This window comes from Ambystoma mexicanum, chromosome 8, assembly GCF_040938575.1.
Source record: "Ambystoma mexicanum isolate Mex_15411 chromosome 8, UKY_AmexF1_1, whole genome shotgun sequence".
Classification (NCBI taxonomy): Eukaryota; Metazoa; Chordata; class Amphibia; order Caudata; family Ambystomatidae; genus Ambystoma; species Ambystoma mexicanum.
The window spans coordinates 599346-671434 of record NC_090929.1 but is presented as its reverse complement, the minus strand read 5'-3'; positions in this window follow the sequence as shown (position 1 = coordinate 671434).

The window sequence follows — 72089 nt, the reverse complement described above, 5'->3', positions numbered from 1 at the left end:
GCATACATGCCCTAGATGCAAATCTGCAAACGCTGACTATATGCATATGATATGGTCGTGACCTCTACTAGCACAGTCTTGGGCCTCAGTGTGCATGGCTTTATCAGACATGGTGGAATGCATTATTTCCATTTCCCCGCTAACCTGTTTCTTTTATGAGCTACCACCACTAAGCCGGTGCCTCAAGAAATTAGCAAGTCATGGGCTCCTCCTGGCAACTCGTTGCATCCTTTTGGTATGGCTTCAGTCCAGACCCCCCACACATGAACAGTGGCTCCGCGCTCTTGCGTGCGCGTCGGATACCAAGGAGTGTTAGATTCTATCACAGCCAAGCACATCTAGACCGAAAGACATTTGGGGCCCCTTCCAGCAATATGTTTCCTCCACGGCGGTGGAGTCTGGGGAAGATATGGATATGCTGCCTTTCTCCCCTCCTGCTGCCAGCTAGCAGCAATGCGTGCAGACCCTATGTTTGACCAGATGCTTTCCTCCCTTATGAGTTTCGAGGGGATTGGTTCCTGCTGATTGATTTGACATGTATTGAACATGTTACAAATGTATTTATGCTATGAAATGTTACGTTGTTCTTTGTTGTGACGCCAAGCTAATTGTTAAATAAAGTTTTTAAAAAATAAAAAAATAAATGTATATTCTTTTACCAAGAAACCTTGAGTAAGTGTCTATTTGAATCACTGTATTAGTTGGTTCTTTTTGTAACTTGTTCTACTGCTCACTCAACCTTTGAGATAAGTCTGGCTGCTCAGCCACTGCTACCACAAAACTGTGTAGTACAGGCTTGTACCAAATGGTGAAATTGTACTGACACTTGTAGCCTTAATTGCCTGTAGTGTTACCCAAGGGTGCTGCATGTGATTCTGCCCAACAGGGTGTCACTGTGGTAGGAGGGAACCCTTTTACGGGACATGGGTGAATTTGTACCTTCAATAGGACAGCTCACTCGGTGACTTGATGTGTTCAGTACTATCAGTAACACTGACCCCCAAGAGTAACCAAGGGTCGATGTGATGATAGGAGGCAAATCTTTTTCTTTTCTTGTAGACGCTGGGGCGACTCGCTCTTGTATAAGGGAGGGAAAATACCCAAATGACAGGTATTGCCATGAATGCCCAAGGGTTCTCTGGAGCTATGAATTTAGTTCCTTTTACTGATAAACTGCCTGTTTCTATAGGAAAGTGTGACATGTCCGCCCCTTGTCATAATCGCAACAAACAACAGTTGACATTTTGGGTAGAGATTTGATGACAAAGCTTAATATGATGATTTCATTTAGTGATCAAGGATTAGTGTGCTCCACTCCAGGAATACACTATTTTAATGTAGGGGAGTTAATACTGGCATTTACAGGACAAGTTGCTCTATGAGGGGTTCCGGTGGCTCCAGAAGTCTTCATGCATGGGCTGAGCATTTTATTAATATGGCTACTTGGATTAGTAGAGAAAATTGTGAGGATACCTGATGAATTTTTATGCAGACCGCAAGTACCTATAGATAAGGAAGAAGGACAGACTATTCTTATAGAATTGGAAGCAGCTATAGTACGAGGGGAAATAGCAATGCTTGAAGGAGTAGACGATGAAGGCAGAGCACAGAGAACAGGGATAGCTCTTGAGGAGCGATACAGATTGACTGACATAAAAGATGAGGATATGTTCAGAGATGAATGTATAGATGATTAGGAAGCATTACTCATAAGAACTGAGATAGGGAACACAGCGAATGGCACTAATAGGGCAATGACCAACGTTCTTTCAGGAAGACCTAGAAAAGGTGCCAAGTGTCCTTTGGACTACGGGCCCATATGACGTAGACCTATTGAAGGGAATAGGAGAGGTTAAAATAAAACTCAAGCCAGGAGCAATTTTACCCCAAGCAAAACAGTACCCCATGTCTCTAGAAGCTGATGAAGGCATATTTAAGACTATTTCAGCATTGATGAATCAGGGTGCCATCAGAGTCCCCATGCAATACTGCAGTGTATCCGATTAAAAAATCTGAAGGAGGGTTGTGGAGATTTATCCAGGACTTGCTCCCTCTTAATCAGATTGTAGAACAGAATTTCCATTACTTCTGAATCCTGCGACAATTTTGTGTAGGATCCCAGTTGAAGCTAAGTATTTTCACTGTGATTGATTTGAAAAATGTGGTTTTCTCAATCCCGTTGCACAAAGACTCACAAGAACTTACTTCCTTTATGTTCCAATAAAAGAGACTAAAACATACTTGTTTACCTCAAGAGTACTGTGAGTCCCTGTCAATCTTTAACAGGGTCCTTCTGTAATGCTCACCTGGTATCCACGGGGACGTCACTCAGCCTGTTCTGACCTCTTACGACCTCGAACCCTTCCCTAGAGGTTATTCGACTGGAGACTGGGCCTGAAACACAGGATTGGTAGAGTTTAACTCCCTATTGTCTCTGTGTGCTTGAACCCCTTCTTCAACGGGGTCCAACCCTTCCCTTTGATCCACAGCTCACCTTGTTTTCTTGGATAGTGTGCTCTCCATCCTGCCTTCAGCGCAGGGGCGCGTTGATTGATGCAGACTCATTGCTGCCTAGTTACTTCACTGGCAAGAGTCCGACAGGTAAGTATAATGAGTCTTTTGAACAGTTCTCTAACTTTGTTCCTTTCCTTCCTTAGATGATGGCCGGTGTCTGGGGATGGCGGCGTGAGCTGTCACTGAAGACCGTAATGCTAACCTGTTCTTTCTTGTCTTTATAGGTGTTTCTGAAGACTGGATTCAGGATGGTAAGCCTTTTTCCTTAGGCCCAGGATCAGATGCAGAAGACACGATGAGCGTTCTGCTGCAGAGGATGCAGAATAACGCAAAGCAAGATTCATCCATCGGGTGTGGTTTAAATAGCCTCCTGTAGTGCTTAGGTGTCTCCTTCCACAGCCACGCCTAGGTAAGAAAAGAGTTCCTGCTTTCCAGAAGAGTTCCAGTGTTCTGAATCTAGGGAGTGGCTCCTGCCCCACCCAACAGGAAAAGTAGTTCCAAACAGAAGAGGATCAGAGGCTCAACTGGCAGGCAAGTAAGCAGCATGGTCTGCTGCAGGTAAATCCACCCAAGCATTATGAGCCCGGCGCTTCCAGCGCTGGGACTGGGCATATTTATGAGCCTGGTGCCACTGGCGCCAGGACTGGGTCCAAAAGGTCCCAATTGGGAATGGTTGGCACTCGGAACCTGGGTTATGGATCTGCTTCCAAGGGAGTTGGGAAAACCCTGACCTTTTGGAAGCAGAGATCATGACACAACCCCTGTCACTTATTAACTGTGACGCTAAGATTTATGCCAAGTTTCTGGCCCTTAGGCTAGCTCCGTATATGCACTACATCATACACCCGGATCAATCGAGGTTCATCCCGGGCCACTCTACCTCGCATAACCTGTGCCAGGTATTTAATATGATAAGCCACATTGACCCGGGCAACCAAGCTGTCGCAGCATCACTAGATATGCAAAAATCATTTGATTCCGTCTCGTGGCGGTTTCTGTGGCAGGTGCTTGAGAAGTGTATCTTGACCCCCCAATTTAGAACCTGGGTTAAGCTATTATACTCATCCCCAATGGCGAGGGTCTGCACTAACAATCTTTGGTCGACACAATTTCAGATAGAGAGGGGTACGTAACAGGGTTGCCCCTTCTCGCCACTGATATTTGCGCTGGTCCTAGACGCACTTGCTAACAACATACGTCAGCAACATTCGCACCAGGGTCTGCACCTTCCTGGCACCGCTGAGATAATTTTGCTATATGCCGACGACGCCCTACATTTCATTCGCCATAACCTACCCCCAATACTAGCCGATGTTCTTCGTTTTGGTGAAGAATCGGGTCTCCGAGTGAACTGTAGTAAATCCATCCTGTTTCCACTGACCGATGCCACCGCCCCTCCTTTAGATCTGCAAGGCTTTGCCTTGGCCTAAACTGACTTTACATATCTAGGGGGAGCAGTCACATGTGACCCGGCCTCTTTATAAGAGAGCAACTACAGTAATTATCTTGCCAAGTTGGATCGGAAGTGTGCTGGGTGGGCGAACCTCCCAATAACCCTAGCGGGTAGGATCGCTGTCTTCAAAATGATGGTCTTACCCCAATTACTTTACAGATTTTTAAATATTCCAATCTGGCCTGGCAGGGGTTTTTTTCATAGCACTTACCCGAATCATTAACTCCTTTCTTTGGCATTTCATGGCGTTCCGCTTGAAACCCCGATGACTAAGGGAGGCCTTGTGCCCTCAATTTTGAGGGGTACTGGATAGCTGCCCAGGCCCAATATGCATCGTGCTGGTTTGTTCCCTTAGACCCTCCCCCACATGTTAATTTAGAGCAGCTAGCCATGGATGAGGGGGATATCCAGGCTCTGGTGTTGCCCAACAGCACAGCTCGGTTTGAACCACTGGACCCAGTGGGAACAACTGTCCGGGCCTTAAAAGGGTCATGGAAGCAAATGGGTAATATGCATCCCTTTCATGGGGATTTCCCCCTCTAGAACTTCTTTCCTGACTCCCCCGGGTAGACTCCAGGATGGTGGAACGATGGGCGGCGACGGGTCTTTTAACTGTGGATGATGTGTTTGAGCAAGGCGCCTTTACTGAATGGCGTGAGCTCCCTAGACAACTGCGGGGTGGGCAGGCGGGTTGGTTGCAGTATGCAGGCTTGAGGAGGGTGTTGAAGGCTAGGCTACCTGATTTCCCCGTTATTGCACAGGACGATCCAATCCTGGCTGAAATCATTGGCTCCACGTCCATGAGGGGTAAAGTCTCCAGATTATACTCTGCATTCCAAGCACAAGTATCGCTCCCGTTCACTAAGCTTAGAGAGTCCTGGGCCCGAGACCTGGACGTGGAGCTGACTGACCAGCGCTGGGAATACATGTGTACCCACTCCTGTACAATCTCATTCAACTCCCGTTTTAAATTAATTCAATGTAAACTGTTACATTGATTCCATTACACACCAACAAGGCTTCACCGTATGTCACATGAACACCCGCATACATGCCCTAGATGCAAATCTGCAAACGCTGACTATATGCATATGATATGGTCGTGACCTCTACTAGCACAGTCTTGGGCCTCAGTGTGCATGGCTTTATCAGACATGGTGGAATGCATTATTTCCATTTCCCCGCTAACCTGTTTCTTTTATGAGCTACCACCACTAAGCCGGTGCCTCAAGAAATTAGCAAGTCATGGGCTCCTCCTGGCAACTCGTTGCATCCTTTTGGTATGGCTTCAGTCCAGACCCCCCACACATGAACAGTGGCTCCGCGCTCTTGCGTGCGCGTCGGATACCAAGGAGTGTTAGATTCTATCACAGCCAAGCACATCTAGACCGAAAGACATTTGGGGCCCCTTCCAGCAATATGTTTCCTCCACGGCGGTGGAGTCTGGGGAAGATATGGATATGCTGCCTTTCTCCCCTCCTGCTGCCAGCTAGCAGCAATGCGTGCAGACCCTATGTTTGACCAGATGCTTTCCTCCCTTATGAGTTTCGAGGGGATTGGTTCCTGCTGATTGATTTGACATGTATTGAACATGTTACAAATGTATTTATGCTATGAAATGTTACGTTGTTCTTTGTTGTGACGCCAAGCTAATTGTTAAATAAAGTTTTTAAAAAATAAAAAAATAAATGTATATTCTTTTACCAAGAAACCTTGAGTAAGTGTCTATTTGAATCACTGTATTAGTTGGTTCTTTTTGTAACTTGTTCTACTGCTCACTCAACCTTTGAGATAAGTCTGGCTGCTCAGCCACTGCTACCACAAAACTGTGTAGTACAGGCTTGTACCAAATGGTGAAATTGTACTGACACTTGTAGCCTTAATTGCCTGTAGTGTTACCCAAGGGTGCTGCATGTGATTCTGCCCAACAGGGTGTCACTGTGGTAGGAGGGAACCCTTTTACGGGACATGGGTGAATTTGTACCTTCAATAGGACAGCTCACTCGGTGACTTGATGTGTTCAGTACTATCAGTAACACTGACCCCCAAGAGTAACCAAGGGTCGATGTGATGATAGGAGGCAAATCTTTTTCTTTTCTTGTAGACGCTGGGGCGACTCGCTCTTGTATAAGGGAGGGAAAATACCCAAATGACAGGTATTGCCATGAATGCCCAAGGGTTCTCTGGAGCTATGAATTTAGTTCCTTTTACTGATAAACTGCCTGTTTCTATAGGAAAGTGTGACATGTCCGCCCCTTGTCATAATCGCAACAAACAACAGTTGACATTTTGGGTAGAGATTTGATGACAAAGCTTAATATGATGATTTCATTTAGTGATCAAGGATTAGTGTGCTCCACTCCAGGAATACACTATTTTAATGTAGGGGAGTTAATACTGGCATTTACAGGACAAGTTGCTCTATGAGGGGTTCCGGTGGATCCAGAAGTCTTCATGCATGGGCTGAGCATTTTATTAATATGGCTACTTGGATTAGTAGAGAAAATTGTGAGGATACCTGATGAATTTTTATGCAGACCGCAAGTACCTATAGATAAGGAAGAAGGACAGACTATTCTTATAGAATTGGAAGCAGCTATAGTACGCGGGGAAATAGCAATGCTTGAAGGAGTAGATGATGAAGGCAGAGCACAGAGAACAGGGATAGCTCTTGAGGAGCGATACAGATTGACTGACATAAAAGATGAGGATATGTTCAGAGATGAATGTATAGATGATGAGGAAGCATTACTCATAAGAACTGAGATAGGGAACACAGCGAATGGCACTAATAGGGCAATGACCAACGTTCTTTCAGGAAGACCTAGAAAAGGTGCCAAGTGTCCTTTGGACTACGGGCCCATATGACGTAGACCTATTGAAGGGAATAGGAGAGGTTAAAATAAAACTCAAGCCAGGAGCAATTTTACCCCAAGCAAAACAGTACCCCATGTCTCTAGAAGCTGATGAAGGCATATTTAAGACTATTTCAGCATTGATGAATCAGGGTGCCATCAGAGTCCCCATGCAATACTGCAGTGTATCCGATTAAAAAATCTGAAGGAGGGTTGTGGAGATTTATCCAGGACTTGCTCCCTCTTAATCAGATTGTAGAACAGAATTTCCATTACTTCTGAATCCTGCGACAATTTTGTGTAGGATCCCAGTTGAAGCTAAGTATTTTCACTGTGATTGATTTGAAAAATGTGGTTTTCTCAATCCCGTTGCACAAAGACTCACAAGAACTTACTTCCTTTATGTTCCAATAAAAGAGACTAAAACATACTTGTTTACCTCAAGAGTACTGTGAGTCCCTGTCAATCTTTAACAGGGTCCTTCTGTAATGCTCACCTGGTATCCACGGGGACGTCACTCAGCCTGTTCTGACCTCTTACGACCTCGAACCCTTCCCTAGAGGTTATTCGACTGGAGACTGGGCCTGAAACACAGGATTGGTAGAGTTTAACTCCCTATTGTCTCTGTGTGCTTGAACCCCTTCTTCAACGGGGTCCAACCCTTCCCTTTGATCCACAGCTCACCTTGTTTTCTTGGATAGTGTGCTCTCCATCCTGCCTTCAGCGCAGGGGCGCGTTGATTGATGCAGACTCATTGCTGCCTAGTTACTTCACTGGCAAGAGTCCGACAGGTAAGTATAATGAGTCTTTTGAACAGTTCTCTAACTTTGTTCCTTTCCTTCCTTAGATGATGGCCGGTGTCTGGGGATGGCGGCGTGCTGCTGAGATGAGTAGCACTGAAGGTGAGTGAGAGCACGATGCGTGATGCACCCCTTTCGTATTTGCATTGAACTGAGTTCTTTTTCTGTGTCTTTTAGGTGTCGCGACGTTTTCAGCATGGATGCCGGTTATGAAGAACATATGCGGTGGGTAAGCGCGGTATGCAGCGCCTCTAGATGTTTCCACGCTAACCTGGAGTGTCTTTTCCCTCTTGCAGATGGATGAGAAGTTCCGGAGATAGAGTTCCCCCAGAGTGGCTGGGATTCAGGTAAGCGTTTGAAGCTTGTACAGTATTTAAAAATAAGCGAAGATTTGCAGAATGCTTACTAATGCCTTTTTTCTGTTATTTTCCCTTTTCCTTACAAAGCGGTGTGCTGGGATGGGAATGACACCGCCAAAGATGCCCGCAGAACAGAAGGAGCAATGACTGATGGGCAGAAGCGCCGCAAGGTAAGGCTGTTCCTAGCGGTGTTCTTGTTCTTGCAGGAGCTGAGTGCAGAAGAAAGATACAGGCCTACTGGAGACCGATCCGAACGCGGTGAGTGTCACGCTGCAGGTGCAGAAAACGCAAAGCATGTTTCTCAGCCTGGGTGTGGTTTAAATAGTCTCTGGGTATCCCAGGTGCCTCTGGGCTGAACCACACCCAAAAGACTACACCGCACATGCAGTTCTGGGAACCAAAATATGTGTGGGCATCCATCTTGTCCCCATCAATGTATTACAAGTCCAATCCCCAGTGTTATCCTATGGGAGTGAGTGAGTCTGGTGCCACAAGCACCAAGTCTGACTCCAAGTGGGTCTTTGGAGGGATGGAGAGGCCCTTGAGGGCCATGTAGGTGATTGTGGCCTGGCTCCAGCCTGACATCTTGGAGGGCTGGGGACATGAGGGGCAGGAATCATGACACCTACAGATGGATTTAGGCAACATTGAACTCAAGAGTGTGGTAATTGAGTACATAGATTACATATTAATCTGCAGTGAAACAGAGGATGAATGTAGACAAGACTCTGTCCAGTTAATGAGTACATCGACAGACAAGAGATAAAAGGTAGATGAGGAGAAATTACAGTATTGCCAGGAAGAGGTGTTGTACATAGGTCAGTTCATTTCACATGAAGGAAAGAAAGTGACACCTAAACGAGTTGATGCCATCATGAAAACACCAAAGCCAAATACAGTGAAGCAAATGCAGCAATTTCTGGGCTTATGCAATTATTGCACGGCCTGAGTGTTCGACTACAGCATATATACCAAAACTGCATTTGCAAGCACTTAAGAAAACAGAGGTTGGTAAGGAAAATATAGAATGGACTGAAGAACTTGAAAGGATTTGAGGAATTAAAAAGAGCAATCTGTACAGCACCAGTTTTAGGAATTCCCAATTATAGTGAAGAATTTTATTTGTTTTCACACGCCAATGGGTCAGTAAATGACAGCAGTACTCATACAAAGGACAACCCTAGGTTATAACCCGTGGGCATATTACAGTGGGATTTTAGATCCAGTTATGAGAGGACATTTTCCATGTGAACAATCTTTGGCTGCTGCTGCATTTGGAATGGAGAAGTCCACAAGTATTACCATGGGCTGTTCCATGACTCTATATGCGGAACATGCCTTATTTGCCATTTTAGAGAAACCCCAAGGTACATTCACGTCACAAAGAGCGTCTGCATACAAAGTAATGATTTTTAATCCAGTGATTAAAATTGTGAGGCATAAAATAGTGAACCCAGTCACGTTTTTTAGCTGAACCTGTAGAAGAAGGTGATCATGTGCTTGACGGCTCAAATTATGTTGGATTCTATGATGATACCCCGTGTGAAAGAAAATGCTCTGGTGGGAGGGGAGATTCTCTTTCTTTATTGATGGTTCTTCAAAAATTGACTAAACTATTGGGGAGAGGCATTCATGATCCGCAGTTGTTAAACACATATTAAATGGTGAATTTGAGGTGGTGGCAAGCGTAAGACTACCATAACATTTTTCAGCACAAGCAGCAGAATTGGTAGCGCTTTTTTTGTGCTTGGAAAACACAAAGATCAGGAAGTGACGGTGTACAGTGACTCGCCTATGTGACGTCAACCGCACAAGCAGGGCTTTCACGCAGGAAAAGGAGGGGTATCTCCATGCAGACGGCACTCCAATGCAACATGCGTCTCTATTGGACAGACTTATTAAAGCACTACAACTCCCAGTGGCCAAATGCGCAGTGCATACTAAAAGAACAGACTTTATCTCTTGTGGAAATGAAGCAGCAGGCTGAGAAGCCAAAAGGGTTTCATATTCCTCAGAAATATTGAGTTTCTGTGAGGAAAAAGGGACTGTTGACTTGAAACATTGTTTATAGGGCTTATGTGTGTAAGGGGTTGGAAAAACAACACTTCCCATGGTCTTTTACTTGGCAGTTGGTTGGGAGAGCAGGTGCAGCCAACTTCTATTTAAGGACTTCCTCGGCCCGTGCTGCCTGCTGGTGACTGATGGCGTGACACGGGCTGGAGGAAGCAGAGTGCTCAGTCGGAGCATGTGGAGATTCTGGTATGCAGAGTGGGGCCGGCGGTGATCTCTTTAAGTCCGGGGCCCGGTGCTGAACTTGCAGCTCGTCTGGAAGAACAGAGCTGCTCATGGCAGGATGCCGTTCAACGCAGAATATTTCCTGCCTGGGGTGGAGCCAGCAAGACCCCCCCAGGCCTCAGATAAGTGCTTACCTTGAATTTAATTGATGCTAGCGACTCCATATTTTCAGGCGGAGTCATTTGGAATGTTTGTGAATGCTTGTTATGAACCTTGCACAACCGTGCAGGCGTTTGGAAAACACACATATTTGTTTGGTCACCATTTGAAACATTTGTGAGCATTTTGTTATGAAACTTGCACAACTGTGCGGCGCATTTGGGAAACGCACATATTTGTTTGGTAAGTGATTACAAATACATGTGTGAAGGCAACACTGGTGTTTCAGGACTTAGAAGACATTGGATAGGGGAGAACAAGGGCAAGGCATATCATGCAGTAATGCTATGTTGTTTGTGGTGGCATTTTGTCTCATTTCATGTTGAATCATTAATCACTTGGAGCGCACGCTCGAAGTGAGGACTCAAAGTGATACGGCTGTTCGGGTGTAGCGGGGAGCGGTGAGCAAGAGCACAGGTGGGCTGTGAGCAATCATACAATATCTTTCAGTTTACCCTCACTGATCCAAAGGGGATTAGAATTGATATGAAGAGGAATAAGAAGCCGGCTATTAGAAAGGAACACGGGGCTGACTTCTTCCATGCACTGAGCACCCGCAGGGCTAGCCTGGCACGGGCTGCGGCTCTTCCTTTGCCCATACCAGGGGCTGAGGAGGAGGAGGAGCTGCTGCAGTAGTGCGCACAGGACTGCTCCATAGAAATGAAAAATGCTGAGAAAGAGACTGATCTTTCTCAACCTCTCTTCGGGGAAGATGTGATTTTTGACTTTACTAAAGAGGGGGGTCAAATGCCTAATTATAATGAGGGGCTGATCCAGCCTGTAGACACTCCTTCAATTTTCATTTCTGATTACACACCAAAGGATATGGAATATGATTTTGAATTAGGTGGGGGTGACGAGATTGCTAATAAAGGGGACCTATACACCATGGTTGGAATCTTTAATAGAGCTATGCTGTCGAAATAAGAAAACAAACAGAAGTACTTATTACGATTGCAAAAAACATTGATGATCTTCCCTCTCGTTTGAAGGATGTTTTTTACCCTAAAATACAGGAGACATGCGAGGGTATGGTGAAGGGGCTAAGGGAGGGTCCCTGGATGGATAGGGGGAGAACAAGTAAAGATACTATACTGGGACAAGGAAAGCCACTGAAATCTGTAGCCAAGGCTGCTTTAAAAAAAATTAATAGCAAAGAAAAGGTACGGGGCAGCCAGAGATCCCAGCAAAAGTGGAAACAACGGAAAAAGTTGGAGAGAAGAAACAGGGTGCTGAGATTCAGGTCGTCCAGCCCGAAAAAATTCACAATAAGGGTGCGAAAAAACAAGCAAAAAAATTAAACAATAAAACAAAAAAAAGAACAGAAAAACAAAACATCCAGAAAATTACTGAGGGATGTTGACTTTAAACATTTGATGGAAACGGAATTAAATGATCAGATTAGGCAGGATGCTACACCTGTCAGATACGAGGACGACAGGGTGGATTTGACTAATACCCCGAGGTTAAACACTCGGTCGAACAATCCACTCAAAGTGATTATGAGGAAGGAGAGGGCGGGATGTATGAGGCTATGAAAAAAAAAAAGATCCCATATTGGAAAGATTGAATAACTTGGAATGTAGTTTGAATGATATTTTTGATATATTCAAAAATCCTGTAGTAACTAATGATAAGGTAGAAGCTGTGGGAAATAAGAAGAATGACCGTACAGGTAAAGGAATGGCTGATGGGGAGCTATCGGACTTCAGCAAGAAATTGCTGGAAGCCAAAAGTGTTCCCACATATGCTAAAGCACTTACTGTTAACAAAGGCTTATACCACAAAAATAAAGGAACATGTATTAACACCCCACATAGTTCTGTTACTATAACATCTAATGTGAGTACTGGAATAGATCAAAGGGATTTTCAGGAGCCAATTACTAACAGATCTGTAGAGAAACCTAACCCTATCCCCTCAGAAACTGGAAATAATACTGAAGAATTGTTAAAAGCAGTTCAGGGTATAAGGTTTGAAAACCAACATCTAAAAGATGATGAGATTTCTGACAAAACAATAAAGGATAAGGCTGAACTGAAAGGTCAAAGGGGTCTCCATGATCCTACGACCAACAGCTCCGTTGACAAACTAACTTCTGGGCCCTTAGAATCCGGAAATAAAATTGAAGATTTGCTAAAAATGGTTCAGGGAATTATGCTTGAAAATCAACATCTTAAAGATAAAGAGATTACTGAAAATACTAAAAAGGATAAGGTTGAATCAAAAGATGTTACTTTGGTTAAAAATAATTTAGACACCCGGTTAACAGAGGGTGGGAAAGAAGGGGAGTTGAGGGAGTGGGCACAGAGTAATTGGATACATGAGTTACGTAAACCAATTTACCAGGAGCTACCTGGCTGGATACTGTGTTCATTGTTTCATGAAAATAGGAACCAACCACTAAACAGGCCCTACATTCTATCTCTGTTTGCAATGATCCCGGAGCTGAGCTTAATTTCTACAGTGGATATACATTTGATTGATTATATTCACCTGCATAGATTGGACTTTGTGAGGCTAGTGATACCATCTAAATTGGTTAGATCGTTACTCATGAAAGTGGCTGAAACATTGCAGCAAAGAGGTTTTGACCTTTTTCCCTTTAAACCTCAGGCAACGCACCACAAGGTAAAAGGGATCGCAAGGTATGGCACAAATGGGTGTTGGTACGGGGAAAAAATGGAACCTGCTAGCATCACAAAAGATGATGAGGAGGTAAAACAGGATTGGCGATGGTTGGCCAATACTCTGCGTGATTCAATCAATTCCTTGAAGCAGATGGGAAATCACTTTAGCACAGGATAATAATTTGAAAATACTATGCTGGAATTCAAGCGGTTGTTACCATCTCCTGACGAATGAGAAGCTTATGAATGATTTGCTAGAGTTTGATTGTATTCTTCTCCAAGAAACCTGGGCAACAACAAAGTTGGGTTGGGAGGGATTTGCAATGGATGAAGTATGTGCAGAAAAAGGACCGAGAGGCCGCCCCAAGGGTGGTCTTATTACGGCTGTAAAAGAAAAGTTGTGTGTGGGGAAAACGGGGAGTTGGCACAACTTACAGTCCTTTTTACTTACAACTTTTAAGTTAAAAAGAGGGGAGGAGGTACTATTGTTGTTGATAGTGAATGTGTATTGGAATGCCAACGTGTTTACTGACTCAAATCTTGAAAGCTAGCTATACCGCTTGGGAATGGTTATCGATGAATGGCTCAACAACAATTTGGGGGGGCAAATCATAATTGCGGGTGATTTCAATGCTGATTCCTCGGTGGACAAGATGGTGGGGATGATTTATATACGAATAGGGCATGTTCAAACACTAGGGGTGGAAATGCGAAGATAAGAGGTGCCCTATGGCTACATTTTGGGGATGTGTGGGGTTTTGAACCAATCCACAATGATCATCCAACCTGGAGGGCAAGGGGCTGCACTTGCACAATTGATTACATTTTTCTCTCGACTAAACTGAGTAATAATATGGTAAGGTTTGAAGTCAAAGAAGTGGCAGAGAGTGACCAATGTATGTTAATCCTAGAGATTGAAGGGAATACACAAATGCAGAGAAGCAAGGCGTATAAAGAGGGCCTTACCATCAATCCTAAAGGGAATAGAATTAAGTGGGCATTTAAGAAAACTAAAAGGTTTAATAATACTATGATTCGTGAGTATGATGAAGCACCACTGAATATGCGTATAGAAATGTTTTCGGTGACCAATTTTGAGAAGACCATACACAGGCATAGCCAAAAATTGGGGTGCTCCTCGCCCGATCAACGAGGCTCTTATAAAAACATTATCATGGTGCTGATTATGAGATACATGAAAAGAAAGAGCTGAGGAGAGTTCATAAAGCGGGTGACGATATTACTACCATGTTGGATACACTAAAGAAAGGAAGCAAGCATATAAAAATTGGTTAATTCATCATCATAGTAGAACCAACCAACTGGATGGGGAAAAAATGCTGCTGGCACTTAGAGGTCCAACGTCGGCAAATTTTTGGCACCTTATTAATGGTTTAGGAAGTACGCAAGAAAGTATGATCAATCCAATACCAGATGAGTTGTGGGTGGGGCATTTTGTGACCATCTATACAGAGAGTGATCAGGAATATTTACCATTGGGGCGACAAAGTCTGTGAACTGTACGGTTGAAGTAGTAAATGACTTAATAATGAAATCAAATAACTCGGGTGCACCAAGGCCCCAATAATCTCTCTAATAAAATTTTGAAGTCTAACCCCCAGTGTTGGGCAAGAATTTTGTGTACCCTATTTAGGGATGTACTTTTGACTAAAACAATCCCACAATCCTGGAGAGTTTCAATAGTGCTTCCGATCTTCAAAAAAGGGTCAGTCGAGAATGTCGCCGTCTAGCTACAGACCGATAGCTATCGCAGACTCAGATTCTAAGATCTTTGCATCCATGGTGCTGGTGTACATTTATAGCTGGATTCAGAATAATCATATTCTAAATTTCAAACAAATTGGGTTTAAAAAACTATGTGGCACGGACTGCGGGGGTCTAATCTCAAATGTATTCAAAGTAAAGCCCTGGTAAAAGGGGCAGGTTCTACTTTCGTGGCAGCCATGGACCTCAGCATGGCCTTCGACTTGGTCGATAGGGCCATCCTGTGGAATAAGCTGAAAACCATCGGAATGCCAAATCACCTGACAAGGGCTGGTGATTAGATTAAACTCAGAGGGTACACTGTCATCAGAAATTAAAACTAAGAATGGTCTCCGGCAAGGATGCATGTTGGCTCCCACCATTTTCAATGTATATGTTTGTGGTGCGGAAGAAGCCTTTTTCAATAAGGGACTGGTAGCTCCAAAAATATGCAATACTCCAATACCGGGGATTGCGTATGCGGACGACTTCCTTTTGCTAGATAATACTAAAGTGGGACTCCAACGCCTCATTGATGAGTTTGAAAAATGTATTTCTCAGTTAAATCTAAAAATTAATGCATACAAACTGTAGTGATCCACATAGGGATTAAGAATAAGAGTCAGGATTCACACTCTTGGATATGTGGAGGTAAATCTATTAAAGCCCAAAAGGTATTTCATATTTGGGTTACTGTTTTTCAGGTGTAGATTCTGTACCACTATGTAAAATTCATTTGAAGGCAAAAACAGAAATAGCCCTGAGGCAGATGAGGCTGATCGAGAGAAAATTCGGGAAATTTCCTCTGAAACCGCTCAGGGAGTTTTATAATAAGAAGGTGATACCTAGGTTGTTGTACGGATTAGAATTCTTTGCGGTGGATCATATGGAATACCTAAAAGTTCTGGAGGGCATTATTTGGAGGGGCATCTTGTTTTTCCTACCTAAATGTGTGCCAATCGAGGTAATATGGTATGAACTTGGCCTTCAATCTTTGAATTCGATGGTAAAAGGAAAGAGACTCCTCTTATGGAGCAAATGCATGCGTGCAGATGACAAAAGTTTGTATGAACTTGCAAGGGGTGACTTGGTCTGTCCATTTATGAAGAAGCTAAATACTGAGGTGGAAGAAACGCTGGAAGATCTGGGTATTGCCAAGTGTACCTTGTTAAATAAACCTAACAAATTTTAAGCAAATTTTACGGGGGACCGACCGGTCAAGGACTCTTACTAAAGTGTCCATTACAAAACTATACAATCAGAGCTACTCATTCTGGAAATTCTTGCCAGATATGGAAAAATATCTGTCTAAATATCCATCAAGAAACATAAGATATACGTTCATGAGATTCCGAATGAATGTTCTGTAAACAAACAACATTAGAAATAAATCTGTTGATATGAAGTGGTGCAGATTTTGTAGAATTATAGGTGTGGATGAATCACTGTTCCACACAATGTTAATCTGTCCTTTTCTGGCGAGAGAAAGAACTAACTACTTTGCTGAATATATTCCAGTAACTGCTTATGTGGATCTCGAAATGATCTGATACAAAATGAGGCATGAATACTCACCTGTTTTGATTATAAGAGTTGTGACCTTTCTGAGAAATATTTGTGAATTATGTTGAAATGCGACTATTATGTATTTAAAAGGGAAAAAGTAAAAAGTGTTAATTTATTCTGCATTAGCGAGAGTAAGATCTAATTATTGTGTTGATTGTATTCCCGGAACAGTTTGCAAAGATCTGGAAATTATTTGTTACTAAATGAGGCATGCATTCTCACATCTTCAAGAGATGATATCTTTCTGAGAAACATTCAAGAGTTATGTGGAAATGTGATTATGGTTGTGACTCACTCAGGGTAATTCATAGAATTCAGTGGCGCACGCGACTGGCGCACAGTGTGCGCGTGCGGCAGTCTGTGCCAGCCGCGTGCGCCAAAACCCATTTCGGCGCACAGCGTATTCATGGATTTTAACATCCCTAAGCAGCCGTGGCGCAGAGTAGTGCAGCGACCCTGCAGCAGCGCCAGTTACGCCCCCAACCCCGCCCGGTGCGCCATGAACAGCGCACAAATCCAGTACATGGCGCACAGGCCAGTGGACCAGCAAACAGCCCCCCAACCACGAAAACCCATGTACAACTCCCCGCGCACCCCTTGGAATACACGTACCCCGCTCGTGCTAGGCCAATTGCGTGTAAAACTCCCTGTGCACCCCTCGAAATACACTTACCCCGCTCATTCATGGGAATTTTCACACACGATAGGCCCTGTGTGAGTGGGGTACGCGTATTGCTTGGGTTTGCGGGAAGTTTCACACGCGATAGGCCCTGTGTGAGTGGGGTACGTGCATAACTGGTTTTCAAGGGAATTTTCACACGCGATTTGCCCTGTGCGAGCGGGGTACGTGTATTTCTGGGGTTCGCAGGGAGTTTCACACGCGGTAGGCCCTGTGTGAACAGGGCACGTGTAATTCTGGGGTTCGCGGGGACTTTAACACAAGGTAGGCCCTGTGCGAGTGGGGTACATGTATTACTGGGGTTCGCTGGAAGTTTTACACATGATAGGCCCTGTGCGAGTGGGGTACGTGCATAACTGGGGTTTGCGGGAATTTTCACACGTGATTGGCCCTGTGCGAGTGAGGTATGTGTATAACTGGGGTTCGTGGGAAGTTTCACACGTGATTGGATCGGGGTATGTGTATTTCGGGGGTTCGTGGGAAGTTTCGCACGCGATAGGCCCTCTGCGAATGGGGTACGCATCTTACTGGGTTTTGCGGGAAGTTTCACACGCGATTTTGCTGTCAGAGCAGGGTATGTGTATTTCGGGGGTGCGCGGGGAGTCCTACACGTGAATTGGCAGTGTGGGTCCTCCCAGGTGTGCACTCTACCCCCTCCACGGCCCCTGCAGGCAGCCCACACCACAGGGCACTACCCTGCACCCCTGTTCATGTCACCTTGCACTAGTGATCACCAACTCATGTCCCCCAGCACCCGCAGCCTCCCACCATTGATGGGCACCTGCCAGCAGGCCCCCACTCATGTCCCCCAGCACCCCCACCCCCCAGCAGTGAGGGGCACCTGCCAGCAGGCCCCCACTCATGTCCCCCAGCACCCCCACCCCCCAGCAGTGAGGGGCACCTGCCAGCAGGCCCCCACTTGTGTCCCACTCATGTCCCCCAGCACCCCCACCCCCCACCATTGACGGGCACCTGCCAGCAGGCCCCCACTCATGTCCCACTCATGTCCCCTAAAGCCCCCACTCCACACCATTGACGGGCACCTGCCAGCAAGCCCCCACTCATGTCCCACTCATGTCCCCCAGCACCCCCACCCCCCAGCAGTGAGGGGCACCTGCCAGCAGGCCCCCACTCATGTCCCACTCATGTCCCCCAGCACCCCCACCCCCCAGCAGTGAGGGGCACCTGCCAGCAGGCCCCCACTCGTGTCCCCCCCTACATGAAGTAAAGATGCACAATCATGGCCCACTTCTACATCAAAATACCCCAGCATGCCACCCTATTCTTGAGACGCAATGATTTCCCAATCCACCCCACACTGACATGCCTATCTCAAGACACAAACCAAAAGTCAACTATGTACATCAACACATGTCCGTCACACACTGGTTGTCATTGATTGTGTAAACCCACATTTTCACATGCATCAACCCAATGAGCGAATCCCACACATGGAACTAAAATATGAAAATGTATTATGTACAAAAATAAAGCAATGAAATGACAAAATAGCAAACATGAAATGAAAACCATGTGCAAAAGATGAGTAAATGAAAAGTATAACCAATCCAAAGTAATCCTAGAGAAAAATAGTCAAAACTCTCCCTCCACCAACGCAAATCCAAAGGAACGTAAAAAGAAAAATCCATTGATCCATGGTTAAATCAAAAGAAAAAGTTCAAAATAATCCATTGTCTAACTATGTACAATCCATTGTCAAGGGTCCATGAGCCCAACGAAAGAAATGAAACCTACCTAAGAAACAACCTAGTAAAAAAACTATTTACAAATGTGTGTGGCATAGTCCATTCACCACAAATCAAAGGAAAAGGAAAAGGAAACCTAACTCTAAAAACTATTTACAATGGCAGCGGGCTAGTCCAACGGCTCACTTCCCGATTTCCCGGGCCATGGCATCATCAAACTCCTGCTCAATGTCCTGGAGGACGACGACATGTTCACCTCCAACTCCCTGCGAATTGCCTCGAGGCACTCGGCCGGCCTCAGGGCCCTCAGCATGGAGTACTCCCCCCTGACCATTGTGAGCCGTGCCTCTTCCGCCCGCTGCCGCTCCGCATCTATGGCATGGCCCAACCACTGCCACACGGAAGACACTTGAAATCCTGCCCTCTAGCCGATCCCTGCCCCTCTGATGTTGAAGGCCCCGAGCCATCATTGCTACCACCTTGTTGCTGCTGCTGCTGTGCCTGTGCCTGCGCCCTGGCTCTTGCTGCCTGGACATCCTCCTCCGGTTGGGGTGCAGTTGTCGTGGTGGCCACCCCTGCTGGACGTCCGACTCCCGACTGTGGCAGGGATGTGTCCTCCACCAGCCTGGCTGCTGGGTCAGAGGCAGCTCCACAGGGTACCCAGGTGATACATAGGTGGGAAGATGGCATTTAGGACAAGTGGCGCGTAGGGGGTTCAGGTGAGGAGGGGGTCGCAAGAAGGTCCAGCACATGGAGGAATCCAGCACCGGTGACCCGTCCCAGTAGGTCAACGTGGTCAAAGAGGCATGCGAGACGACATGCAGTCTCTCCATGAAAAGACTGCCTGTCACCTCGCATGCCCCGTTGATGCAACGCTATCCCAGCCAGGACAGGCTCAACACGGTCCCGGATAGCCACGTCCGCAGGGAGAGGAAGGCCAGTTGTTGTGCGCTCATCCCCTCCCTGAAAACGGGTCTAGATGTAGGCATCCCTGCTGGTGCCAGATGATGCAGTGACAGGATCAATGACAGGATTACACACAGGCATCTCTGGGGCTGCCTGTGCTGCCTCCTGTCCCTGCCCGTGCACTGCACGACTAGCACCAGTGGAATACCCACCTCCAGACCCCGTGTGTGTCCCTTCCACGGCCTCCTCCTCCACCAAACCCCCCACCAACCTGGATGACTCCATGCCATCTTCCTCCGTCGGACCCTGTGGGGTCCCAGCTGCCCCTTCTGCGCCGAGGAGTCCACCTCCGACCTCTGCCTCTTGGACCTCCCCCCGGCAGCTGCGGCCTGGGACGCGGCACTGGACTCCTCACTCCCCGACGAGATGACAACCTGGGAGGGGAGCCGGGCCTTGCGTCTCCGGCTGGTGGTGCGATCCCTGCCGCTGTGCTCCACAACACCCTCTCCGCCCTCTTCATCAGTTGACGCTGCAGACAGGGAGAGATAAAACACAGGCATCAGAGCACTGTACAATGGACTGATACACACATGACATTTGTACATGAGTGGCAGTGTCATACTTCAGACATGGCATCACACTCCCCAACACACATGTCATTTGTACTCACACACATGAGCAATTCCACAGCAATATTGCACCAGCCAGCACCATCCATACACATAGAACAGCATGAGCATCCGAAGGTGAACCTTACATCACATGAAACACGGGGAGTGCACAACACATGTCACATCTGGCATTCAGCCTTCTACATGTCAGTGTCACATGCATCCAAGTTGCATCACAGTTGCACACTTGTCAAATACACACACATGCACATGTACACAGTGCAGATACATGCAGCAGGAACCACCATCCATGTGTGACACGACAACCATGCCAACATACATACACAGAAATTCAAATATGTGTGCTCCCACACCTGCATTTGCCCAGCATGCTTACCAACACATACACCATCGATGTGTCTGACACCTGAGAGGACTCACATGTGGCAGCCTCATGACCATGTTCATACACATCCCTACATGGCCCTACAAAAACACATGTGCAACCTGCACACTACTGGCACACCACGACACGCACAGCATCCAATCAGTATGCATGTACACTTACCGCTCGACTCCAGACGGGTCTGCCTCTCAAGGACCTGGACGTGGAGCACTGGGCATATGCGTTCCAGGACCCTCATTTGGTGGTCGGACAGGTGGCCCCGGCACCCCTTGGCATCCACTGCCTACCAGAGGCGCCGGGCCTTGTTGAGGGTCCTGGACCTGACATGTTGTAAGTCGGGGACTGCCACCCCCTCCGCGTTGATGGCAGTCACGATTTCCATCCAGATCCTGGTCCATCCTTCATAGTCGGCGCGCAAACCTCCAAAGAGAGCATCATACTGCCCCAGGACTTGCTCCACCAGAACACCAAATTCCCTGGCACTGAAGCTGGTGCCCTCTGCCTCTCTGGCTGGGGGTTGCGAGTGGTGCCAGATGGTATTATGCCCGACATGGCAACCCCAGAGGCAGGAGTGGGTGGGCAACTGGGTCCTGGGGCTGGGCTGTGGAGCGATGGTATCCCAGTCGGGAGTCTTCGGTTCCTGCAGGGTTGGTCACAACAACTGCACCCCTGGCTGACGTGCAGGCAGCAAATAGCAGGGCATGTGGGCAGCAGGCAGTCAGGCAGCAGCAGATGGCAGGTGGGAGTGTGATCGGTGCTCTGGGGGGCAGTAATTTGGCCTTCTGGACAGGAGCGTGGTCTTCCGTGTGTTTTCGCGTGGCCAGCTTGATACAGAGTGATTTGGCACGTGAAAAAAGTGCACGTCAGCGTGTAATTCGAGGAAAGGCCCTTAGCACGTAAGCGCGTCTGTGACGTTACTGCACGTCCGCGTGTGAATGCATGTAATCCGAGGAAAGGGACTACGCGCGTAAGTGATGTGACGCGCGCAGGCGTTTCCCTCAGCACGGGTTAAAGGTGAGCAGGGCCAGCAGTTCGCTGTACATGCCTTTTGTGGAGACCGAAGTGTGTTGCTGCTTCGTGTTGTTTTGCGCGCCATCCCAACTTCACAGCTATCAAGGACGTATCTCTTCTTTTGGCGGGGGTATTGGCTAAGCGTGTTTTTCTGTATCGCGCCAGTCAGACGGTGAGTTGCGCACGCTATTTTTCCCACTGCGGGTGCCCCTGTGTATCGGACCCGTTTACAAGGTCATAGTAGCCTGCGTGTCCCACACGTACCCATTTTTCGTGTTACTGGGTGCCACTGTGTACTGTGGGAGGTTGATTCCACGCACGTATACTGCAGGGTTGCGTGCACGGTTTTACTGCAGTTTTGGGGTGCCTGATGGTTGCATTACCCGTCACTACATCACCGGGGTCACATACAGCCTTGCAGGTGCAGGGGGGCTGTTAACATCTTGCATCCCACCCCCTTCACCCCAATTGCCCAGGTCAACTGTGGTGTACACCTCCCATTGGGACTACTCCATCTGTGCCGGCACTACTACATCTGTGCCATGGTTGGGAGGCCACCAAAGGTGAGGGGCGCCTCAGCTGGGTGACCTCCTCATGGAGGGTGTGGTTGGGGACGTGGCTGGGGTGACAAGGAGTAGGGGGACTCCAGGGTGTCCAGGGTGGCCACTGAGGGGGAAGAGGCAGGGGTGCGCCACTTGAACACGATGTTGTGCCATGTGTCGGTGCAGTCATGCCACCACCCCCTGTGGTTCCGGTAGATGCAGCTTCTGCATATGGCACTGGTGCCCGTGTGACCCGGCAGTCCGTTTCATCGACTGCCACGGGCCCAAGGGTAGTGGTAGCTGCAGGTGCAGCTGTGGACACCACCACCCAGGCTCAGGGTCTGCCAGCGCAGGCTGCGTTGGCACTTGAAGAGCCCTTGGAAGATTTCCAACAGGCCAGGAGGGAAACCATAGGGGCACGCAGGGCTGCCCTGACCAAGACACGTGTCCCTGGGGCAGCAATGTCATCTGCTGCCCCGAACAGCCAGGTGTTGGCAAGTGCAGGGGCAGATGCACCCAACAACACCCCGGTTGTGAGTCTGAAAACCAGGACAGTTGCAGTCAATGACCCTGCCACAGTGGATGTTGCTGCGCAGGGTCCATTAGAGGGCACCCAGCTGCCACTGACACAAGTCAGGCCTTTGGTCGTCCTTCCACCTGCCACTCCCTTGGCTCAATCCACCGAACCCACTGGCCATACTGATCAGGGCGGCATTAGCCAGCCAGGGTCTGCGCCACAATCCAAGACGAGGAAGGTTGCACCTGCAGCACAGGCTGGGACCCCACACACAGCCACGACCTTCTGCACATCGAGGAAGAAGCCTTTCTGCAAACAGGAACTGGACTTCCTTGTGGACTACGTGCGAGACCACAGGCATGACATGCTAGTGGGTGCTAATTTGTCAGACTGCGGCTGCCCACCGTGATACCCACTGGAAGCAAGTTGCGGAACATGTGAGTGCATTCGGCCATGAGGTGCGCACGGCACAAGAGTGCAAAAAGCGTTGGAATTACCTCAAACGCAGCGCTAAGGCTAAGCGTGCCTCAACTTGACTCTGGTGACTGGCAGTGGGCCTGCACCAGAGGAAGAAGACCTCACTCCACATGAGTCAGTCGTTGCAGAGTTCATACCATCTGAATCGGTCGAAGGAGTGGGAGAGATGCCAGACTTTGATGCCCAGTCCAGTGAGTGTTGATGCATGTTTGTCGAGGACGTGTGTGTTTTACTTGTGTGATGTGCTGTGCATGACTGCCACTACATGTCACGTGTACATGGTTCTGATGTGCAAGTAATGCAATGCTTCCCTGATGCATGTCTACTCTGCTGGATGGTGGACATGTGGAGCAGACGGGTACTGTCCGCATTATCACTATTGCACCCTACTCACATGCCGGTTACCAGTATGCCCCTCCAGTCCATGTTCCAGCTCACTGGCACTTCTGCATGTAGCGTGGGGTGACCTTCCTCTCAGCCCAGGGACTATGCATAGCATGACTGACGTGCATGGGTCCTCTGCCTGCAAGCGGGTACTCAATGTAGGCATGCTCCCTTGCCCCTCAACCCCCCGCTCTGCACCCCAATTCCACCTTAGCACTGGTCTGCTACAATATTGCCATTGGGTACTTCCCTGTTCATGCCTCCTGTGTACATGCTAACATCCAGCGGCCAATCTGCCAGACATATGCTGTGTGTACATCCTTAGTACTTGATGCAGGGTGTCTCACTTGGACTGTGCAGAGGTCAGATGCCCCGCAGGGACATGAGTGCCCATTCATGCACCATGTGCATTCCACGCATGCCCCTATGTGTCCATGACTGGATGATCACTGATGTGCCTGGGACATCACGTCGACGGGGGCATGTAGTCGTGCAGCCGCGGGCGATGCCAACACAACGAGGACACCCGGTCCTTGGGTCCCGCAGGGGTCAAGCCCAGCAACGCGGTTGCCGCGTGCAACCACAGTATACTGAGTGGGAGCAAGAAATGACTGCCAATTCTGAACGGCAGGGGGCAGCAATGGAGAACATCGCTGAGAGCATGGAGCGTGTGGCCCGATCCATGCTCCCCCCTGCTAGGCAGGTGCTTCTCCAGCAGCAGGCGGCACGGTCCATGGCCCGCTCACTCAGGCTGGGAATGGCAGCCTCAGACAGGGCACGCCAGGCTGAAATGTCGTCTCTGCGTCAAGCAATTGCTGCTCACGCAGAGGCACACATGGAGGCCCTGAGGGAGGAGTATGCTTCCCTCAGATCCACTCTGGGTGTCCTTCTGATGTCCCAGAGGGAGCGGGCAGAGGAGAGGTGTGCACAGCTTGAGCGTACCATCTCGGCTGAGCTACATGCTTGCCGGGAGGTACAGTGGTTGTCCAGCCAGGCCTTGCAGGAGGAACTCCGTGTTACACGTGCTACCTTGCAGGAGGAAGCACGTGTATCACGGGAGGTTCTGCATCCAGACCTACGTGTCATTGCCACACAGAACCAGGCTCACCCGTCGGGCAGACTTGCTGCCGACGAGGGGCAAGCTGCGGCTAGGCGTGGTCATGCTCCTGTGCCACGTCCTCCTTTCAGGAAGAGCCAGACTCGCACGACAATCTATCTCCTACATAGGTCGGGCTGTGCAGGCGTTGAGCCCATGGAGGTTTTTTTTTCCTCACCAAATCGCATGTGGGTGTTGAGCAGCACCCTGCACCTCCCCCCTCCTGGGTGCCCCTCCTCCCCCCGGGTCGTATGTGGCCATTTTTGTTTTTTCTTTTAGTTTAGTTAGTTAAGTTTCTGTTTGATAGTTAGTTGAAATAGGTAATGTAGGTTTTTCATATTTAGTGTAATTAGTTAATATAGTTTAAAATTGCTTGTCTATTGTGCTTTCATGTGATGGTGTGGTGCTTTGTGGCTTTTGAAAGCACCCACTGTCTGTTCCAGCTGGGCCCTTCAAGCTTGTCTTGTGTATGTGTTTGCTGCTTGGGGTCCTTGACTCACATATGCCAGGGCTTTGGACTGTCATATATGTGGCATGTCTGCTGCAGTGGAACTTGTGTTAACACCCCTAGTGGGGATGATTTGGGTGTGATTGACCACTGTTCTTCTTTTGCTAGATGGGATGTTTCATGATTCATGTGTGCATTCATTGCTATGCATTGTGTAGTATATTTATTATCTTTACTGTACACGTGCTTGTTGCAATTCATGCCGTAGATAGTGTGTTCCACACTTTGGCTGTGAAAGACGGACTGATGGTGTGATTTCTGATGTACGTCACTGACATGGTCTAGTCATGAAATGCCTGAAGAGACACACACAGATGAATCTAAAGCATTAATCATGTGTTTCATGGCCTTTCTGCAGGGGGATGAGCCTCCAGACCACCTTTGCCAGCAGACATGGGCCATTGGACGTCTGGAATCTGGACACGTTTGGTGGTGCCAACATGCGCATGTGTGCACAAGCAGAGGCACAGGGATTGCGATCATACATCCGAAAACTGCTGATGTGTTTCAAGGGACTCCAGGCAAGGTGAGCAGCACAGGGGGGTCACAACACAGCAAACCTTCCACCAGGCCAGTTGCACATGCATGCTTAGTAGCAGCACTGACTGTGAGCTTGGACAAATATTGGTGTTGATGCACACAATACAGCACAGATGTGTTAGTGGACTGATGGCTAGTTGATGGGAAAGTTGTCTGGGGCACCTGCAGGGGCAGTGGCACATACCCTCCAGTCCACCATGGTCCATTGAGGCACTTGTATTAGCCATGTAGCATTCCGAGACATGGAATGAAGCAGCTCACAGGGACAGACAGCAAGGGACAGACTTGGGTGCAGTGCATTTCATTTCCAAGTAGAATTTGAAACATGCACTGCCTACTTTATTTTGGTCATGGTGGTACACGACTTGTTCTGAAGTCATACCTTGCTATATGCGTCTGTCTGCTTACCCAGAGAACATTGCATGTTGTGTGAATCGTGACACATTGGTGTTCCATTTGCCACGCAACCATCAGCGCCTGACTTACTGCATTTACTGTATATGAACCATCACAGGGGTAATGTTACGTATGGGTACGAAGCATCCACACAAGATTGTCTGTTTGTAGAGTAGTTTGTTACTTTGGGGCATATTTGGTGGTGTGTTTGTGTGTTTTGGGCACGCACAGATTATTAACTGTGGCTCTCTTTGCAGCATTGAACTACTCCTGTTACCGGACCTGAGAGTGCACAGGCAGGTGGCCAGCATTCACCCCAGAGATAAGTTTCTCTTTGACTTCCATTTGAGTAATTTGCTGCTATGTGCATGATGAACACGTTTGGTCTAATTGTGTATGTGTTAATGTGAGTACTACATTTTTGTGCATTCCCTACTTTCCTGTGTCAATCCTACTCCCCTCCCCTGCCCCTCATTCCGGTTATCCAGTAAGCCAATGCCTGTCCCGACTGCATATCCCTGACCCTCCTTCCCCACCAGGGTCTCAGAGGCCTGTGTTATTTTGACCTTGCAGGCACCCAGACCACGGTGGGGGTGGTTGGTTCGTGCCATTCCTGCGCCTGTACACGGGAGCTGTGACAGTACACATCTGTTCATGGTGCATCATTCTATGTTATGTACCACACATGGTACACATCCTGTTGTGACATTGTTTTACTGTGCTACCTTGCTTGTTAACATCATTGTGGTAGTACTTGGCCTTTATGGCGTACTGCTACTTCAAGTCATCTACTGGAGGCTTTTCTGGTTTGTGTTACTGCCTGCAGGCTATTTGGTTCTGTGTTGGACTGCTTTGAGTTCTCTTGGATTTGGTGCTTTTGCAAATCAAGGTGGACTCTGAGGGTGCTGGCAACTTTTTACACACAAGGTGGGAGATGGTGACAAAGGGGAAGGGTGATCCTGTGGCCAGGTGAAATTAAATGACGAGGCTGAATAACCCAGGTGCAGTTGTTCAGTGAGTCGTGGTGATTTGTGAGGGGGGGGTTTGTTGTTGATAGTTGCCTTGCCCTGCAGTGTGATGGGCACCCTGACATTGTAATTGTGGTATCCAATGTACATGATGTATTCTGCTGATCAATGCCTGTTCATGTGTTGTGTTTTACCTTTCAGGTGTGAGGGGATAGTTGTGGTTTGACATGCTGGGGTATACACATGGTGAATGTTCACATGTGATGTGTAGAGGACACTGATGGTCACTTGATTGCACATGCATATGGTGAGTGCATGTCCCTACTGACCCACACACTCACACTATAATCCACTACATGTACAACCACCCTTCCATGTCCACGTGTACACTCTGTTTGCCTTCTGGTGCCCACTGTGTCCCTGCAGCACATGTTCTATGACCAATTGTGGATCCTGTACATGCCTAATTTGCTTTTTGATGTTGTTTGTCGCTTGGATTTGATGCTCAGGGTGTGCATCACACACAATGGTTGTTCACTGTGCTGTGTGCTGAGCAGTGTGTTGCAGGAGGTGGACACAGCACACAGAAGCTGCAGTGTTGATTTTGCAATGCACATTGTGCATGTAGACAGGCATGCATTGTTATGTTACAACTACAACTTTTGGAATGCATTTGGTTATGACTTATTTTGGGTGGGAGTTGTTAGTCAGTCATTTCATCTGATTCCATGTCAGGCATCTTTGTCTGATGCCAATTTACATTTTTCACATGGCAATGTGTACCTTATTGTTCAGGTGTTGTGTATGGCTATTGCTTGCCATGTCATGTTGTGGTTTTGGAGGGTTTGAGTGACATACCAGTGATAGTCATGGCCTGTTTTGCAGGTCTGTGTGATTCACACCTTGCATGTGTGCCTTTTGGTCACACAGGATTGCTTGTGTTTAAGTAGCTAGGGATGCACACAATGTGGCAATTCCATGGCAACAATCTCAGGGTGGTAAGGTTGTGACAGTTGACTGTCTCTTTGTCATCATCGATTGTCACCTGATATGTGCCAGGCCTGTGTGCACTCTGCAGGGTTGGGAGTTTAGGTGAAAAATGTGGCCACAAGCTGGGTCCGGGCTTCCTCGCCACGTGCCCTATCCCCTCCCATGGGCAGCGCCTGTGCCTGTGGTTGGGGATGTGGGGCACCACCATGTCCACTGGTACGCCCTGCCGTGTTGCAACATTGTGCAGGACAGTTGCTGCCACAATGATCCTGCACACTACTGGGGGTGCATAGAGTAGCTGCCCGCCAGAGCGGTCAAGGGAGCAGAAGCGTGACTTGAGCACTCCGAATGTGTGCTCCACTATGGCCCTGGTTGCAATATGGGCCGCGTTGTATCTTACCTGGGTTGGTGTGGTGGGGTTCCGGATTGGCGTCATCATGTGGTTGCTCAGAGGGTAGGCACTGTCCCCTGGGGAGGTGTAAATGGTTGTGATTATTGTGGTTTGTTTATTTGTGTGTGTGTGTGTGAGATGCATGCATGTGCAAGGGCATTTGTACTCACCTAGGAGCCAGGTGTCGCCATGCTGCCCAGCTTCCAGGGCCCGGCTCAGGGCGGACATTCTGTATATGAAACTGTCATGGGTGGAGCCAGGGTAGTTTGCATAGACAGAGGTGATGATTCCCTTTGCATCGCATACCATCTGTACGTTGATAGAATCCCAGTGCTTGCAGTTTCGGTAGATGTGCTCAGTGGCCCTAGGTGGACGTAGGGCCACATGGGTGCAATCTATGGCACCGAGCACTTTGTGGAAGTGTGCCACCCTGTAAAAGTCCTGGACAATGGCCTGCCTTTCTGCGGGTGTTCTTGGCATGTACATGTGCCTGCGGACTGAGGGGCGCGCTGTCATGATTGCCAAGACCTGGTGTAGGCAGCGTGACTGCGTGGCCTGTGAGACCCCCCCCCCACTATGGCAGTAGTCCTCTGTAAAGACCCAGTGGCCAAAAAATGCAGGACATTGAGCACCTTCTCCAAGGGGCTCAATGCTTGGGAGCAGAGGGTGGGGGATGTAAGGTCATCTTCCCACTCCCTGACCCGGTCTAGGATGATACGGGGTGGAAACCTATACCTGCCATAGACCTGGTCGTCAGGCATCCCAAAAAGGCTTGTCCATGGTGAACAAATGCATGCCCTGGCTATTCTCCTCCTCCTGCGGTGTTGCACGATCAATGCTGCGACAAATGGGGCATTCATTGTAGTTGTATATACGTGTTTGTTGTTTGTGCGCACTTTTATACTGTGCATGGGGACACTTCCGCCTGCCTTTGTGTGGCGGACGCGTTGACGCTTGTGCGCATCTTTTGCCGTGCGCGGGTTTCCCATATTCAAATCCATGAATATGGGTTGTTCACGGGCGTGTGGGCATTCCGTGTAGTTCCCTGCAGTACTTCCCCAGTTACGCCTTCTTTTTCACGCGTTATTCCCCATTCCGCGTGTTACGCCCACTGTTCCGCCCACTTTTGTTGTGTGCGCCGCGCTATGTGCGCTTTTGCTGTGCAGGTAGCGCATGCCGTTTGATGACGTGTGTGCCCACGTGCGCCATGCACGGATTTGGCGCACAACCAGTGGGAAACAAGCGCAGCGCCTTCCTTGTATCGCACAAGTGCGCGTGCGCTTGCTTTCTCACGCTTGCGCCACCTTGCGCCTGCTTGCGCTGGGATTTTCGGCACACGTTTGTTCCATGAATCGGCCCCTCAATGATTCTGAAGAGAAAGTCTCGGTACCCGCACTTTCGAGGTGTTTTCTTTCGCCCGGTTGTTAAGATTTAGAATACGGCGATATGTTCCTTTTGCCTTCCTTTTCTTTTCTTTTTCCTTTTCTTTCTCTTTTAATGTATATGTGATGTTTTTAGAATTGTTTTGATACTGTTCTTGTAAGAGATACTTTTTACTATGGTTTTATGCGATAAATTTGGTATTGTTTGTAAAGGTTTATAATAAACCATAAATAAATAAATATAAAAAGAAAATAAATAATCATGTTTAAAGTCGTGTCCCATGTGTTCAATGAGCTCAGGTATCATGAGTGGAGCGTGCAAGGTCACATTTCGAGGGGCATTGCTAATCAACAAGTACTACCTCCATGACTAAGAGTATACAAGTGTTCACTGTTATGTTCCATTCAAGCTTTATGTGCTTATGTTTGTGGCATCTTGAGGGAATAGCAAATACAGTGTGGTGTGTTAGTATTCAAATTAAGAAGGATACTGACAGTAGGTAGATTGAGGCAAGCCTGGTATGGGTTTGTGCTTGTTTGTATGTGTTCCACTTCCCCTTTTCCGGTTACCCTAAACACCCCCTTCCAATCCATAACCCCTCCCTAACCCTCTTCCCCCCCTTAGGCTGCCTCTGGGTACCTGTGTCTCTACAATCAGGAGCCTGTGTCAACCAAGGTGGAAGGGGTCACTACATTTGGCTTCCGTGGCTAGGAAGGAGTTGTGTATACGTCAGGGGTGTGACAAAAATACCAGCCCCCATATTGGGATAAATCAGCCACCTGAGCCAAATGGAGTCTCCTCCCCCTTTAACAGAGGTCTTAAAGGCCTTGCAAGATATTCAGGCAGAAGTCCCATTAGGAGACGGCCACGTTCAAAATGCAAGTTAGTGGTCTGGTTGCTCAGGGAACACCTTTGCATGGGGAGGCGGCAGCACCGTCTTCCGCGGGCACATCTGGCAGGCCCAGTACTGTGGTGGTGCAACAACAGTTGGGGGTACCCTTGGCTGCAACAGAGAGGTTTGCAGGGGATCCGAGGAAGTTTTCTACACTTTTAACCCAGTGCAAGTTACACTTTCTATGCAAACCTATGGCTTTTGAATCAGCTCAAGCTAGGACCGCTTTTGTCATTTCTTCTTTAACAGGGGATGCGGCTGCATGGGAAATTCCAAAGGTACAGAAAGATGAGCCAATCTTGTATGACTGGGCAGGGTTTTCAGTAGAGCTTGCACGATTATTAGACTGAAGAAATGTGTCTATGGCTCAGGATAAGGAACTACCGGCCTTAAGACAAGGTACAAAAGACTTAGAAGCATATGTGACACAATTTAATCGCTTGGTCGTAGAAACAGCATGGCCGGCACCAAAACAAGCTGTGTTATTTTACCCAGGGTTGAAAGATGAACTTAAGGATGCCATCGCGCATGTAGAACCTCAGCCGGAGACATGTAGTGCATTGATTGATTTAGCCCTATGGTTGGATCATAGGCTGGGAGAGCGCAAGGGTGAAAAAAGGAGAGCTGAGGGAGTGCCTTTTGTGCACCTAGATAGGAGTAGGGAAGGAGGAGGCAGTGTAGGGGGATATCGAGGGGAGACCATGCAGATTGGGAGTGTGGCGGGTCCTTTAACGGCAGAAGAAAAGGAGAAGAGGAAGTCCAACAATTTATGTTTATATTGTGGGCAATCTGGACATTTTATTCGGAACTGTCCCAACACTCGAGCACGAAGTGGGGGGGAAAAGAAGGTGGAGGCTGGAAAAGACGGGGCTCAGTAAGCAGGGGAACGACTATACTGAGCCAGCAGGTGACAGAGTTCCCTTCAGTGGTGGCCAACACGATGCATATTAAGGCCCCTCATATATATCTATTGGTGACTTTGATTTTTGCAAACAGTAAGCAGATGGTGTCCGCGATGGTGGATTCTGGGGCCATGGGAAATTTTATAGAGTTTAACTTGGCTATGAAGTTAAGAATTCCCACCAGGATCAAGAAGGAGAAGGAATTGGTGCAGGCAGTAGACGGCTCTTGCTTAACATCCGGTCCTATTACCACCCAGACTCAGGAGGTAGTGATGAAGAGTGGTGAGGGTCATGAAGAAGTAATTACATTTGATTTGATTACAGCCCCACAATTTGGAGTGATTCTGGGAATGCCATGGCTAGTGGCGCACAATCCTTGCATAGATTGGCTTGAAAGAACCTTATTTTTCTATCAATTTGCTGTCTAGAAAAGCTGGCACATGGCGACTCCACACTTATGAATTTGGGGTGGTTGTCATGCAAAATGGATTATCCCGCTTGTGAGACTGCTACACAGCAAAAGGGCAATGTTTATGAAAAGGGGATAATTGTATTTGTGCCAACAAACATCTTCAAAGTGATAATGCCAGTTGGTGATTAAGAAATTACTTGCCAATTTAGATATTTGTTCAAAAAGAGTGGTGTTTATTTTCAGAATATCAGAAGTCTTGAGGTGTTTATTTTCCGAATCTCAGTTTTCAAACTCTCAACACATGTTTCACCATTCACACTTCAAAATGGCTCATCAAGAAAGATTGACCAATTGTGCTCATGTGATAATCCCATAAGTTCGGTTTTCCTGTGTTGATTTTTCTTATTTACTATGGCCAATCAAACAATTTGTTCTTGTAATTTCACAAATGAGATGAATCTTCATGAACTGTCAATTTTCTTTGGTTTCTATTTAAAGTATATAAATATGGGTCTTTTGTTCGTCTATCTGCTCCCAGATGCTTCCTGTTTTGGTATACATAGAAGATATTTAAATTTTCTCAAAAACTGAGGAACAGCCTATCAAGCATATCAAGGCAGTACTGACCCATTTACAGGAGTATCACTTATTTGCCAAATTGGAAAAATGTGAATTTCACACTCCCAGAGAAGAGTTTTTAGGTTTCACTCGACTCCCTCTGGGGTGGTTATGGATGAATGAAAGGTGCAAGCAGTAACTAAATGGCTGACACCTCAGTGTGTAAAGGACATTCAATAATTTTTGGGTTTTGCTAATTCCTACCAAAGGTTTATTCATAATTTCTCAGCAATTATCACACCCATTACTAGACTACTGCGTAAGGTGACCAAGCTTCAGTGGGATCAGGAGGCAGAAAGCGCCTTTGTGAGATTATAGACAGCCTTCACGTAGGCCCCAATTCTTTGTCATCCAAAATTGGAGAGACAGTTCCAGGTTGAAACAGATGCCTCTAATTTGACAGTGGGGGCCATTCTGTCACAGACTATTGAGGATGGGGTGTTACATCCGGTGCCATACTTTTCGTGCAAATTGACACCATGCAAACAACATTTTGCCATCATGGACAGGGAGCTTCTGGCCATTAGGGAGGCTTTTTGAGAATTGTGTCGTTATCTCATGGGGCAAGACATTCCGTAGTGATCATTATGGATCACAAGAACTTACGATACCTGAGAACAGCCCAAACCTTGAGTTCGCGGGAACTGAGATGGGCCCAATTCTTTGAGGAGTTTGATTTCACAGGAACACTAAGAGGATATGTTAGAAGTGTACCTTAAATGTGCTTGGTTACTATGCTGTGTGCTGATTTGTTGAAGTAGGGGCAATGTTGTGAAAAGGTTGTGGGTAGGTTGGTAGTGACAAAATACTTTCTGAATGGGTGTGATTTGGGGGGGGTTGGAGGCTCTGGTACGTTTGTGGATTCTCCTGATAGCGACCTGTTTTCGTGAATGGGTTCAAAGCAGAGGTTCAGTATGCGATTGGTGGATGCATGTGCAGGTTGGGTAGGAGTGCTGGTGGCAGTGGTGTGTATGTGGATTGGCGTAGTTGGTGATATGGTCACATGCATGGTGGCATTACGTTGCAGTGCCTGTGTGCAAGGCCTAGCCTATTGGGTGCATGGCCGAAGGCCGTAGGCCGGAGGATATGCATTGAAGTGCACAGCACTTGCGGAAACCCACACCACTAATGCAATTTTGAGTGTGCATCTGGTAGAGGGCGGTGACCTGTAAAGAATGGTTGTGGAGTACATTTCAGGCGCCATAGAGCAGCAGAAGTGAGATGGCAGGTGTGTATGTTTGGTTCCGTAGGTGAGGTCGCTGGTAGAGCATGGTCAAGTTTTGGATGTGTGATTGGAGATGGTGCAATGAAAAGTCATGCAGTGTGGGCACTGGGTGCAGTGTGTGCATACTGGCAGTATGACAGAGGGTATGGTTGAAGTGTAGCTTGTATGGGTTTTGTACTATGCTGTGTGCACATTTGTTGAAGTAGGGCCAATGTTGTGAAAATATTGTGGTTAGGTTGAAGTGACACAATACTTTATGAATGGCAGTTGGTATGGGTGATGGAGGCTGTGGTATGTTTGTGGATGCTGCTAATAGCGACCTGTCTTCGTGAATGGGTGTTTTATGGTGTGAGGGAGTTGGGTTGAAGTGCCGCACACCATAAAACACCCATTCACGAAAACAGGTCGCTATTAGCAGCATCCACAAACATACCACATCTTCCATCACCCCTACCAACTGCCATTCACAAATGTTACGTTTGTGCACAATGTGAGCTGCCCACATGGTTGCATGCATGGTGGTGTGCTGGGTGTGGGCAAGGGTGGACTGTTGTGTGCATGGCGAAAGATGTGCTGGGTGCTCCGCAGGATCATTGTCGATGCTGAAATAGGGCATCCTGTAGGAAAGGTTTCTAGTGGAGGGGCTTTAGAAGCAAAGGGAACACAAAGGGAACGTGCTCGCAGAGTGTTTAACAGGAAATATGGAGTTGTGCACAGAAATGATAGTGTGTAATGTCGAGGTTCAGTATGTGATTGGTGCAGGCGTTTGGGAAATTTTATAGTCACCAATAGGCACTACTAAGGGAGTGTTGGATAATTTGAGTGCAAAGGGAAGAAGTATTGTGTCAGCTTAACTGGGGCATCATGGCCCTAGCTGTAGCTGGGAAAGCGCACTTGCCACATCATGGACTACTGAGCATGGAGCCTTCGCAAATGGAACTGTGGGGATTCTCCAATGAGGATTCGAGGGTGTGATTCACCGGAAGGGGCAGTGACATATTTATGCAAAGTTCGATGCATTGAGGTTGGCAGAGATAGTCAGACGGGGAGTGCTTATAATCAGTGATACTTTTGTGTGCGATCTGCACAGGTATGTTGTGGAAAGAGGCTTTGATACTGGCTTTCAGTTGGAAGGAGTGCAGGCCTTTTGGGGCACAGTTTATGAGTGGGGTTTCGTGTGCATGGATCTCCTTTGCAAATGTGTGGCCTCTGTTGGTACTGTAGATGTTGTTGTCGTGCATTTTGGATGACTACATTTGGGGCACATGTCATGCTCACGTATGCTCGCTTGCTTAAAGAAGTTGATGACAGCTGTGATGCAGATATTTCTTACTGCAAAGGGGATTTTCTCATCGATGACACCAAGAGGACAATGGGAGCATGCCGGTGTAATTTGTCCACAGCCAGAGGTCGGGAGATGTTGGATAAAAGAAGCATGTGCAACTTTATGTGCAGTGCTGGGAAGTTCTGCACTGACTATGAAAGCATTAATAACCAGCAAGATTTCCAGTGGTTTCAAGGAAATGTAATTTTTTTACCTCCAGTGGCAATGCTGTTGTGTTTGCCACTCTGCATGCAGCATTGCAGCAAATTCTGTAGAAATGTAAGATACGCGTTCATCTTCAGTCGAGAAAAATGTCAGGAGAAGAAGCAAACAGACAGTGAGCAAAAGAGAAAAACAAGAAAAAAAATGTATGAATGAACGTACATAACAAAAACACGACAAAAAGAAAAAAATATATATAAGTGTTTTTAGAGACAATCCTAAAGACACAATCCCCACCCCTGTTTTACATTCCCCCCCCCCAACAACCCCTCAACCCCCTGCCCCTCCAGTTTCTAGCACGGTAATGAAGCAGATTCCGCGGGACTTTGAGGATTAGACATGGTACATCCAGCTCTTTTTAGGATGGCAGCTATGGCATTGGCCCTGTGGAGGCTAAGCCATTGGGCAATGTGGTTGCTGGATCATGGTGTATACACAAACACTGTGACAGAAGGTTTGTACAGATAAATGTAGGAGGCTATGGTGAAAGTGTGCAAGCTAAGGGGCATATGCATCCTGTTTGTATGCATGCACTGCACGCACTTGCTTAACGTTGATAATATACATTCCCTGCTGTTTTTGTGGGATCACTTTTCCAACATTTTTAGTACATGCATTACAGTGGGAAGACCATATTGTGAAGTGTACAAGGTACGTGGCAGGCATCATGTTATCATGAATGCAGTGTGTACATCATATGATATGATGTGCTATGAAATTTTGTGCCATTTGTATTGCGCCTACATACAAGTGTGTGAAGGTGCATCGCGGAAAGGGCGGCTACACAGAGACATTGATTCCTCTGGGCCAACTGACATTGAGAGTGCGCAAGTGAATGGGAAGGGGAGGGCAAAGTGCAGTACATGGGAACAATAAAAAATAGAAATACATGCAACTACGGCCTTGCTGGCAAGTGCAAGGATAAGTGTAGACATCAAGTGGTGGATGGACTGTTAGGGTTACAGAAAACAGTCCCCAAGTGCGGGGGTTGGCAGAGAGCCAGGACAGGGGTGGAACTGTAGGGAGTGAGGTGGCCTGGGGCACAGATTATAGGGTGTGTAAGAAACCAGTGCACAATACTTTTTAGCCAGGAAGTGAGCAGGGGAGAGGAGGGGAAAAAGAAGAAGCACATGGAAAGGTTTTCAGGTGCTTTCAGACCCTACAATGCTTCTCCTCAAGGTCCAAGGAGACAGAGAGCATGTTCCACAGGGAGGCCCCAGCAGAAGAAACACATCTAACACCATCTGGTTGCATGTGAAGCAACTGACCCTGAGGGAGTAGGAGGCGGATGAGGGAAGAGCTGGAGCAAGCAGATATATAGGAAGTGAGAGTGCAAGATATTGAGGTCCCAGGGACCAGAAGGCCTTCTGCATAATGCGCAGGGCTTTTATGTTATTGTTCGCAGCCACTGTGAGCTATTGCAGACATTTTAGTCCAGCAGAGATACGATCCCTGCCGTTCAGGCCAAGGACAAGTCACGCACTCCTCTTATGGATGAGTTGCTGAGGGTGCAGAGTGGAAGCTGGCAGATTTAAAAAGAGCCTGTGGCAACAGTGCAGCGTACAAAGCACCACAGCCGTGCAGACACTGACCTTTTGGAACGTGACTGTAAGTTGCTAAGATACATTTAGTGGTGGCTTTAATGCCTTCTTTTTAGGAGTTACGTAGTAGGTGGGTTAGTGGGGAACAACATTTGTAGCATTGTCGGAAGGAAAGAACAGAGTTCCTGTTTCGCTAATATAGTGTATGATATGGGTAAATGAAAACTTTTCAAGCACATACCAACAAATTGCCACTGGTAGGAGATGAGAGTAACATCAGTATGCTTTTTAAACACGTAGTGGACTCTTAGAAGCAGATATTGTGCACAGAGGCACTTATAATAAAGTTGTAAACATATTGCAAAACATTTTATTCATACCTTTCTTTTGTGGTGATGGGTGCTTATGTGGATACATGTGCATGTATAAGTCCTGCAATGTTTCACTGAACTTTCCACTGGGCATGCTTTCCAATAACAGCACACGTTCAGGCTGATTTTGTAATGGTACATATGAAGTCTTGCGGAGAACTGACAATATAAGATGCTGAAGTCTTGCAGGGCATTGGTGGATGCGTGTGTAAGTACTTAGCAATACCTAATAAGGGCGTGGTGGGTAGAGGATAATGGAAAAGGAAGAAGGACTGTTCATGATTTACTGGGGCGCAGCCGTCACAATACTTTGCGAGGCGCACATGCTTCATTCTGCACTTTTGAACATTCTGGCCAATGGAAATCCGATTGTTGCAATTGTCCAATGAGGTGGTTAGAGTGTGCATCACAGGAAATGGCAGCCATATTTTGTTTCATTACTCATTGTAGTGAGGCTGGCAGAGATGGCGAGACGCAGTTTTCATAGAGGGTGATCGCTTTGTGCTAGATCTGCTCCAGTATGCCATGGAAAGAGGCCTTAATGGCAATTTGAGTTTGAACGAAGTGGAGACTTTGTGGTGCGGTGTCGCTGTCCGTACTTTTGATCATTTGCTTGCAGAATGTCGACGAGTGGCCACTTTAGGTACTGTATACGTTGTGGTAGTGCACTATTCATTTTTACCACTGCGAAGGTGCTTTTCTCCTGTATACCACCAAGTCCAGTATATAACTATTCCAATGAATGTTGTCGGCAGCCAGAGGTGGGAAGGCGTCTTATTAACAGAAGCATGTGTAACTTTTTGCGTGCTGCTGGGATGTACTCCTGTGACAATGACAACATTGGTTATCGATATGTGCACCTTCTCAATGGAAATGGCATTTCATTGTCGTTCAGTGGCAATGACACTTGGTTTTCCAATCTACAGGCTGCACTGAAGACGCTATTGTAAGAATGTACAAATAAAAACAATTATGAAAGCCCAAAAAAAAGAGTTCTTACTGTGGAAGCTGTTTACATTTTTTTTAAAACAGCTTTTTTAAGAGCCAGCGCTACAAAGGACATCCCCTACCCTGGTTGACATTTATTCCCCTACTCCTGTGGGCGCACACCTGGAGAATTCTGCAGACATTGCAACAGTTGCAGGGCTGTACGTGTAGCATACACCCCTTTTGCACATAGCCACCTTATATTTGGGACTGTGGAGGACACTGGATTGCACAATGAGCTTTCTGGGTATGGAGTGCATGCACAGACTGTGCTATACGGTATATTTGTCGCCCTAAATGCAGAGGGTGAGCTTATGGCTGTGTGTTGTACGAGCCACAGCGTATGCTTTGTGGGTGAATTGAACATACATTACTTGACACTGAATGGAAAGCAGAGTCTGGTGGGAGTTATATTTGGAGTGTATCACGTGGGATTGTACGCGTATGGCGCACCTACAATGAAGTGATTGCTTTTGGTTTGTCTGTGTGAGACTTTGGTGACACTCAATCATGACAATATCATTGTTGTTGATTGTGGAGGGACAAATGAACAACATGTAACACGGTTTTCAGTGCTGTTTGTGCTGAGGGAGGCAGTAGGCCAGGTAATGCTTCTGTTTCCGATCTCCTGCATAATTGTGTATCCCATTATGCAGACACCCATGTAGGCACGTTATTTTTTATTTGGTCCAGAAATGGAGAAAATGCGGTACATTGTGAAGAAGTGTATTTGTGTCTTTTTACAACTTGTGCCATTGTTGTACTGTACAAATGGGAATCTTTCATTTCACAGCAGGAACAGTCTTCCCCACAAATAGCATTCCTGTGGATATTACTGCATTTCCGAATCCTGCAGGCTCTGCACACATTGCCTTGCTGCCCTTTTTGGAAGTATAGGAATAATGTTTGTGCTTATTGTTGCACACTTGCGCTCTTAAAAACACACTGCAACATGCACAACCATCTGTTTCAGCAGCCCCCCATTTCCTACCTGTTTCCACTGCAGTGTTTTCCACAGTACCACAGTTCCTTCCATTTAGCACACAATTGTGTGGAGGGTATACGATGACAATTGCACTGCCTTCTTTCATTGCCACTAACATTGTGACACTCTGAAAAGAGCTTTGTATCATAATCAGCCGCTAAAGAATATTGCTAAAGGGACGTTTTGGTGAAGGTGCGGTACTACAAACATAGCATTGTTTCTAAATACACTATGCTAAAGCAACGTTATGTTTACAGTGCACTAGCAAAAACCTATGAAATTCAATGGAAAAAGGTTCTTACAGGGACATTGTGGTTACAGGTCAAACCAAAACACCCCACAAATTCGCCAGTTATGGTAAGCTAAGCAACCATAACTCACGCCAGCACTGTGCACTGCTAAGCCTAACACCCATGATATCAAAGAGCACGGCGCTGGCGCGAGTTATAGTTCCTTAGCTTACCATAACTGGTGAATTTGTGTGGCCTTTCTGTTTGATTTGTAACCATAACGTCCCTGTAAGAACGGTTTCCCATTGAATTTCATAGGTTTTTGCTAGTGCAACTTAACCATAACGTCCCTGTAACTTTTTTTGTCAGTGAATATATATATATATATATAATTAATACATGTTAAGTAGGATGTTATGTAGGGAATATGGGTTTTAATGGGAATGTCATATAGGTTTAAATGTTAAGCAACCCATTTCCCCCCTTTCTGCTCCTCCAACATAACTGATGGCACTACACCAGACTGTGGACATAAACAAGCATAGAGTCAATACAATATTCAGACCCAGCATCTCTAAATGCTGAAGCACACCTAGAGTGAACCACCCATGTAGTCCACAAAATCACCAACAAGGCAACTACACGCCAAGATGCCGGATTAACTTATAGCTACAGCCACACCATGACTCTGGATCCCTTATGGACATCATCTATCCAGCATGCACAAGCAATCCCACCATAACGTGCACCAACACAACACACTAAAACACACCGAGACACTGAATCTTGCCCATACTGTTACAATGCACAAGGCCTCTGCCACAATCTACCAAAAGCAAAGCAACACTCACAGATGCCAGTTCCTCCTGGTTCTGAACCTATCCTCTCACCCTATCCCCACTAACCTCCCAACACCGCTCTCTTGCAGAGCCACGCGAGTGCCGGGAGACTGTCCCTGGGTGATAGTGGTGCACAGTATAAATCAACATAACATAAAACAACAAGTAGGGTGCAGGATGCTTAGTGCAAGTCATGATTTTAAATGGGAAAAAAGGAGGTAGAGGTGAGGTACCTGGCATCAGGCAGTGGGATAGTGTGGTGGCCTCCGTGAGACCACCAAGCAACATTGGACTGACCCACACAGGCAATCCTCTGGCCTCACACTCCATGATGGTGTCTGAGTGTATGGAAGGGGTCTGTTGACTCAGACTCCCTCTAAGGGTTCCTGAGATGAGAGCCCTTTAAGGAAGGGTGGGCTGATGTGGCAGGCCCCCATATAGTTGTGTTCCTGCCGGAGCAACCCTAGGGAATTGAAAAGGGGGAAATAGCTAAGGTAAACATGTTTATTACAAATAAGGAGTTAATATAAAAATCTACTCTGATTTCTGTGTCCATTAGTGATCTAAGAAGTCAGAGTGTAGCCCATCCCCTCTTAACAGTGATTTTATTTGGCAGGTACAGCAGCCCTCCCTACCCAGCGGGCCAGGGGGTGGGGTGGTGGCATCCATGGGGACTGTACCTGTAGGCCAGGAATGGATGCTCCCTGGCTTGGGTTAGGACTAGGAAACAGGGGCTACATTAGTCTAATCTATCTCCCTAGAGTCTAGAAAACTCTTTTGTCCTCAGCAATGCCCACTGCATGCTTGTTTCTCCCCGCACTCTCACACCACATGGCTGTGTCTCGGGAGGATAGCTCAGTGGCAACGTGCTTGTCTTGGAAGCAAGACGACACGGAGCAACACGGGTTCGATCCCCGGGTCCGTGCTTAGAAACCTCGGGGTATTAAGCGCGTTATAAATAACCGATCATATCATATGTGCTTGTCTCCTTCTGTTCTCTCCTTGTCTTCTGTTCCTCTGCAGCTTCTCCCTTCAACACCCCTTCCTCTTCTCCTCTGTGTATCTTTCTAGCACCTGCTCCTTTCATCTTATCTTTACCCCTCCCTCTTCCACTCTTATCTTCACCACCTCCTTCTTGGAGCTCTTCTTGGAACCTCCTCCTCCTCATTTTTCACTCTCGTCACCTTCTTCTTTTTCATCTTCTCCTCCTCAGCTCTTATATTCGCACCCAGGGAAGGCCTCTCAGCCAATCAGGTGGCTGGAACATTGAGCGAAAATACACAATCCCGCCTGCTGTCCCAGCCACCCGTGGCTCTTCTCTGTGTGGCATTCTGTAATTGTCTTTATTTCAATGGGGGGAGGAAACCAGGAGACTCTCCCTGTTGCACCCTCCCCAAAATAACCTGATTCCCCTCCCCACCCCTTCCATTTATCTGCAGGACCAGAGCGTTGCACTCCGGTCCCAGTGCTTCTCCCATCTTGCCGCCATAGACATGGAAAAGGGGCTTAGTCCCTATTCCATATGGGGCAGTAATTTTTGTTTTTTTCAATTTTTCAACGAGATCGTCTGCGCAAGCAGTGTGAACCTCCCGATGAAAAATTGTGAAAGTCATTCACACCCCAGACAAACCCCGGGGTGCGAATGGCTTTCATTCCATGCCAGTCGGCGAACATGGCCTTTGACAGCCCGAGCTGAGACCCTCTCTTTGCTTGGATCTGGATCTGCCTTAGCTCGGGCTGGTGGGCCATTAAAGGCAATTTCTGCCATTCTGGCACGGCATGAACCCCATATTCTCCACCTTCTACTTTGCTCCTCCTTTCACCTCACCTTCCTCTGTGCCTCTCTTCACCACCTCCTCCTCTTACTCTCTATGCAGCCTTCTCTCCTCCTCCTGTAACCTCCTTTGCCCCTTCTGCCATCTCCACGCTTCCCTCTTGTCTCCAGCTGCTTCTGAACTCATACTGTCTCTTTTGCCAAACACCCACACCTCTGTGTCCTCTGTTCCTTTGACCATGACCCACCCCGCTGAGGGTCTGCTCGTGTGCATTATTCTGTCTGGAAGGGCATCATTAGAGGCCCTAATGGATTCTCTGCATCAGGTACTTTGGGTTTGATAACAAGGGCCTTCCGTATTCCTTGAACCGACCCTGCACAAGACCAGACCTCCGCCAGCAGGGAAGCTTTGCAGGCCTCACACATGCACGTGATTGCCAGACCTCCACCAGTGGCCTCACACATGCACGTGATTGCCAGACCTCCGCCAGTGGGGAAGCTTTGCAGGCCTCACACATGCACGTGATTGCCAGACCTCCGCCAGTGGGGAAGCTTTGCAGGCCTCACACATGCACGTGATTGCCAGACCTCCGCCAGTGGGGAAGCTTTGCAGGCCTCACACATGCGTGTGATTTCCAGACCTCTGCCATTTGGGAAGCTTTGCAGGCCTCACACATGCACGTGATTGCCAGACCTCCACCATTTGGGAAGCTTTGCAGGCCTCACACATGCGATTGCCAGACCTCCACCATTTGGGAAGCTTTGCAGGCCTCACACATGCAAATGATTCCCAGACCTCCACCAGTGGGGAAGCTTTGCAGGCCTCACACATGCACGTGATTGCCAGACCTCCACCAGTGGGGAAGCTTTGCAGGCCTCACACATGCACGTGATTGCCAGACCTCCGCCAGTGGGGAAGCTTTGCAGGCCTCACACATGCGTGTGATTTCCAGACCTCTGCCATTTGGGAAGCTTTGCAGGCCGCACACATGCTAATGATTGCCGGACCTCCGCCAGTGGGGATGCTTTGCAGGCCTCACACATGCACAAGACCAGACCTCCGCCAGTGGAGAAGCTTTGCAGGCCTCACACATGCACGTGATTGCCAGACCTCCACCAGTGGGGAAGCTTTGCAGGCCTCACACATGCACAAGACCAGACCTCCGCCAGTGGGGAAGCTTTGCAGGCCTCACACATGCACGTGATTGCCAGACCTCCGCCAGCGGGGAAGCTTTGCAGGCCTCACACATGCAAATGATTGCCAGACCTCCACCAGCGGGGAAGCTTTGCAGGCCTCACACATGCACGTGATTGCCAGACCTCCACGAGTTGGGAAGCTTTGCAGGCCTCACACATGCACGTGATTGCCAGACCTCCACCAGTAGGGAAGCTTTGCAGGCCTCACACATGCACAAGACCAGACCTCCGCCAGTGGGGAAGCTTTGCAGGCCTCACACATGCAAATGATTGCCAGACCTCCACCAGCGGGGAAGCTTTGCATGCCTCACATATGCACGTGATTGCCAGACCTCCACCAGCGGGGAAGCTTTGCAGGCCTCACACATGCACGTGATTGCCAGACCTCCACCAGCGGGGAAGCTTTGCAGGCCTCACACATGCACGTGATTGCCAGACCTCCACCATTTGGGAAGCTTTGCAGGCCTCACACATGCGATTGCCAGACCTCCATCATTTGGGAAGCTTTGCAGGCCTCACACATGCAAATGATTGCCAGACCTCCACCAGTGGGGAAGCTTTGCAGGCCTCACACATGCACGTGACTGCCAGACCTCCACCAGTGGGGAAGCTTTGCAGGCCTCACACATGCACGTGATTGCCAGACCTCCGCCAGTGGGGAAGCTTTGCAGGCCTCACACATGCACAAGACCAGACCTCTGCCAGTGGGGAAGCTTTGCAGGCCTCACACTTGCAAATGATTGCCAGACCTCCACGAGTTGGGAAGCTTTGCAGGCCTCACACATGCACGTGATTGCCAGACCTCCACCAGTGGGGAAGCTTTGCAGGCCTCACACATGCAAGTGATTGCCAGACCTCCGCCAGCGGGGAAGCTTTGCAGGCCTCACACATGTAAATGATTGCCAGACCTCCACCAGCGGGGAAGCTTTGCAGGCCTCACACATGCACGTGATTGCCAGACCTCCACCAGCGGGGAAGTTTTGCAGGCCTCACACATGCACGTGATTGCCAGACCTCCACCAGTGGGGAAGCTTTGCACGCCTCACACATGCACGTGATTGCCAGACCTCCACCATTTGGGAAGCTTTGCAGGCCTCACACATGCGATTGCCAGACCTCCACCAGTGGGGAAGCTTTGCAGGCCTCACACATGCACGTGATTGCCAGACCTCCGCCAGTGGGGAAGCTTTGCAGGCCTCACACATGCGTGTGATTTCCTGACCTCTGCCATTTGGGAAGCTTTGCAGGCCTCACACATGCAAATGATTGCCAGACCTCCGCCAGTGGGGAAGCTTTGCAGGCCTCACACATGCACAAGACCAGACCTCTGCCAGTGGGGAAGCTTTGCAGGCCTCACACATGCAAATGATTGCCAGACCTCCACGAGTTGGGAAGCTTTGCAGGCCTCACACATGCACGTGATTGCCAGACCTCCACTAGTGGGGAAGCTTTGCAGGCCTCACACATGCACAAGACCAGACCTCCGCCAGTGGGGAAGCTTTGCAGGCCTCACACATGCACAAGACCAGACCTCTGCCAGTGGGGAAGCTATGCAGGCCTCACACATGCAAATGATTGCCAGACCTCCACGAGTTGGGAAGCTTTGCAGGCCTCACACATGCACGTGATTGCCAGACCTCCACTAGTGGGGAAGCTTTGCAGGCCTCACACATGCACAAGACCAGACCTCCGCCAGTGGGGAAGCTTTGCAGGCCTCACACATGCACGTGATTGCCAGACCTCCACCAGCGGGGAAGCTTTGCAGGCCTCGCACATGCACGTGATTGCCAGACCTCCACCAGCGGGGAAGTCTTCCAGGCCTCACACATGCACGTGATTGCCAGACCTCCACCAGTGGGGAAGCTTTGCACGCCTCACACATGCACGTGATTGCCAGACCTCCACCATTTGGGAAGCTTTGCAGGCCTCACACATGCACGTGATTGTCAGACCTCCGCCAGTGGGGAAGCTTTGCAGGCCTCACACATGCACGTGATTGCCAGACCTCCACCAGTGGGGAAGCTTTGCAGGCCTCACACATGCACGTGATTGTCAGACCTCCGCCAGTGGGGAAGCTTTGCAGGCCTCACACATGCACGTGATTGTCAGACCTCCGCCAGTGGGGAAGCTTTGCAGGCCTCACACATGCGATTGCCAGACCTCCGCCATTTGGGAAGCTTTGCAGGCCTCACACATGCATGTGATTGCCAGACCTCCACCAGTGGGGAAGCTTTGCAAGCCTCACACATGCATGTGATTGCCAGACCTCCGCCAGTGGGGAAGCTTTGCAGGCCTCACACATGCACGTGATTGCCAGACCTCCGCCAGTGGGGAAGCTTTGCAGGCCTCACACATGCACGTGATTACCAGACCTCCGCCAGTGGGGAAGCTTTGCAGGCCTCACACATGCAAGTGATTGCCAGACTTCCGCCAGCGGGGAAGCTTTGCAGGCCTCACACATGTAAATGATTGCCAGACCTCCACCAGCGGGGAAGCTTTGCAGGCCTCACACATGCACGTGATTGCCAGACCTCCACCAGCGGGGAAGTTTTGCAGGCCTCACACATGCACGTGATTGCCAGACCTCCACCAGTGGGGAAGCTTTGCACGCCTCACACATGCACGTGATTGCCAGACCTCCACCATTTGGGAAGCTTTGCAGGCCTCACACATGCAATTGCCAGACCTCCACCAGTGGGGAAGCTTTGCAGGCCTCACACATGCACGTGATTGCCAGACCTCCGCCAGTGGGGAAGCTTTGCAGGCCTCACACATGCGTGTGATTTCCTGACCTCTGCCATTTGGGAAGCTTTGCAGGCCTCACACATGCAAATGATTGCCAGACCTCCGCCAGTGGGGAAGCTTTGCAGGCCTCACACATGCACAAGACCAGACCTTTGCCAGCGGGGAAGCTTTGCAGGCCTCACACATGCACGTGATTGCCAGACCTCCACCAGTGGGGAAGCTTTGCAGGCCTCACACATGCACGTGATTGCCAGACCTCCACGAGTTGGGAAGCTTTGCAGGCCTCACACATGCACGTGATTGCCAGACCTCCACCAGTGGGGAAGCTTTGCAGGCCTCACACATGCACAAGACCAGACCTCCGCCAGTGGGGAAGCTTTGCAGGCCTCACACATGCACGTGATTGCCAGACCTCCGCCAGCGGGGAAGCTTTGCAGGCCTCACACATGCAAATGATTGCCAGACCTCCACCAGCGGGGAAGCTTTGCAGGCCTCACACATGCACGTGATTGCCAGACCTCCACCAGCGGGGAAGTCTTGCAGGCCTCACACATGCACGTGATTGCCAGACCTCCACCAGTGGGGAAGCTTTGCACGCCTCACACATGCACGTGATTGCCAGACCTCCACCATTTGGGAAGCTTTGCAGGCCTCACACATGCGATTGCCAGACCTCCACCAGTGGGGAAGCTTTGCAGGCCTCACACATGCACGTGATTGCCAGACCTCCACCAGTGGGGAAGCTTTGCAGGCCTCACACATGCACGTGATTGTCAGACCTCCGCCAGTGGGGAAGCTTTGCAGGCCTCACACATGCACGTGATTGTCAGACCTCCGCCAGTGGGGAAGCTTTGCAGGCCTCACACATGCGATTGCCAGACCTCCACCATTTGGGAAGCTTTGCAACCTCACACATGCATTTGATTACCAGACCTCCACCAGTGGGGAAGCTTTGCAAGCCTCACACATGCATGTGATTGCCAGACCTCCACTAGTGGGGAAGCTTTGCAGGCCTCACACATGCACGTGATTGCCAGACCTTCACCAGTGGGGAAGCTTTGCAGGCCTCACACATGCATGTGATTGCCAGACCTCCGCCAGTGGGGAAGCTTTGCAGGCCTCACACATGCACGTGATTGTCAGACCTCTGCCAGTGGGGAAGCTTTGCAGGCCTCACACATGCGATTGCCAGACCTCCACCATTTGCGAAGATTGCCAGACCTCCACCAGTGGGGAAGCTTTGCAGGCCTCACACATGCACGTGATTGCCAGTCCTCCGCCAGTGGGGAAGCTTTGCAGGCCTCACACATGCACGTGATTGCCAGACCTCCGCCAGTGGGGAAGCTTTGCAGGCCTCACACATGGACGTGATTGTCAGACCTCCGCCAGTGGGGAAGCTTTGCAGGCCTCACACATGCACGTGATTGTCAGACCTAAGCCAGTGGGGAAGCTTTGCAGGCCTCACACATGCACGTGATTGTCAGACCTCCGCCAGTGGGGAAGCTTTGCAGGCCTCACACATGCACGTGATTGCCAGACCTCCGCCAGCGGGGAAGCTTTGCAGGCCTCACACATGCACGTGATTGCCAGACCTCCGCCAGCGGGGAAGCTTTGCAGGCCTCACACATGCACGTGATTGCCAGACCTCCGCCAGCGGGGAAGCTTTGCAGGCCTCACACATGCACGTGATTGCCAGACCTCCGCCAGCGGGGAAGCTTTGCAGGCCTCACACATGCACGTGATTGCCAGACCTCCGCCAGCGGGGAAGCTTTGCAGGCCTCACACATGCACGTGATTGCCAGACCTCCGCCAGCGGGGAAGCTTTGCAGGCCTCACACATGCACGTGATTGCCAGACCTCCGCCAGCGGGGAAGCTTTGCAGGGCCCAGACCTCCACCAGTGGGGAAGCTTTGCAGGGCTCACACATGCATGTGATTGTCAGACCTCTGCCAGTGGGGAAGCTTTGCAGGCCTCACACATGCGATTGCCAGACCTCCACCATTTGCGAAGCTTTGCAGGCCTCACACATGCATGTGATTGCCAGACCTCCGCCAGTGGGGAAGCTTTGCAGGCCACATGCACGTGATTGCCAGACCTCCGCCAGTGGGGAAGCTTTGCAGGCCTCACACATGCACGTGATTGCCAGACCTCCGCCAGTGGGGAAGCTTTGCAGGCCTCACACATGCACGTGATTGCCAGACCTCCGCCAGTGGGGAAGCTTTCCGGACCTCCGCCAGCGGGGAAGCTTTGCAGGCCTCACACATGCACGTGATTGCCAGACCTCCGCCAGCGGGGAAGCTTTGCAGGCCTCACACATGCACGTGATTGCCAGACCTCCGCCAGCGGGGAAGCTTTGCAGGCCTCACACATGCACGTGATTGTCAGACCTCCGCCAGCGGGGAAGCTTTGCAGGCCTCACACATGCACGTGATTGTCAGACCTCCGCCAGCGGGGAAGCTTTGCAGGCCTCACACATGCACGTGATTGCCAGACCTCCGCCAGCGGGGAAGCTTTGCAGGCCTCACACATGCACGTGATTGCCAGACCTCCGCCAGCGGGGAAGCTTTGCAGGCCTCACACATGCACGTGATTGCCAGACCTCCGCCAGCGGGGAAGCTTTGCAGGGCCCAGACCTCCACCAGTGGGGAAGCTTTGCAGGGCTCACACATGCATGTGATTTCCAGACCTCCACCAGTGGGGAAGCTTTGCAGGCCTCACACATGCATGTGATTGCCAGACCTCCGCCAGCGGGGAAGCTTTGCAGGCCTCACACATGCATGTGATTGCCAGACCTCCACCAGCGGGGAAGCTTTGCAGGCCTCACACATGCACGTGATTGCCAGACCTCCGCCAGCGGGGAAGCTTTGCAGGGCCCAGACCTCCACCAGTGGGGAAGCTTTGCAGGGCTCACACATGCATGTGATTTCCAGACCTCCACCAGTGGGGAAGCTTTGCAGGCCTCACACATGCATGTGATTGCCAGACCTCCGCCAGCGGGGAAGCTTTGCAGGCCTCACACATGCATGTGATTGCCAGACCTCCGCCAGCAGGGAAGCTTTGCAGGCCTCACACATGCACGTGATTGCCAGACCTCCACCAGTGGGGAAGCTTTGCAGGCCTCACACATGCATGTGATTGCCAGACCTCCACGCTGGATGTGTGGGGTGCTCGTGGTTCAGCTTCACTATGCCGGTAAGCGATGTACCTGTTTCTTTTGTACTTCAGTCCTGAACAGGGGCGTAAGAGACATAACATCTGGGGTGGCGGGGGGGGGGGGGGGGGGGGGACACCTTGGGGACTTTGCTTTTTTTAATGTATTGTGTAATGCACCTCTTTCCTGATCTGTGAATGTACTTCTATTCCAGCACTATGATACCATGGGTATATCTCAATGTACCTCTTGCCTCACCTCGGGGAGGCCTTGCATCAGAGTATTGAGGCCCCTTCAGAGCTCTCACAGTTCGCGTTTTGCCTGGCCTGCAGTATGCACTTGTCGGCCAGTACTGGGACATCCAAAGAGCTCATGCAACCCACCCCTGTCTTGACCTATGTCACCTATTGAAACAGCCACCATGCTCCCTCAATGTGCTCCCAGTATAGAGATGACTGCAGAGCTTATGCAACACCGCCGTATCCTGCCTGTAATTGCATTCTGTTATCACAGTCCTGAGAAATCCACAGGGCTTACACGAAGGATCTCTTGCCTAACCTGCAGTTGCAGACACATCCATAGAGCTCTGCCAATGCCCGTCTACCATGATTTCAAATACACCCAGTCATTTTAATAGAACGTCGCTGCTACACGTGTGTGTGTGTGTGTGCGTGTGTGTGCGTGTGTGTGTGTGTGGTTCCAACCCCAGTTAGAGAGCTGCAGGGGTCTTCTTTCCAGTATTCACATATTGGGGGACATGAGTGTGTTTTACCTGCTCCCAGCACTCCACATTTCAACAGCAACAACTGAGGGTTGAAAGGCACAATTAAAATGGCTTGGTTAGAATGGCCTGTTCAGTGGATGCCAGAAGTAAAATGCCTTTAAATGGGCCAATCATTAGCCTGAAAATTAAGAATGGCTATTCCTGAGCCCTTTTGGCTTTTAAGGAACCCTTGGCTATCATGAAAAGTCCCAAGTGCTGATTTTAATGTGGTCGTGTTATCCCCCTCGCCCTCTGGCACTTTTCCCCTCCCTTTTCCCTGCACTTGCACGATATGAATGACACAAGGCCTAGTAAGACCGTGGTTTTGTCCTCCATCTGTCTTCCCTAGCTTGTCTTGTCGCGCCTAGAAACACTTGTGTACAGGAGCGTAATAAATGTCATATGTTTTCATATAATTCTTAAAAGTATGAAAGCCTGAGCAATGCAAACCCTCACACGTGAGAGACTCCTCCCCAGCCCTTCCAGAGTCCTAGAGGTTCTGACTTGTAATATTAAATCCAACTTTTACTCACGTCCTCATCCTTAGAAGGATGAAACTCAGGGTCAGGCACGCCCTAAATATGAATGATCCTGCCGCACACATATCCGCTTTTAAGAGGTAGCGTCCTTTTATGAAATCTCCCATATTTCAATGGTACATAATGAATTGTTGTTAATTTCATGTCGGGAGATAGAGAAAGAATGCGACATGGCAGGCCTACGTTCTTTAGCCAAAGACAATGGTTCATGAATGAAGCAGCCGTGGACACACCGCACTGCGCCTACCTGAACAATTCCAGGTGGGATATGCTGAACGTGCACAAGTGCACTTAAGTGTCTTGTTGTTTGATGCAGCACTGCATTCAATACCAATGTAAACGGCGAATGCCTGCCTCCGCTGAGGCTCCAAGGGAGCCCTTAACCTGTTTATGCTCCATTCATCTCCTCTCACTCGCGGCCTTCCCACGGGCTGTCCCCCGTCATCCTCACACGACATCACACACTAGTACTCACTTACCTCAGCCCTCGCTACTCAGCCTGCCTGCTCAGTCTCAGCAGTGTTGCTGCCTGGCTGCTCCACTTAGCTTGGACAATGAGTCACACACTGACTGGTCAAACGCATGCTATGCAGCAGTGCACTGCGCAGAGGCACGTGCCGTTTGTTCCCTGGCCCGGGCACCGGCACCTACCAAATGTGCAGGCACGCCGCACGCTGCGAGCAGAAATACGCTTAGCATGCAGAACTTGTACTTTTACACACTGGCGGCTGCAGAAGTATGTTTACAGGCTGCATGCAACACAGACATATTCTGGGGGGGATAAATGCCATTAAATCGCCCCCCACTTAAAATTGTGGGGGGATTGTCCCCCATGCCCTATGGCCATGATGGCGCCGGACACATGTTCATCTACACTTAACTAAACATTTCTCCAAATCTTGAAACTGATAATATTTGCAGGATCTTAACCTGTTGCAGCAGCAGTTTCTCTCTCAAAAATCACACCTGCCTGTATTTTGCCCCCATCGTTTGCCTCGATTTGTTAAAATAAAAAAGCAAATGAACGTTTATGGACAAGTTTCCGAAAGAATGTTGAGGCTTGTGTAGAAATGCATTGGAACGCGACCCTGCTCATTAAACACACAGTTCCGTTTTATTCGCCCAATCCACATTTTATTGGACGTCAGAAGCCTTCCAGGACCACCTTTCCTGCTCGAGACACAAAGATGCTACTTTCCTTAACACACAGATGTCAACACTGCAAAGAAGCCGCACAGATATAATTATAGTCCTCGCTGCCGACACCCGCAGCGGCCTCTCCAGCTCCCCTCCTGGCAGAGCGGCCCCACCCAGACCAAACCCCATGACTGAGGCCACTGTGCTCACGGTGCAGGCGCTTATGGCGTGCCTGCGGGCGCAAACTGCGCCATCGCCTCCCAAGGTGTGATCCGTGATGATTTCTAGTGCAGCCGAGGATGTCATTTCACCAAAATGCCAGGGGTAGCGGAAGTGCCATCACATGACCCTTGACCTCTTATTACATCACAGGAAGTGATGTCATTTGACCATACCCCAAAGTGGCATCACGGGAAGCGATGCGACGCAACCTTTCACCCCTTAACAAAACAGGAAGTGGCATCACATAGCACTGTTTCCAAGTACACTATGGAAAAATACGGTTACGTTATCACTGTAATGTGATATACATTGATACAAGAATGCATCACCATATGTATTATTAATATTAATATCACCAAATTACTGTGAACGCAAGCAGACGTCCAAGGCCAAACGATAATGTTAATGTTGAAGGGCATTTGTATTGCACAATGTGTTATTATATAGCACTTACAAATATGCATACAATATCACCCAACCTTTGTTGGTACTCATTTATTAACCTCAGTTGACCTTGCTGTGAGTCGAACCTTCAACCTGTAGATCCCACACACATTGCAGCAGCAAGCGCTCAACCCACTGAGCTATCTTAATGTCTATAGCTATCAGAAAGCCACTCACTCAAGAAACAGAGAGCCACATGCTGCTGGCCACAGCCCAGGAGCCTCAATTTAATTAAAAGAAAAGAAGAAAAAAACATGTTCATATACATTTTTTTAGGGGTAGAAAGGGAGACCACAGGGGTGGCAGGTGCGACCCCTGGTGACCCCTAAATGACGTCCCTGAGTGCAGCCCCCCCTTGTCCATCTCTCTGGGGACATTGTTAATGCACACCAGAGAAAGGGGAAAGGCTCAAAGCCCAGCGTGAGAAGGGCAGGTTCTCTTGAAGCTCTGGCCCCGGACACCAGGACGGCATATACAGCGCCTCGTATCATGTCTTATCTGGAGGCATATGGGGACCAAATAAATTGCATGGAAGGGACCACCTACGTTTGCTTTGCACACAGACTGCCACCTTCCACCCTACACTACACACACACACACACACGTACTTCATACGCTTAGTCATGAGCACACCAACACTAACTGAACAATGACTAAGCCGTGCTCTTCAGCCCTGTCGCGCTCTCCCACATCTAACTAGACACAAAGCGCCCTGTCGCGCTCTCCCAAATCTAACTAGACACAAAGCGCCCTGTCGCGCTCTCCCACATCTAACTAGACACAAAGCGCCCTGTCGCGCTCTCCCAAATCTAATTAGACACAAAGCGCCCTGTCGCGCTCTCCCACATCTAACCAGACACAAAGCGCCCTGTCGCGCTCTCCCACATCTAACCAGACACAAAGCGACCTGTCGCGCTTACCCACATCTAACCAGACACAAAGCGCCCTGTCGCGCTCTCCCACATCTAACCAGACACAAAGCGACCTGTCGCGCTCTCCCACATCTAACCAGACACAAAGCGACCTGTCGCGCTCTCCCACATCTAACCAGACACAAAGCGCCCTGTCGCGCTCACCCACATCTAACTAGACACAAAGCGCTCTGTCGCGCTCTCCCAAATCTAACTAGACACAAAGCGCCCTGTCGCGCTCTCCCACATCTAACCAGACACAAAGCGCCCTGTCGCGCTCTCCCACATCTAACCAGACACAAAGCGACCTGTCGCGCTTACCCACATCTAACCAGACACAAAGCGCCCTGTCGCGCTCTCCCACATCTAACCAGACACAAAGCGACCTGTCGCGCTCTCCCACATCTAACCAGACACAAAGCGACCTGTCGCGCTCTCCCACATCTAACCAGACACAAAGCGCCCTGTCGCGCTCACCCACATCTAACTAGACACAAAGCGCTCTGTCGCGCTCTCCCAAATCTAACTAGACACAAAGCGCCCTGTCGCGCTCTCCCACATCTAACCAGACACAAAGCGCCCTGTCGCGCTCACCCACATCTACCCAGACACGAAGTCCTGTAGCCTATTAGTTCTTGGGCTCTTCCAGAGGTGTTGCTAGGGGGGAGGGGAGGTGAGGGGGCTATATCCCTGGGTCTTTTGATTGTAACCCCAGATAGAAGCTACAATCAAACAGCATAGTCCCAGATCTTTTCCAGACCTAGCAATGCCTCTAGACTCCCTATGGATCTCCTACGCCCAGGTTTTCCCCCCAAACCCATGGTAAGCAGATTGGCACTCAGGAACTGGGTACTTCGGACCTGCACCCATCAGTACCACAGATTTTGCATCTGTCTCTCCCACAGTCTCGCTAATGCACCCACCTTTTATTAGTAGAGCCCCGTACAGCCAGGACACCAAAGGCACCAAACAAGCGCTATTTAGCACTGTGATACCACCGGGTCTGGGCGCTACCAACACATAAATAAATAAATAAATATGCATGACCACTTTTAAGACAAAAACACTTATATTACATTTTAACAATTTCCAAAACCAAGGTTAAAAGAAAAGTGTAAAATCATGCAAAAACGCCTTTACCCCATTACTTTGTTTTCCATGGTGTATTGGGAAAAGCGTGTTTAGAAAGGATTTCTGTGGACTTTTCCTGCTTTTACTAGGAATGAAAATCAGGCGGCGCGGGGGCACGTGGCATAGAAATGCCCGCTGGCGTTAAAACGGGCGGAGCGAGGACGTGTGGCATGGAAACGCCCGCTAGCGTTAAATCGGGCGGAGCGAGGACGTGTGGCATGGAAACACCCGCTGGCGTTAAATCGGGCGGAGCGAGGACGTGTGGCATGGAAACGCTCGCTGGCGTTAAATCGGGCGGAGCGAGGACGTGTGGCATGGAAACGCTCGCTGGCGTTAAATCGGGCGGAGCGAGGACGTGTGGCATGGAAATGCTCGCTGGCGTTAAATCGGGCGGAGCGAGGACGTGTGGCATGGAAATGCTCGCTGGCGTTAAATCGGGCGGAGCGAGGACGTGTGGCATGGAAACACCCGCTAGCGTTAAATCGGGCGGAGCGAGGACGTGTGGCATGGAAATGCTCGCTGGCGTTAAATTGGGCGGAGCGAGGGCACGTGGCATGGAAACACCCGCTAGCGTTAAATCGGGCGGAGCGAGGACGTGTGGCATGGAAATGCTCGCTGGCGTTAAATTGGGCGGAGCGAGGGCACGTGGCATGGAAACACCCGCTAGCGTTAAATTGGGTGGAGCGAGGGCACGTGGCATGGAAACACCCGCTAGCGTTAAATTGGGCGGAGCGAGGGCACGTGGCATGGAAACACCCGCTAGCGTTAAATTGGGTGGAGCGAGGGCGCGTGGCATGGAAACGGCCGCTGGCGTTAAACCAGGTGGAGCGAGGGCGCGTGGCAGATGTGGGTAGTCTGTTCATCCCACGGATTGAAACACAAGATATTAAGACAAGCACAGCACACATATGCCTGATTTAAAACTGTGTTTTCCGATTCAGGAGACTTGCAAAATGTCCCATTTAGTGGCACTAATAGTGCACTTGTGAAAATACGACTTGTCTACCTGGTATGGAGCAAATCAAAAAGTGAAAAGCATCATATGTGAACTGTTTCATAGCATATTCAAAATACACGTATTTGATTCTGAAGCGTTGCTGGTCCCCAAAACTCATCCAACAAAGATTTTGAGAGTCATCCCGACTGCAAGCCACAGCAGAGTTGAGTAGCCTCATTTTTGTCCCATAGTTAAGTAGCACTTTCCTCTCCCTCGTGCACACAATTTGGGATTGGCTGGGGAAGGACAAGACTGATGGAAGAGGCCTTTCCACTTTTATCATCAGCCGATTTAAAACTGATAACTTCCTGTTTCCTGTTTCCTGTTTCCTCTTTCCTGTTTGAAGTATGTCTTTCGCATGGAGGGGTGGAGCAAAGGGCAGGGATTTGAGAACTATGTCCATGCCTGTCAGGTGAGTGGGCTGAACGCTGGCTCTATTTGATGATTCCAAATATTGAAGACCGCCCACAGAAAAAGACACATTTTTATTTGTTCGATTTGTTATGGCTTCTATAGTCGAAATTATCACGATTTTGGGGGTTTACTCCTGAACTCCCCTTACAGCCGGTCCACAACTGCGCTCTCCCATAGCTCTCAACCATTTGTATCACAAAGGTGGGTGAAAACACCCGATTTTGTTTTTGGCGGGTGAGAGGCCCATTGAAATGAATGGGCGTGCTGGAGGCTTGGCGGGTGAGTCAGCTGTTTACAAGGCGGGTGACACCCGCCAAAAGCGTGTGAGTTGAGAGCTATGCCTCTCCCACACTGGCAGCGATTTCCTTTAAATCAGGAGGTTTTACCCTCTCCCCAAAGTCGCATCCCTCCCGTGGACCCTCCTTTTCCCGACACATACAGCCCCCCTTAAACCCACCAGACATACACACACAAACACGCAGTTACATTTACTCACACTCACCCCCTCCCATCCCACCACAAACACTCCTCCCCGCCCCACACAAACAAAACATACTGACACCAATCGCCCCCTCCCTTCCACACTATAACCATTCCCCCACAACCGACACACAGACACTTACCTATGGCACTAACAACTTCGGTCTTCAGACCGGCTGCAGTCTAAGCCCCTGTGAACTCTCCTGTGCATCGAGGGGTGTGACAGCTCAGTTTAAAAAGACAATGCAGAGCGGTCTCCAAACGGTCTCCGGGCAGTTTTTCTAAATCAACCTGTTTTGTTTTCGAATTTAAAAAGAAGATACTTTTGCTGTGAACGCTGAACACTTTCTCCAGCCCTACTGTGAGGAGTCACAAATGGAAGCTGGACACAAAGTTGTCATGTTTTTGATTAAAGACATTTATTGAGTAAAGATGGGCTGGAAGAAAGCCTCTCTCCCCTTATTCTAAAGATGATCCTCCCTGCCGAGAAACCAAAAGCCAAGCATCTGTCTGTGCCAGGATATTAGTAACGGAAAATCCGTCCTTGTGTCCAAAACGTCAGATCCTGACCCTCACACTACAAACAAGCCAACAAAGGGGTACAAGGAAATGTCTTTAACTTAGAGTTGACAAAAGTGTTAAAAACCAAAAGTATAAGAATGACTCCAACGAAGATGTTTTCCAAAGTTAAGACCCTTCGATCCAGAGGGTGGTCCTTTCCCCCGGATTCTTAAATAGGATGGCAAAAATGTCTCTTTAGTTAACAGTTCCTTTGTGTCTTCACTGGACTCACAAAGTTATCATTTAAACAATAGGTACGGTAACAGTTTCTGTAGTATCTCTTGTATTTTGCAGATCACCTGGTATACTCCCCGGCCAGGAATCTTCATACAATTTCAGCTGCCTGGTGTACTCGCCTGCCAGTACATCTTATGGGCTTCACAGTTCTTTGGCTATACCACAATAGCATATATCGTGAGGGGCTTGGTATATCTGTCTATGGTAACATTTGCTCAAACCTTTCCCCCACACTGGCATCTCATGCATCTCTACTTGATTTTGGTTTGTCTTTATACTTTGTTTTGTCTGCATTCAAACTCTTAATGGGTGTTGAATTTGTACTTTGCCTTGACTGCATTCAAACAAACTTTGGGTATTTTCTGCATCAGAATTTCATACGATTCAAACATTTGTTGGTGTGCTTGTAGGAACACCACAGGGACCCCAGCTGCTCTGGGCATACTCACTGGTTCCTTCCAGCGTCTCTGACTCTGCTCGCACCTCTGCAGTGTGGTTCTTTCACCCGCTTTTGACTTTGGAGTGTGCAGACATTCTTCAGCATCCTGTGTGGCTCTGCGGTAACACGCCGGCTTTCCTTTTCGGCCCGGACTGGAGAACGCTGTCTCTTTGAGCAGCCTGACATCCAGGAGATCCTGCCTGTCTCCCAGTGTCTCCACAGCTTTTCTTATTCTCACACAGCATTTTTCCTCCTGTCCCGCCGGCCTGATCCATTCCACCGCACCGGTCCGTGTACCTCGCATTTGTGAGTCTCAGCCTGGTGTTCAACGTCTTCTCCTGCACTGCTTGATTCAATAGTGCAGTTGCCATCTTTAAATGTCCTGCGCACTGAACACTTGGAAAAATAACTAGCCTGCCTCCTGTCACTTTGCACTAACTCGCTCATCCTCCTCCCCATCTCAGCACCTGAGTGGTTATGGGAGTTGAGGTTGGAAGGCAAGTCCCGATCCAAGTATCAAAAATCAATCCAAAAGAGCCAAAAAATGAATGGACGAGATATGAGAAGAACAAAAATGTATTATGACTGCCTAGGCAGGGAAACATCTACAAAAGACATTTGTTCGTATTCTGAAGAATGGGCGGATTTATAGTGTACTATATAAAGGAAAAGAAAAATGTTACAAATCGCGCACATTTTCCAGGCTTCTGATTTGCCAGCATCATTTTCACTACATGTATTTCTGTACATTTCTTAACTCTATTGGTTTAATCTAACCACGCAACTAAATATGATTATTAAAAACCTTAACTAATTTGCATTGAGCTCATCTTCTTTCACACGCTTTCTAATTGGATGGCTCACTTCTAAACATGTGTCAACTAAACACAACTTGCAATTCATTGCTTAACAAGACATATGAGTGGATTGAATGATTACGTACATTTCAACCAATCCCTATGTGAGGTGGGACAGTGCGGCATTGAGATCGTAACCTGACATCCTCTTCCGTTAACCTAAGTGGTTTGGCACCATATTACTGTTCTCGTCATTATGAACCATTTAGCTGGGGTACACTTTGCAACTCGTCATTGGAAACATTACTGGGCAGGCTTCCGTTTCTCATGATTTTATCTATCCTGCCTTTCACCTTTTCACGCTGGGACTTAGCTGCTTGCAAACTTCATTCTCTTACAATAACAAGGATATGTGTATGTATTTACATGCTTGTATTTATTTATTTTAATTTTATTGAGCATTTGTAAGGCGCTTTATAAAACAGAATTGTGTTTCAAAGCGCCATTGTGTTTCAAAGTGTGTATCTATAAAATGTGTGACTGTGAACTTGTCTTTATTTCTATTATGTTGATGTGGTGCAGGTTATGTGTGAACTTCTGGAAAACAAATCAATTATTCCTAATCTATCCTTCTTCATGTGTAATTACGTTCTGCATGACTTCTTCCTTAACAAATGGAGACCTAATGGTGCACTTAATCCTGCAGAGGGCAGTGTTGTGCCTTATTCACTCTGTCTTAACAGACGTATCTTTGACCACATAACGCGATTTGTTATGTCTTTCAAATGCTTGCCTGGGAACTCAACTAGACCAACATATTTTGACCAATCCGTATGCAGTGTTCTGAACCTTTAGCACTGGGGTTTGTTATCTCTTCTTTGCTCTCTCATGGCCTCATTACCGCATCTCAAGCTTGGGAACTGGTTCGCCTCCCTGGTCTTAGCCAATCACTATGCAGCATTTAGCTGTCATTTGCGATGATGTGCAGGCTACTCATAGTCTGCTTGCACATCATCACAGTGAGCTATACCACTTCATTGGCTGGTTAGCAACATGCCTGTTCCGTGGTGTCCTCCATGGGATGTTCACTGTTGTGACCACCTTCTCGTCTTCCTCCTCTGTGCCCCAGTCATCCTCCGGGGTTGCCTTCCAGCGCAGATACCTCCAGGGCACCCTGTACACTATTCCCAACCACAATGCCCCGTCTGGTGGAGACCACATCCCTGCTCGAGTTGGGAATCCAAGGCACATCAGCTGAGGAGGTTATCATGCCTACGCAGGCACCAACAGGGGCACCGGCAGTGGAGGGACAATAGGCACCAATGAGCAGTGAAGGTGCAATACGCCCCCGGGTGTCATCATTAGCTCGGCGGGCGTACCCACATATCAGGCACTGGGCTCTGCGGCAGCAGGTGGTAATGAGGAGGAGCCTATTTGTGTTTGGGTAGACCACCGAAAAGAGGTGCGAAGTGTGAGGCAGGAGCCACACGCGGACCTGAGGGAGAGGATGTCATCAGTGTTCCGAGGATATAAAGAGCAGATTGGAGCAGAGAGGCAACAGGCTCGAGAAGTGAGGGTAGTGATGGCCAAGGTGGTAAATGCACTGCGTCGGGCAAAGAGGAGGGCTGCCAACCTGGACGCCACTTGCAGGGATGTCCAAGTGATAGAGACACATATGCTGGAGACCCTGCAAGCCCTCCAGGCAACAACGGAGGCCTGCCTGAGGGGTGAAGACATGGCACTGGACTCTGCCCCGGTGGAAAGGCTCAGTGAGATTGGAGAGGAGGAGGACTAGCCCGCAGCCTTTGTACATAGTTATTTAGGTTTCGGTTTCCTTTTTTTGTTTGTTGTTTTCCCCAGACTTTGAAGACTTTCCCCGTTTTTATTGTATATAGTTGTTTAGGCATAGGATATTTGTTTTATTTCATATTTCCCCAAGACTACTTTGAGCTTGATTCCCCATTTATTTTTGTACATATTTATGTCCAATACATTGCTCTGTTTGTTACATTCGGTGCTTCATGTAGTTCAATTGTGTGTTGGCCTCTTTGATAGTTCTATTTTCAGCCATCACATCTCTCCATTGGAAGTCATGTGTCTTGTGGCATGCATGCTTGTGTATTGTTGTTTCTGGGATGATTGCGGATGGTAGGATGCACATATGCTTGATATGTGGGGGTGGGTATACACTGTAGGCTTACATTAGCATTTACCTGTGCAGCATCACTGTGTGTTTGGCTTCAGTGTGGTTGGGGTGGAGGGAGGTGTGCTCACTGTGGAAAAGTTACATGGTCACGATAATAGCACGTTTCTTTGGCATTGCTGGGTAAAACCCATGTCGTGCAGACACGCCCACCAGCATGTGCAGTCACACACTGCCTTCTCTCATGTGTCGCCCAACCTCTACCAATGGAATGCAGTAGTGTGCCATGTTTGCTCTTCTGGATTGGCAACTCAATTCTCCTGTCTCTGTAAGGCATTCTCTCTGTGACTGATCTACCATAATCCATGCATGGCCTTGTCATGTGATTGTTCCCTGACAGGTATTTTGTCACCCATTCCACCCAGGTCACTGTTGCTCAAGCTGTGACATGCCTGGTCATTGTTTGTGCATGTTGCAACATCTTTTGGTAGGTTTGCTTCTGTCGTGGGCACACATTCAGTTACTGTGCTTTGATGCCTTGGCAATGTGCCATGGACAACATGCACATGGATTTGCATTCACTTGTCACATGTGTATGGGGGTGGCTGATTAAGGCCTGGAAGAGTGTTTGGGAAGATACTCCACTCATGGATGGACCTCCGGTTCTTCCAGGTGGACGTATTTGCAGTGTACATGTTGGTGTTTCACTTCATGGTGTTGTCAGACCACTGATGTTCAGGTGAGCTGCAGATATGCATTGCACTGTTATTGTGGGAGACTGTCAGGGGGCTGCCTTGGGGAAGGGGGGGGTTCCAGCCTGGAGGGCGCTGCCTGCGGAGGGTGTCCAGTCTGGAGGGGGCTGCCTGGGGGGATGGCCAGTCTGGAGTGGGATGCCTGTGGGGGGTGCCCAGTCTGGAGTGGGCTGCCTGGAGGGGCAGTGGGCTGCCTGTGGGGAGTGTCCAGTCTGGACTGGGCTGCCTGTGGGGGGGTCCAGTCTGGAGAGGAATGGCTGTGGGGGTTGTGCAGTCTGGAGGGGGCTGCCTGGGGGGATGTCCAGTCCGGAGTGGGCTGCCTGGGGGGGGTGTCACAGGTGAGGGGGCTTGGGGGTGTTGTCCAGTCTGGATTGGGCTGCCTGTGGGTGTGTCCAGTCTGGAGTGGGTTGCCTGTGGGGTGTATCCAGTCTGGAGTGGGTCCAGTCTGTAGTGGGCTGCCTGTGGGTGTGTCCAGTCTGGACTGGGCTGCCTGAGGGGGATGTCCAGTCTGGAGTGGGCTGCCTGGGGGGGCTCAGATGAGGGGGGCTGGAGGTGGTGTCCAGTCTGGAGTGGGCTGCCTGTGGGGGGTGGCCATTCTAGACTGGTCTGCCTCTGGGGTGTCCAGTATGGATTAGGCTGCCTGGGGGGGGGGGGGTCTCAGGTGAGGGGGGCTGGAGTGGTGTCCAGTCTGGAGTGGGCTGCCTGTGGTGGGTGTCAGTGTGGAGTGGGCGGCCTGGGGGGTGTCACAAGTGACTGGGGCTGGGGGTGGTGTCCAGTCTGGAGTGGGCTGCCTGGGGTGGTGTCACAGGTGACGTGGGCTGGTGTCCAGTCTGGAGTGGGCTACCTGTGGGGTTTAGTCAGTCTGGAGTGGGATGCCTTGGGGGTGTAACAGGTGAGGGAGCGGGAGGGGGTGCATTCTGGAGTGCACTGCCTGTGGGCAGTGTCCAGTCTGGAATGTGCTGCCTGTGGGAGTTGTCCAGTCTGGGGCGCTGCCTGAGGGGGTGTCACAGGTGAGGGGGGCTGAGGGGTGGTGTCAAGTCTGGAGTGGGCTGCCTGTGGAGGGTGTCCTGTCTAGAGTGGGCTGCCTGGGTTGTGTGTCCTTTGTGGTGGGTGCAGCATGTGCTTGCAAGGGAAGGCCTGTGTTTTTGCTGGGGTGCAGCCTGGGCTTGCGGGGTGAGGCATGCGAGTTTGCTGGGGTGCAGTCTGGGCTTGCGAGGGAGGACATGCATTTTCACTGGGTGCAGTCTGACTTTGCGAGGGAGAGCATGTGTTTTCATTGGGGTGCAGCATGTGCTTGCGAGGTGAGGCATGTGATTTTTCTGGGGTGCAGTCTGGGCTTGCAAGGGAGCACCCACAGTTTCGCTGGAGTGCAGTCTGGCTTTGCGAGGGAGGGCATGCATTTTCACTGGGGTGCAGCCTGGGCTTGCGAGGTGTGACGTGTGATTTCACTGGGTTGCATTCTGGGCTTGCGAGGTGAGGTGCGCATTCTCACAGGGGTACTGGTGGTGGGTCAGGGGTTGCGTGGAGGCTTGCGACGTGTTTGTCCTTTTGCTTGCTTTTTGGTGTGCTTGGGGGCATGTTGTGGGCGTTCCTCGCACAGCTTGTTTGTACTTTCTCTATTCCTTCCTTCTCCTCTTTCCGCACATCCCTTAAATCTCTCCTTCACGGCCATGGAACCCCTTCCACCTCCTGCCCCCCCTCCTTCCTTCCTCTTTCCCCCGATCATCTCCTTCCCCTCTCCCTCCTCCCCACTCTCATCCTTTTCCCCTTCCCTCCCCTCCCCTTCTCCTCCTCACCCCTCCCTCTCCCTCTCAGTTCTACTACTCAGCTCTCCCTCTTCCCTCCAGTATAATTGCTCTTCTCACTGTTTTGTAGGACTGATTCATTCTTGTAAGTTGCTTCTACTGGTATTGTTTTATGTATCGTGTTATTATAATGTTCAGCGCTTTGGTGTAAGGCGCTATATAAACAAAATAAATACAAATACTTGCACAACGGCTAGTGATGCGTCTTGAAATCAATGAATATGCGCGGCGTGCAAAAAAATGTCAGTGCCCCGGCTTGCACTGGGTCCTTCTCGGAACGCAGCCCTTGCGCCATTTCTGCAGCCGATTCCCTGAATCTGGCCCATTGTGTGATCCTTGACAAATGATTTGATCTCTGTGCTATATCTGCCATGTCAGGTATGGGCCTAATGTGCGCGATTATGACGGGGAGCCGATACTTAGAATGAACAAACGTCCTGGAAAGAGCGCTCTTTTTAGGCATTATGTTCATGGTTTATGGGGGTGTGGGTTGGGCTACTTTGCTGCTCTCACTCGATGCAAGATGGGGGCCACTTTGAAAATAATTTCCAGGGCCACTTTTGGTGCCCTGTCCCATGATTGGGCAAGTCAGACACAGCTTGTGAACTTTGCAATTGATAACTTATAGACGATTCAGGCTTGGGGGAGTAAATATGAACGTGTATTTTGTGCATTTCAAAATGTTTAAAGATATGGCAACTGTATTTTTAAGTGTTCGGTTGTTTTTTCCTAAAATGAAAAAGTGGATAAAGGGACACTAAACGTGTAAATTTATAGTTATGTGGAGAAAAAGAGGCAGGCCTCACTCACTCGCTCCTGACATGTGTGGCGTTGCCCCGTAAGGGTATGCGCACGCGGCGGCGTGACGTTGCACGTCGCCGCGTGCGGCTTAAATAAACGGGGCGTTCCCGGCCGCGTCAGAGCGACCGGGGAGCCCGAACTACACAGACGTGTCCCGAGTGAGGTCTGTGGGGTGAGGGGCTCACGGGCACGCATGGGGGTGCTGACCGACCCTCAACAGTGGCGACGAGTGGTACTGGACGCCCGGGCCCGGCGGTGAGAGCCATCCCGGAATTTTTCTCCATACGTCGGAACATCCGCGGATGTTTCGTCTCACGCCGTGGCCGTGGACCATACACGCGGCTGGCGGCCATTTTGCACACGTGGTTGCGGAACTTCCAAGAGCTCCGGTTTGGAGTCGGAAGGTGATCCGAGCCAAATTTTTGGACATGCTGACTGCGGGCAGCCTAACCTGCAGGCCCATGCCTGGGTTTTGATGTTTTGACCAATTTTGGGTCTCTGACGTCGTGTGTTAGCTGGGAGAAGGACTGAGGTGGCTGGGCCTTCTCAGCCCACTCCAATTTTTCAAGCTTAATTTTTGGGACATCCATTTCAAGGTGGTATGCGGCAGTGTCTCTCTGTCGCATTTTCTTTAACCCCTTCATCATCACGAGGGTGGTGGCAGTGTGGGGAGAGGACTGAGTTGCGGCCCTCAGGACTGGAACGAGGGTGCCTGTGCGCTTGGTCCTATGAGTGACATCGGCGCCCTGGAGGGTGCAGCTGCCACGACCTCGGAGGACTCACAGGACGAAGGCTTGGCAGATCTATTTCAGCAGAGTCCCCCGCAGCCACCACCACCTGCAGCATCTGGACTGCCGAGACTCGCGGTAGGTGCCACCGCTCCCCCGAATCAGCCAGGACCTGGGGTCTTGCAGGGCGCTCAACCACCTCCTCTGGCCATGGCCCAGGCCAGGGCGCAAGCAGCCCTGCAGCCCATTCCAGAATTTGATACCACGGGTCCCCCGTCCAGCCTGGGCCCCCGGTGGAGAAGATGGATCGGACGCCTGGACATGTACTTCAGGGCCGCCCAGGTGACGGACAATGACAGTATGGTAGCCACTATGTTATATTCGGCGGGAGCCTCTGTCCAGGAGATATTTGAATCGCTGACTCCGGTGGACAACTCCTATGACCAAGCCAAAGCCGCTCTCCTCGCACACTTCATTCCCCTTGCCAACGTGGACTACGAGAGATTCGTCATGCTGTCGGCCAAGCAAAAGGACGATGAGACTCTGGACACCTTCTATGGTCGCCTGCGCCGCCTCTCCCAAGGGTGTGCGTGGGGGGATGCGGAGGACATGATGCGGACCATGTTAATCCAGGCTTGTTCATCTGGCAAATTGAGGCGGCAGGTCCTGAGAGAGCCCGGCCTCACTCTACCCCGCATTCTTGAGCTGGGGCATTGTCATGAGGTAGCCGAGGCCCGTGCCAACAAAATGGAAGCCGGATCCCGCGCCGCGAAGCCTGAAGAGGTGTGCGCCGTCTGGCGGGGCGGCAGAGGGGTGCGAAGGCCCGGTGGAGCTGCCAGAGACAGAGCAGGAAAGCCTGTGGAGTCATGCCAAAAGTGCGGCTATGACCTCCCCCACTCATCGGAATGTATGGCAATAGGGAAGATCTGTGGCCGCTGTGGGATACCCGACCACTTCTCGAGGGTGTGTAGGGCGGCCCTACCGGTACTGACTCCGAGAGGACAACCCCGACCTTGGACTCCTCGCCAGAATCGCCTGCCCAATGTGGCTCAAGTAGAGCAAATGGAAGAGGATGCGCCGGCGGAGGACGCTGAGGAGGAGGACGAGGAGAACATTTTCTTCGTCTCCAGCATGGAAGTCCTCAAAGGGAGGAGCAGGAGACAGCCGAGATGCGTCGTGGAAGTGAACTGCTCGCCTGTCCCGGTGCTGGTCGACACTGGGGCATCAGTCAACATAATGGCGAGAGGACACTATGCCGCGCTGAAACCACCACCGAGTCTGGCGACGCCGAGGGCCCGCATCTTTGCATTTGGGGGGCGGGTGCCCTTACCACTGGACGGTGCATTCGTTGCAAAGGTGGAGCACGATGGGTCCATGATCAAGGCCCGCTTCTACGTGACTCCAGTGAGCAGCAACACCCTGCTGAGTTGTGCGGCGGCAGAGGCTCTTGGCATCGTGAGTTTCGCATACTCAGTCTACTTAGAAGACATAAACGACCTGTTGGACAAGTATGCTGCCATCTTTAAGGGTATTGGGAGAATGGATGGTGACCCGGTGAGGCTCCACATTGATGAGTCGGTGCAGCCGGTGGCTCTGAAGCACAGGAGGATCCCTTTCCACCTGAGGGACCAGGTTGACAAGGAACTAGACAACCTGGTGAATCTGGACATAATTGAGAAGGTGGAGGGCCCAACACCCTGGGTGTCCCCCATCGTGGTTGCGAGGAAACCGAAACAGCCAGATTCTGTCCGTATCTGTGTGGACATGAGGTTGCCCAACAAGGCCATCAGGAGGGAACAGCACCTGACCCCGACCATCGATGACATAATTGCAGAAGTGCAGGGGGCAAGGTTCTTCTCCAAATTGGACCTACGAGCCGGATACCATCAAGTTGTCCTCCACCCGGAGTCCCGCTACATCACAACCTTCACCACCCACAGGGGACTCTATCGATACAAGCGATTGAGCTTCGGAGTATCGTCAGCAGCCGAAGTGTTTCAGAACATAATTCGAGGCGCCCTCGCAGATCTGGAGGGCGTCCTCAACATTAGTGACGCTATTCTGGCCTTGCCAAGACCTTCGAGAGGCTGCAGTCGCTGGGGCTCACCCTCCACAAGGACAAATGCGAATTCCTCCGCCCAACCATTGAGTTCTTTGGGTTCATATTTAAGGAGGGCGGTGTGTCGCCGGACCCGAGGAAAGTCCGTGACATCAAGACGGCATGACCGCCTGAATCGGCATCGGACGTGCGAAGCTTCCTGGGTATGGTGACATACTGCGGGCGCACTCAAGAGGCCAAAGTGACCCTAGAGCAACTCTGGAAAGTGAAGGACGAGCTGTCCTTCTCGGAGTCAGGCCTTCTGCTGCGGGGTGATCGCCTGGTGGTGCCGGGTTCCAAAGTCAATGAGGTCATCAATCTGGCACACCAGGGACACCAAGGAGCCGCCAAGACGAAGGCGAGACTGAGGCTGAAGGTGTGGTTCCCCGAGCTAGAGAGGAAGGTGGACGACTTCGTGGCGGCCTGCGTGTGGTGCCAGGCGGCCTCCCCGGTGCAGCGTGAACCGGAGATCGAGGTGATGCCACGAGGGACCCGGCCATGGGAGATCGTACATGCGGATTTTGGATCCACAGCAGTGGGCACCCACTTCCTGGCCATAGTGGACGAGTACTCCCGGTACCCCGAAGTAGAGTTTGTTGAGTCAGTGGCGTTTGAGCACGTGGTGGGGGCAGTGGAGAAGATCTTTGCCACCCATGGTTTCCCAATGACTCTATGCTCGGACAATGGGTCCCCATTCCAGAGTGCACGATTCTCGGAGTTCCTGGAGAGCTGCGGGGTGATACACAGGAAGGTATCCCCGCTGTGGCCCCGTGCGAACGGGGACGCGGAGTGGCTGATGAGAACACTGAATAAAACATTCCGGATAGCCCAAGGGCAGGGCCAGCCCCTCCAGCGGGCACTATACCAGTTCCTGAGGGTATACCGCACCACCCCACATGCCTCGACTGGGGTTGCCCCAGCGGAAGTCTTATTCCGACGATGCCCCCGAGGCCTCCTGCCGGAGGTACAAGAAAAGGAGCCAGGCGTGATAGACGATCAACGGGTGGACGCTGAGCGACAGACACGGACACACCAGGAAAATCTCCGGCGGGGTCTCCATCCGCAGCGGCTGGAGCCGGGTGACGAGGTACTGATCCGGAATCGACATCCTCATGGCAAGCTCTCACTCCCGTATGAACCGGATCCACTGGATGTGGTTGCCGTAAAAGGGTCAATGGTGACGGCCTCGGATGGGAAATCGGCCGTCACTCGGAATGTGAGTTTCTTTAAGAAGCTGGGTGACTCTCGAGCTGAGCTCCCGCCAGACCCGGATGAGGTGGACCTCCCGGATGAAGGCACGCCCCGGGGGGAGATCCCGGTGTCACCAGATCGAGGGACTGGAACCATGGGAAGTCCTGCGGTGGAGGTAGGCGGGAGGTACCCCCAGAGGGCTGGGCGAGGGAAACCTGCCTACCTCGGTGACTATATACTAGGACCGATTGAGTGCGTTCCGGAGTGAGGGGACCCGGGTGGCTGATATTAAAGGGGCATGGGCTCTGTGCTTTCCATTGTTGTTTTGTGTGCAGTGCGTGTTATTGTTGTTCCTCCCGGAAAAGGAGGAGTGTGGCGTTGCCCCGTAAGGGTATGCGCACGCGGCGGCGTGACGTTGCACGTCGCCGCGTGCGGCTTAAATAAACGGGGCGTTCCCGGCCGCGTCAGAGCGACCGGGGAGCCCAAACTACACAGACGTGTCCCGAGTGAGGTCTGTGGGGTGAGGGGCTCACGGGCACGCATGGGGGTGCTGACCGACCCTCAACAACATGTATGTAGTTATATTGCAAACACCCCAACACACGTTATCTTCCAAGCTTTACTCACGCCGGCAACCCCAATATCCGTTCACTGCATACCCTTCACCTCTTTCCCTCTCTTCTCTCTGTCGTTCTATCTCTCTTCTTGCCTGGCACAGGTTGTGCATTTTCAATTCAACATCCCTGCCCATTTCCATCGGCTTCCGTCCTTCGCATGCGACTGAAACCTCGTTTGCTGAGCATGACACGTGTGTGCCTCTTCTCAACACTCTGAGCTATCCTTCTTTCTTATTCTTTCAGGCCGGTCTTTGGCGTTTCATCGTTTGGAGAGCTCTCTTTTCTGTTATTCTCTTTCTTCTCTGCCTGGGAATTTCAGGTACAGCTTTCATTCTGAGTGTCTTGTGATATCGCGATTGTTCCTGCTCTGTGTCCTGGGCTGTTATATTATGTTGTTCACAAGGGAGTCAGTCCTGAGGTCTCCCCTTTTCACCATTTACACTCCTCTCCTTTCTTTCATGTCTGTATTCTCCTTTCGATGCTGGCAATGTTTCCTTTTCCTCTTTGGCTACCTAACATCACGCTCCCATTTTTGATTGTCCGTCTGTCTATCTGTCTTGAGTGCCTGCCCGGTCCCTCCATCTTAATTCTACCAAGACGGGTCTTGTAGTTGTGCCCACTTCCTCTCCTTTAGTTCTCGCCCGACTCTCTTTCATGTGGGTCCTGTCTTCATGCCCTACGTGCCATTTCTGATTCGCCTCTTTCTGTCTCTCCTCGGGTCCCTTCTGGTCCGTGTTCCTGCCATTATCACCGTTGTAGCCTCTGTAATATGTAGCCTTGTTTCACGTTCTCGCCTGTTAGGACTTGTTTCACTGGCCTTATCCTTTCCTGGCATGACTGTTTTTCTTCTCTTTTCCTCGCTCTTCCGGCTTCGGCAGTTTTCCCTTTGAATGTGTTTCTTTGCTATGATGTTCGTCTCTCTTCCTGCCTTTTCCCCTTTCCTCTTTCTCCTCTTCCTTGGCTTCTCCTGACTACGTGCCAGAAGTTTTGCTTTCATGGCGCAGCTCCCGCCTGTCCCTCCTTTCTGGATTCGTTCTACTGTCCCCTCCGTCCTTTACGCTCTTCTTCCGCATTCCTATTAAATGTTCCTCATCCTTCTGGTTCCCAGTCCCATTTCCATGCCTTTTCTCTTCTTGCTCCCAAATCGTGGAATCTTCTTCCCTGCCATCTTCACACTGCCCCACCATTGGTAGGACCCTACTTCTCTCTTCTTCTAATTGTTAAGAATGCTATGTCATGTTTGCATATTTTTCTATTCATGAATTGGGCATTTTTTGTATAACCAATCAATCAATACCAGCTTTATTTGGCCAAAGTTGCCAAAAAAGCACATCCAAAAAACACAGCTTACATAATAAACAATATGTACTAAAAATCTACATGCATGATACATACAGTACAGATCAACTTTGTGCAAAAGGTGCAGCAAGCTCAACAACAACACAAGAAATAAATTCTTGGGATCATCATCCCTGGAGTAAAGCACTCAGAAGGCAGATGCACAACTCGCTACTGCACATGAGGGAGAGTAATATTAAACCCGAAGAAGTTGGTTTTTGATTTCTACTCGTTCGACCAGTAGAAATTAAAAACCAATTTCTCATGACACATACAACAGGCACCACAAGCACAGGCCTCTTTAAGTTTCTACCGACTGGCTGCTAGTGCACCTCAAAACCTGAGACTGAAGGCGTGGCAACCCACGGTTCCTGGTGCTCCTAACATAATATTAAACCTTAGACACAGCCTGCACTCAATGCAAGCCATCTCTATATAGAATTAATAGAAGACTCCCAATCCGGTGAACACACAACATACACAAGTGCCAAGGGTGAGCATGTTTGTTCTTTTTGTGTAGCTTGGCACTTAAGGGGTGTCCCACTGCTGAACACACATGTTCAAATCCACCAATTTAAGATCCTTAAGGATAAAAACAACATCATTCTCTTTGTGAGGAGCCCAGGAAGCAGGTTGAGAGCAACGTGGCGAGCAGGAACTCGAGGAACGTGCTTCGGCATAAGGGATTCATGAATTCAAATAAATAAATAAATATCTTATCTCTGGGCACAGGCACATGAAAAGGCTGAGGCATGGGATATGTTGATGAGACAGACTGCATCATTTTCTTTGGGGACAGGCAGCATGAAAGCTGGAATCACGGGCATATGTTATTGAGATGGGGCACAGCCAGTATGGCAAGGGGTGGTGGGCATCGCTTTCCGTTCATTAATGAGCTGTGGATCCTGACTGTCTTTCACACACACAGCATGACAGGCGGCGTCGCTGACATATTAATTCATGAGATGGGGATCCTGACTGTCTTTGGCCCCCCCGCAGCATGACAGGGGTGCATCGCTGACAGGTACATTAATGAGATGGGTGCCCTGGCTATCTTTGGCACAGCCAGCATGACAGGGGGGCATCGCTGACATATACATTCATGAGATGGGTATCCTGGCTGTCTTTGTGCACACTCAGCATGACAAGGGGGAATCGCTGACAAATACATTAATGAGATGGGGTTGCTGATTGTCTTTGGGCACACACAGCATGACAGGGGGCAGCGCTGGCATATACATTAATGAGATGGGGATCCTGGCTGTCTTTGGGCACACCCAGCATGAAAGTGGGGCATTGCTGACACATACATTAATGAGATGGGTGCCCTGGCTGTCTTTGGGCACACCCAGCATGACAGAGGGGCATTGCTGGCATATAAATTCATGAGATGGGGATCCTGGCTGTCTTTGGGCACACCCAGCATGAAAGTGGGGCATTGCTGATAAATACATTAATGAGATGGGGATGCTGATTGTCGTTGGGCACACCACACATGACAGGGGTGAGACTTCTAAGCGCTATAATTCAAACAAAATAGAGCATCTGAGACAGAGTTTCAAATTTGCAAGGCAAATTTTAATTTACACATACAATACACTCGAGCGGACTTCAGGTTCCACCACAACCAGCATTTCATGGAGAGTAGAGAAGTAAAGTACCTGAATGGTTCACTATCCCTTTAACTGAACCTGCATCAACATACTTATTTTATTATTCATTTGTAGAAGATAATAACCCAAATATGTTTAAACCATAAACATACAACAATTCACTGTACTTCGTCCACCAGTTCACAGTCGGTGACTTATGTTTGAGGTCCTTAAACACAAACCCGCCTATCCTTCTTTCCAACAATGGTAATCCTATTTGAGCAACCTTCCAAAGATACCTTTCATGCTTTTCATAAGAATGTAAGGCACAACCCTATGATTCAGTGTGTAACTGACCTCTGCTCAGTGCAGTGAGCCTTTAAATAGCATTTAACCAAGAGAATGAAACCATATTGAAACAATTTTCCTTACTCCGCTGAATGGGAGGACCTGCCTTTAATCTTATTTAACCTAAGTTTATCATTGAAGACCAAGAGACTAAAACATACATTCTACACAGATTCAGTCTTTTCTTGTAATAACATGTTCTTGCAATGACTAAAGGAAAAGGCCACAAATACATTTCTATTTTGATTTGTTTGCTGAAATTGACAAATGCAACCCTTTTGAA